The sequence below is a fragment of the Engystomops pustulosus genome, chromosome 3 (genome assembly GCF_040894005.1).
Source record: "Engystomops pustulosus chromosome 3, aEngPut4.maternal, whole genome shotgun sequence".
NCBI classification, from domain to species: Eukaryota; Metazoa; Chordata; class Amphibia; order Anura; family Leptodactylidae; genus Engystomops; species Engystomops pustulosus.
The window spans coordinates 10,909,893-10,981,981 of NC_092413.1; the positions used below are offsets into that span (position 1 = coordinate 10,909,893).

Here is a 72,089-nt window from a genome sequence, read left to right on the forward strand (position 1 = left end):
GTAGGTAGATAGGACCTCTACCTGTTACATTCGCTGCATTGGAATAAAGTCATCTTGGAATAAAGAGACTGTAAGTTTGATGTTCTACATCTTGTCTCCACGTGTGATCCCTGGCTGCCGCTTACATCATGGGCCTCCTCTATACCATCTACATTGGGAGTGCTCCAAGGGAAAACCATCCATCATATCTTCTTTCAATCCCCTGGCTTGCCCTGCCCATCATGGACGAGGCCTGTTGCACTGGACAAAGCGACAGTGACAAGTCTAGCACTAGGCCACTCTAAAGACAGCCACTTAGATACCAGGGGAATCCAGGTGCCCCCGCTCCGAAAGGTCAGGCCCCGTTGGGTGGGAGGACGTTGCACAGACACTCATCCCTGCTCTGAGTAAAAGGTGTAAGAGGCATGTGGTTAAACACAACAGAAGAAACAGAAATTGGGTGGGCTGTGGAGAAGATCAATAATAGATAACTAAAAGCCTTGGTGCACACAAACTACAATCCTGGAATATGAATCCACATTTCACAGTCCTGCTGCTACTAAAAACATACACAAACGTATATTATGACACATCTCCCCAGGGACAAAATCTAGCATTTTCTACATTGTCATACCTGCTGACAAGTTCCCTTTAGAGCAAATGGCTGTAGAAAAAATGGGCATAAAGGATCATACAGAGAGACAATTTTCCTGTGAGGTTGTTACTGGTACAGGCTGAGCTCTGATCCCTACAAGATCAGAGCATAATGCATGCTATATAATTATTATTAAACTTAATATTATTATTATTATAATGTTGCTATATCTTCTCTATCTGTATCTGAACAGATCTGCACAAGTTACATTCAAGCAGCTGCTGCAAAATGCTCTTTATTACACTGCCCCCCAGTGGTGAGGAGGGGAGTTACAGCTTATAGTTTATTCTACACTGTCTATACTTCTTTCATTTAAAGCTTAGACCTTTCTTAGAGCTGCAGGTACATCAGTCCCATCCTTGCAAATCACCAGCTCTTCAGACCTCTGCTTGCAAGCCACCGGGTCTTAAAGGGGTTGTCCGCTGCAGCATGAAGCACTCGTGATGTGATGTCACTGTCAGCAGTAATGGCATCATTTGTTATGGGGGGTATGGAACTTACCAAAACTTACCAAACTAGGCGAATGGCAAGGGACTCCATTCCCAAGGGCCCCCTGAGGCACTGGACTATTGTTCTTATGGATGGGCTGGAAGGTTTGCAGCCTCTGTGTCTACACCGTAAGCTGCTGGTGCTGAATCCTGGGAACTTGAGTTTATTTTAGGGGTCTGGTCTAGAATCTGTTTTCCTTACAGGTTTTTGTATGGGGGGGGGGGGTTTATTTTAGCTATTTTTGGTGTGTATTTATTTATGCAGTCTGGGGGCTTTTTAATTATGAGGATTTCAGGTCTGGACTCTGTATTTATTTATACGGCCTGATGCCCCTGTGATTATTAAGGGGAATTCAGGTGTGGGGTCTTTATTAATGGAGGGTTGAGGTGTGTGGTCTGTATTAATGGAGGGTTCAGGTGTGGGGTCTGTATTAATGGTGGGTTCAGGTGTGGGGTCTTTATTAATGGAGGGTTGAGGTGTGTGGTCTGTATTAATGGAGGGTTCAGGTGTGGGGTCTTTATTAATGGAGGGTTCAGGTGTGGGGTCTTTATTAATGGAGGGTTGAGGTGTGTGGTCTGTATTAATGGAGGGTTCAGGTGTGGGGTCTTTATTAATGGAGGGTTCAGGTGTGGGGTCTTTATTAATGGAGGGTTGAGGTGTGGGGTCTGTATTAATGGAGGGTTTAGGTGTGGGGTCTGTATTACTGGAGGGTTCTGATCTGTGGTCTGTATTTTTATAGGGTTCCAGTCTTGGTTCTGTAAGGTTCTGGTGTGGGGTCTCTATTATTTTAAGGTTGTCGTCTGGGGGGCTGTATTATTGCTGTGTTCTGGCCTGAGGTCTCTATTTCTAAAGGGTTCTGGTCTGGGGTCTGTATTATTGTTGGAGTCCATTTCGAAGTCTGTATTATTGAAGGGTTCAGGTCTGGGGTCTATATTATTGGAGGGTTCCAATCTGGGGTTTGTATTATTGTAAGATTCAGGTCTGGGTCCATATTATTGTAAGGATCTCATCTGAGGTCTATATAATTGTTTGGTTCTGGTCTGAGGCTTGTATTATTGGAGCGTTCTGGTCTGGGGTCTGTATTACTGGAGGGTTCAGAGGTCTGTATAATTGTTTGGTTCTGGTCTGGGGTCTGTATAATTGTAAGGTTCAGGTCTGGGATCTGTATTATTATAAGGTTCTGGTCTGGGGTCTGTATTATTAGAGGGTTCTGGTCTGGGATCTGAATTATTTTTGGGTTCTAGTTCGAGGAACTGTGTTATTGAATAGTCTGTATTATTGCTGGGTTCAGGTCTTGGGTCTATATCAGGGTATGGTTCAGGTCAGGAGTCTGTGTAAGTGGAAGGTACAGGTCTGAGGTCTGTATTATTATTCAGGTCTGGGGTATGTATCATTGCTGAGTTTCAGTCTGAGGTTTCTATTATTGGATGGATCAGGTTTGGGGTCTGTATTATTGGAGAGCTCAGGACAAAGGTCTGTATTATTGGAAGGATCCGGTCTGGGATCTGTAATATTGAAAAGTACTGGTCTGGGGTCTGTATTATTGTAAGGTTCAGGTCTGGGATCACTAATATTGGAGGGTTCTGGTCTGGGGTCTGTAATATTGGAGTTCTCACGACTGGGATCAGTAATATTGGAGGGTTCAGGTTTGGGGTCTGTAATACTGGAGGGATCTGGTCTGGAATCTGTAATATTGAAGGGTTGAGGTCTGGGATCTGTAATATTGGAGGGTTCTGGGATCTGTAATATTGGAGGGTTCTGGGGTCTGTAACATTGGAGAGTTCAGGTCTGGGGTCTGTAATATTGGAGGGTTCTGGTCTGGAATCTGTAATATTGAAGGGTTGAGGTCTGGGATCTGTAATATTGGAGGGTTCTGGGATCTGTAATATTGGAGGGTTCTGGGATCTGTAATATTGGAGGGTTCTGGGGTCTGTAACATTGGAGAGTTCAGGTCTGGGGTCTGTAATATTGGAGGGTTCTGGGGTCTGTAATATTGGAGAGTTCAGGTCTGGGGTCTGTAATATTGGAAAGCTCTGGTCTGGGATATCTATTATTTGAGGGTTCTGGTCTGGGGTCTGTAATATTAGAGTTTTCACATCTGGTGTCTGTAATATTGGAGAGTTCAGGTCTGGGATCTGTAATATTGTAGGGCTCTGGTCTCGGATATGTATTATTGGAGGAGTCTGTAATATTGGAGAGTTCAAGTCTGAGGTCGGTAATATTGGAGGGTTCTGGTCTGGGGTCTGTAATATTGGAGGGCTCTAGTCTGGAATCTGTAATATTGGAGGGTTCCGGTCTGGAGTCTGTAATGTTGGAGGGCTTTCGCCTGGGATATGTGTTATTGGAGGGTTGGGGTCTTTAATGTTGGCGAGTTCCGGACTGGGGTCTGTAATATTGGAGAGCTCAGGTTTTGGATTTGTAATATTGGAGGATTCTGGTCTGGGGTCTCTAATATTGGAGGGTTCTGGTCTGGGGTCTGTATTATTGTAAGGTTCTAGTCTGGGGTTCTGGGGTCTGCAATATTGGAGGGCTCAGGTCCTGGGTCTGTAACATTGGAGGTTTCCTGTCTGGGATCTTTATTATTGGAGGACTCAGGTCGGGGGTCTGTAATATTGGAGGGTTCAGGACTGGCATCTGTATATTGAAGGGCTTAGGTCTGGGGTCTGTAATATTAGAGGGCTCAGGTCTGGGGTCTGTAATATTGGAGGGTTCTGGTCTGGAGTCTGTAATGTTGGAGGGCTTTCGCCTGGGATATGTGTTATTGGAGGGTTCCGGTCTGGGGTCTTAAATGTTGGAGAGTTACGGTCTGGGGTCCGTAATATTGAAGGGTTCAGGTTTGGGATCTGTAATATTGGAGGGTTCCTGTATGGTATCTGTAATATTGGAGAGCTCAGGTTTGGGATTTGTAATATTGGAGGGCTCTGGTCTGGGGTCTTTATTATTGTAAGGTTTTGGTCTGGGGTTCTGGGGTCTGCAATATTGGAAGGCTCAGGTCCTGGGTCTGTAACATTGGAGGGTTCCAGTCTGGGATCTGTATTATTGGAAGACTCAGGTCTGGGGTCTGTAATATTGGAGGGTTCAGGTCTGGGGTCTGTAATATTGGAGGATTCTGGTCTGGGGTCTGTAATATTAGAGGGTTCTGGTCTGGGGTCTGTAATATTGGAGGGTTCAGGTCTGGGGTCTGTAATATTGGAGGGTTCTGGTCTGGGGTCTGTAATATTAGAGGGTTCTGGTCTGGGGTCAGTAATATTGGAGGCTTCAGGTCTGGTGTCTGTAATATTGGAGGGTTCTGGTCTGGAGTCTGTAATGTTGGAGGGCTTTCGCCTGGGATATGTGTTATTGGAGGGTTCCGGTCTGGGGTCTTTAATGTTGGCGAGTTCCGGACTGGGGTCCGTAATATTGAAGGGTTTAGGTTTGGGATCTGTAATATTGGAGGGTTCTGGTCTGGGGTCTGTAATATTGAAGGGTTCCTGTATGGGGTCTGTATTATTTTAGGGTTTGTTCTGGGGTTCTGCAATATTGGAGGGCTCAGGTCCTGGGACTGTAATATTGGTGGGTTCAGGTCTGGGGTCTGTAACATTGGAGGGTTCCTGTCTGGGATCTTTATTATTGGAGGACTCAGGTCTGGGGTCTGTAATATTGGAGGGTTCCGGTCTGGCATCTGTAATGTTGGAGGGCTTTCGCCTGGGATATGTGTTATTGGAGGGTTGGGGTCTTTAATGTTGGCGAGTTCCGGACTGGGGTCTGTAATATTGGAGAGCTCAGGTTTTGGATTTGTAATATTGGAGGATTCTGGTCTGGGGTCTCTAATATTGGAGGGTTCTGGTCTGGGGTCTGTATTATTGTAAGGTTCTAGTCTGGGGTTCTGGGGTCTGCAATATTGGAGGGCTCAGGTCCTGGGTCTGTAATATTGGAGGGTTCAGGACTGGCATCTGTATATTGAAGGGCTAAGGTCTGGGGTCTGTAATATTGGAGGGTTCAGGACTGGCATCTGTATATTGAAGGGCTCAGGTCTGGGGTCTGTAATATTGGAGGGTTCAGTCTGGGGTTTGTAATATTGGAGGGTTCCGGTCTGGAGTCTGTAATGTTGGAGGGCTTTCGCCTGGGATATGTGTTATTGGAGGGTTCCGGTCTGGGGTCTTTAATGTTGGAGAGTTATGGTCTGGGGTCCGTAATATTGAAGGGTTCAGGTTTGGGATCTGTAATATTGGAGGGTTCCTGTATGGTATCTGTAATATTGGAGAGCTCAGGTTTGGGATTTGTAATATTGGAGGGTTCTGGTCTGGGGTCTCTAATATTGGAGGCTTCTGGTCTGGGGTCTTTATTATTGTAAGGTCCTGGGTCTGTAACATTGGAGAGTTCCGGTCTGGGATCTGTAATATTGGAGGACTCAGGTCTGGGGTCTGTAATATTGGAGAGTTCTGGTCTGGGGTCTGTAATATTGGAGGCTTCTGGTCTGGGGTCTGTAATATTGGACGGTTCCGTTCTGGGGTCTGTAATATTGGAGGGTTCCGGTCTGAGATCTGTAATATTGGAGGGTTCCGGTCTGAGATCTGTAATATTGGAGGGTTCCGGTCTGAGATCTGTAATATTGGAGGGTTCCGGTCTGGGGTCTGTAATATTGGAGGGTTCCGGTCTGGGGTCTATAATATTGGAGGGTTCCGGTCTGGGGTCTATAATATTGGAGGGCTCAGGTCTGGGGTCTGTAATATTGGAGGGTTCTGGTCTGGGGTCTGTAATATTGGAGGGTTCTGGTCTGGGGTCTGTAATATTGGAGGGTTCTGGTCTGGGATCTGTAATATTGGATGGTTTCGGTCTGGGGTCTGTAATATTGGAGGGTTCTGGTCTGGGGTCTGTAATATTGGAGCGTTCTGGTTTGGGGTCTGTAATATTGGAGGGTTCTGGTCTGGGGTCTGTAATATTGGAGGGTTCTGGTCTGGGGTCTGTAATATTGGAGGGTTCTGGTCTGGGATCTGTAATATTGGATGGTTTCGGTCTGGGGTCAGTAATATTGGAGGGTTCTGGTCTGGGGTCTGTAATATTGGAGCGTTCTGGTTTGGGGTCTGTAATATTGGAGGGTTCTGGTCTGGGGTCTGTATTACTGAAAGTCTGAAAGGGTCTCCCAAGTACAATGGGCACTTATTGGGAAATCTTAATGGGGCGCATCTCCCCCTGATATGTACATTATTGGGGGTAAATCTTTAGCCACTAACATATAAGCTTCCACTTTAGGCTCATACTTTTCTGTACACTATAAGCCCCTAGAATGCGGGGGGTGACTATGGGGTCTTCTCGATACAATAAGAAGGGTCGGGCAAAGAAGTCACGTGCTCGGGGGCAAAAACAAACAGCCCCCGACTGCACGGGGACCACGTGACGCCGCTTGTCCCAGCCCCGTTATCTCCTCTTTCTAGCCTCTTCTTCCCGGCAGGGGTGAGTAGTTGATCGCCGATCTGCAGATCCCTGTGTGAGGTGGGGGACATCGCTCGGCTGCCGGCTGCTCCGGCCTGGTTTGTTGTGTGGCGGGCTCCTGGCTCCACGCCGCTGCTCCCCCTGTGCTGTGAGTGCGTGTCCTGCCCGGTCCTCTCCGCTCCCGTCTTGCAGCCATGGCCGAGGCCTCCGAGAAGCTTTACCGGGCCGAATACGCCAAGAGCGGCCGGGCCTCCTGCAAGAAATGCGGCGACAACATCGCCAAGGAGTCGCTGCGTCTCGCCATCATGGTGCAGGTAATCATGCGGCATCGTCATGGAGGGTGCAAGGCTCCTGTGTACCGTCACCGCCTGCCTAATTATATATATACACCCCCTTTCCCTAAATAATGGTTCATTCCTGCACCCCCATCACCAGTAATGGTCTCCCCTCCCTGTCCCCTACCCATCTAATGCTTATAGGGGTGCCAAAACTTTTGCAAATGCATCACCAGTCCCGTTAAAAACCCAATCTACCCATCTCTATGCATTAATACTGCAAAAGTCTCTGATTTCCCCCCCAAAACCCCATTATCTGTCCCAATGTATAGAAAGGGGCGTGAAAACTAATGCACTGGCGTGCGTATCGATAAATCTCAGCGATCCGTGACGTCCCCATCTCGATACGTTGCTTCGGGGATGTTATAGGAAGGAGCAATTGAGTTTTTGCAAAACATAATTTCGATTTTGAAGTTGTCCTGAGTATTAAAGGGTGTACAAACTTATGCAACATTTTAGTCAGGTGATCCTAGGAGACATGGGAATAGTGGGATGTGTGATCTGCTTGGTTAGGAGTAATGAGCGGTATGCGGGCGGACAGTAACGGCATTGTATGTACAGACAGGGGTGTGTAAACTTACGCAGGGGCGTCTAGAGATGTGATCTGGGTCATAGTAAGGGGCTTATGCACACCGGTGTTTAAATTTATACATTGGGGTCCCGAAATGGTATCGGAGAGCAACTTTTTTTTTTAGGATCACGGGTGGGTGTGAAAACTAATGCACTGGGATTGGGAAACTAAATCAAACAGAACAGTCGTTTCCCAATGGTGCATGGGCTTAAAGGGGTGTTCCAGATTCTTACTAAACACTTCAGACCTATATGATCGCCTGGGTGTGTAAACGAAAACATTTTGTGATGGAATCAGAGGGAAAAGTTTGCCCTCAAAGTGAAGGGGGTAATAATAATTTTAAAAAATCGCTCCCATTGGATGATGGTTATGGGCGTGTATACTTATGCACCGGCCTCTAGGAACCAGATCTGAGATCGAAAGTTCTCTACTAAAGTTGTATGTGATAAAAGGGGGTTGTCAGATCATAGATAGCCTGCATAGGATTGGACACGGGTGTGTAAACTAATGCAACGTCATCTCTGAACTGGATCAGGGAAGAGAGTTAGACCCTCCATCCCCACCCCAAAGCGTAAAGAGGTGTCTCCAAATGTAATGATACACAAGACATCACTATGGTGGGTGTGTATACTTATGCACCGGCATCTAGGAAGTACATCCGGGGGCACAAATCTGTTCTTAAAGGTGGTTTCCAGACTAATATTGTGTATATCCGTCCCATGGGGTTATATAGGCCCTATAGGATTGGACAGGGGCGTGTAAACTAATGCACTGGCATCCCTAAACAGAATGGGAGAGAGAACTTTGCACCCCCTAGCTAAGGGAATGATGCTAGGAGTCGAGGGTACACAGATTATTCTGATGGGGTGTGTACACTAATGCACTGGCATCTCACAGCTGTATCAGAGGGGGGCAGCCATGTGCTTAAAGGGGATTTCCATTACACATCTCTATAGGATTACAGTATAGAAAGGGGCGTGTAAACTAATGCAAACTAAGACCATATCCCGGCAACTCAGATTGGGAGCTGATTGTAATGTATTAAAGGCTCCGATATTATAGTGATAATACTGCCGGAGCTGTAAAGGCTCCTGGTGCCAGAGATGAGACCTGAGTAGTTGTCATGGGGGCAGGGAGGCTTCTGCACTTCCTGTGGCTCTGTGCATTGTATACACAAGCACATTCTTAGCTTCCCTCCTGAGGTGGCTGATAACAGAGAACAATAGACTATATCCAGTCCTGTTCCTGGACTCCTATGTAGGTGTCCTGCTGGGTGGGGGGGTATACAGCTGGTTTCAATGGCGATAGGGGGGTGTATGTTATACAGAGGGTCTTCCCCAGGGGGATGCCCTGATCCTGTGATCTTATCTGGTCAGTGGGACACCAGGGCTCTCTGTTATCTATTGGAATGCCTGTAATTTGCCGCCCCCCTTCCTTTCTCCCTCTGAGTGATTGCCGCCTCCATAGACAATCCCCCCCCTCCCCCCCGACTCATTATCTGCTCTTTTGTAGTGTTAATTATGGAAGTTATTTACTGGGGATTTCCATTGATCAGTATAACAGGTTACAATGGACTTTTTCATTCCTATATTGGGCTCTGGGAGGCGCTGACGCTCTCCACCAGTGATTGTTAGGAATAACTGGTGCAACCTGGACAGATATAGCCCCAAATTTAGAATTGTAGGACTTGCTGTGTGACATCACATGACCGGGGATATAACGAGCCGTGCACCTGTGTGACATCACATGACCGGGGATATAACGAGCCGTGCACCTGTGTGACATCACATGACCAGGGATATAACGAGCCGTGCACCTGTGTGACATCACATGACCAGGGATATAACGCGCCGTGCGCCTGTGTGACATCACATGACCAGGGATATAACGCGCCGTGCGCCTGTGTGACATCACATGACCAGGGATATAACGAGCCGTGCGCCTGTGTGACATCACATGACCAGGGATATAACGAGCCGTGCGCCTGTGTGACATCACATGACCAGGGATATAACGAGCCGTGCGCCTGTGTGACATCACATGACCAGGGATATAACGAGCCGTGCGCCTGTGTAACATCACATGACCAGGGATATAACGAGCCATGCGCCTGTGTGACATCACATGACCAGGGATATAACGCACCGTGCGCCTGTGTGTCATCACATGACCAGGGATATAACGCACCGTGCGCCTGTGTGTCATCACATGACCAGGGATATAACGCACCGTGCGCCTGTGTGACATCACATGACCAGGGATATAACGAGCCGTGCACCTGTGTGACATCACATGACCGGGGATATAACGCACCGTGCACCTGTGTGACATCACATGAGCAGGGATATAACGCACCGTGCACCTGTGTGACATCACATGACCAGGGACTGGGAAGTAAACAATGAAGATTCCTATAGAATGACCGCAAGCAGAAAACCACAAGGAATTGATAGGGAAATTCAGTAATGCAGAACTTTTCAATAACTATAATTTGCTGAAAGTGGACGACCCCTTTGAGGGCATTTGAACCTGCATGACTAATGTGAATGTTTTTTTGGGGGGGGTTTTTTGTATCTCACAGTCCCCTATGTATGATGGGAAGATCCCGCACTGGCACCACTATTCCTGCTTCTGGAAGCGGGCGCGAGTCTTATCACAGGGGGAGATCGATGGCTTCACTGAGCTGCGCTGGGAGGACCAGGAGAAGGTCAAGAAAGCGATTGAGACCGGAGGAGCCACAGGTGGTAGGTTGCAGGGGGGTTATCGGGGTCAAAGGGGTATTTTAGTTATGTTAAACAAGCAGAGATCTAGGCGGGGGGGTTCACATACTTTATAATCCGCTCTGATGTGTACAATGTTATTCCTGCTGACTGTTTCCGTGTCTCTCCTCCTGCAGGACCTGGAGGGGAAGCTAAAGGTGGCAAAGCAGAAATGACCCTGAATGACTTTGCTGCTGAATACGCCAAATCCAACAGAAGCACCTGCAAAGGCTGCGACCAGAAGATAGAGAAGGTACCCGGCTCACGATTTAATGCTTACCATGCAAAAAAAAAAATTTTTTAATCTGCATATTCCTGATATAGAGCTGCAAATCCACTACTCGCAGCCACCTCTAGGGGGAGCTCACTGTATACAAGTTTTATGAAGCTCTAATTGAACAGCTAGAAAACTGTCGCTGATGCCGTGTTGCTTTTTCAGGGGCAAGTCAGAGTGTCTAAGAAGAGCGTAGATGTAGAACGGCCTCAGCTGGGCATGATCGACCGCTGGTATCACCCCGACTGTTTTGTGGAACGTAGGGAAGAGCTGGGCTTCCTCCCCATCTACAGCGCCAGCCAGATGAAAGGCTTCAGCATCCTCAATGCAGAAGACAAAGAGTCTCTGAAAGCCAAGCTGCCAGCAGTGAAGAGCGAGGCCGGGTGAGTGTATACACTGTGTGTAATCTGTTACAATGTATCAGTATTCAGAAAGTAGGATAATTACCACCAGCAGAATAGTGATTACAACTTAAGGCTACATGCACACGATGTATGCCCGCCGTACCGTAGTACGGTGATCATATATTGGTGCTGCGGAGAGGAGCAGGGGATGAGCGCACCTCACCCCCGCCCCATAAGACATGTCCTATCTTTCTACGGGCTACGGGGTGGTACGATGCCGCCCGTACAAGGCCGTGAGCCCATAAAAGTGTATGAGGGACGTATATCGGCGGTAAATAAGTCGGCCGTACATACGTCCCCCATGCATGTGTATAAATGTAGCCTTAGAATGTAATGCAATATGTAACTCAGTATCTCTACTATAAGTAATGTCAGTGACAGTGACTGCACCAGCAGAATAGTGAGTGCAGCTCTGGAGTGTAATACAGGACGTAACTCAGCATCAGTACAGGATAAGTAATGTCATGTATGTACACAGTGACTGCACCAGCAGCAGAATAGTGAGTGCAGCTCTGGGGTATAATACAGGATGTAACTCAGGATCAGTACAGGATAAGTAATGTCATGTATGTACACAGGGACTGCACCAGCAGAAGAATAGTGAGTGCAGCTCTGGAGTATAATACAGGATGTAACTCAGGATCAGTACAGGATAAGTAATGTCATAAATGTACACAGCAGAATAGTGAGTGCAGCTCCGGGGTATAATACAGGATGTAACTCAGGATCAGTACAGGATAAGTAATGTCATGTATGTACACAGTGACTGCACCAGCAGCAGAATAGTGAGTGCAGCTCTGGGGTATAATACAGGATGTAACTCAGGATCATTACAGGATAAGTAATGTCATGCATGTGCACAGTGACTGCACCAGCAGCAGAATAGTGAGTGCAGCTCTGGGGTATAATACAGGATGTAACTCAGGATCAGTACAGGATAAGTAATGTCATGTATGTACACAGTGACTGCACCAGCAGCAGAATAGTGAGTGCAGCTCTGGAGTATAATACAGGATGTAACTCAGGATCAGTACAGGATAAGTAATGTCATGTATGTACACAGTGACTGCACCAGCAGCAGAATAGTGAGTGCAGCTCTGGGGTATAATACAGGATGTAACTCAGGATCAGTACAGGATAAGTAATGTCATGTATGTACACAGTGACTGCACCAGCAGCAGAATAGTGAGTGCAGCTCTGGAGTATAATACAGGATGTAACTCGGGATCAGTACAGGATAAGTAATGTCATGTATGTACACAGTGACTGCACCAGCAGCAGAATAGTGAGTGCAGCTCTGGAGTATAATACAGGATGTAACTCAGGATCAGTACAGGATAAGTAATGTCATGTATGTACACAGTGACTGCACCAGCAGCAGAATAGTGAGTGCAGCTCTGGAGTATAATACAGGATGTAACTCAGGATCAGTACAGGATAAGTAATGTCATGTATGTACACAGTGACTGCACCAGCAGCAGAATAGTGAGTGCAGCTCTGGAGTATAATACAGGATGTAACTCAGGATCAGTACAGGATAAGTAATGTCATGTATGTACACAGTGACTACAGCAGGCGCAGAATAGTGAGTGCAGCTCTGGAGTATAATACAGGATGTAACTCAGGATCAGTACAGGATAAGTAATGTCATGTATGTACACAGTGACTGCACCAGCAGCAGAATAGTGAGTGCAGCTCTGGGGTATAATACAGGATGTAACTCAGGATCAGTACAGGATAAGTAATGTCATGTATGTACACAGTGACTGCACCAGCAGCAGAATAGTGAGTGCAGCTCTGGGGTATAATACAGGATGTAACTCAGGATCAGTACAGGATGAGTAATGTCATGTATGTACACAGTGACTGCACCAGCAGCAGAATAGTGAGTGCAGCTCTGGAGTATAATACTTAATACTGTCTGAGACTGATAGTAATTTGAATCCAGTATTTTATTAAGAAATAAACACTACTAATGTTTCCTGTGCCCGGTAGTTGGTTCATTACCCGGTGAAGAGTCTGTGAGGTAGATTACATGAGCAGTGTAGAGTCCTGTGTGACCAGGGTCCTGCCCCCAGGGGGCGCTGCCTATTGCACATGAGCTATGGAGTTCTGTGCAGGTTTGCTCGGGGTGACGGCCGTGTTCCTGCACAGGAAGACGGTCTTGAAGGTGTTCCTGAAGGACTTGAGCTTGTAGACGTACATGATGGGGTTGAGGGCAGAGTTGGCGTGGGTGAGGATGATCCCGGTGTCCAGGATGATGGGGGGAGTGTAGCACCGGGGGCAGAGCAGGCTGACGCCATTCATGACATGCAGAGGCGCCCAGCACAACATGAAGAAGAAGATAATGGTGAAGAGCGACGTGGCCGTCCTGAACTCCTTCATCCCGGCTCCGTGCTTGCCCGCAGTGCCCTGGCGCATGCCCCCCATGGTGCCGTGCAGCTGCTTCCTTACGGCAGAGTAGATCTGGGTATAGATGATGAGCATGACCATTGCAGGTAAGTAGAAGCCGACGACGGAAAAAAAATACACCAGGTAAGTCATGTCAATAACGTGGACGAAGATGCAGTAGCCATGTACAGGCGGGGACTTGTGCCAACCCATCAGGGGCAGCAGCCCACTAAGAAACGCCACGATCCAGGCGGTGACGATGAGGAACAAGGTGTTACTGGGGGTCATTATACTACTGTAGCGCAGGGGGCTGAGGATGGCGATGTAGCGGTCTACCGAGATGGCCAAGAGGCTGAAGGTGGAGCTCATGGTCAGCATGATCAGGGCGGACAGCATGAACAGGCACAGCTCCAGGTTATAGCGGGGGAGGCCGATGGCCGTCAGGATGGCGCACGGGATGGCGAACGCCCCCACACACACATCCGCCACCGACAGCGACACCAGGAAGTAGTTGGTCACCGTCCGCAGCTTGCGATCCTGCGAGACGGCAACGCACACCAGGATGTTTCCTAGAGTGGCGATCGCTGCGATCGTGACCTCCCCTATTGTGTACGGGACGTCCAGAGCGAAGGTGAAGTCCGTGGCTGCAACGATAGTGACGTTCATTGTGCAGCTGCGAACAGAGAGAAGGGGAGAATTACATGCACTCACTATTCTGCTGCTGGTGCAGTCACTGTGTACATACATGACATTACTTATCCTGTACTGATCCTGAGTTACATCCTGTATTATACCCCAGAGCTGCACTCACTATTCTGCTGCTGGTGCAGTCACTGTGTACATACATGACATTACTTATCCTGTACTGATCCTGAGTTACATCCTGTATTATACTCCAGAGCTGCACTCACTATTCTGCTGCTGGTGCAGTCACTGTGTACATACATGACATTACTTATCCTGTACTGATCCTGAGTTACATCCTATATTATACTCCAGAGCTGCACTCACTATTCTGCTGCGGGTGCAGTCACAGTGTACATACATGACATTACTTATCCTGTACTGATCCTGAGTTACATCCTGTATTATACTCCAGAGCTGCACTCACTATTCTGCTGCGGGTGCAGTCACTGTGTACATACATGACATTACTTATCCTGTACTGATCCTGAGTTACATCCTGTATTATACCTCAGAGCTGCACTCACTATCTGCTGCTGGTGCAGTCACTGGGTACATACATGGCATTACTTATCCTGTACTGATCCTGAGTTACATCCTGTATTCTACCCCAGAGCTGCACTCACTATTCTCCTGCTGGTGCAGTCACTGTGTACATACATGACATTACTTATCCTGTACAGATCCTGAGTTACATCCTGTATTATACTCCAGAGCTGCACTCACTATTCTGCTGCTGGTGCAGTCACTGTGTGCATACATGACATTACTTATCCTGTACTGATCCTGAGTTACATCCTGTATTATACTCCAGAGCTGCACTCACTATTCTGCTGCCGGTGCAGTCCCTGTGTACATACATTACATTACTGTACTTGAGATTGCTTGTACAGGCAGATTTGCTTTTCAAAAATAGTCGGATGCAGTTATATCCACATAGGACTTTTCTCCCCTCTCCTCCTGACCCGGCCACTAGTTGCAGTGTTGGGGCCGATAGAAGGTCACGTGACCTTTTGTAGTGGCGAGGAGCGAGCTGTGGGTGTGACAATCCTATCCTGTGCTATGACAGGCGGACAATCGGTCTCCTGTCACTGCAGCATCTGTATACAGAGCCGATTCTGACCACTGTGTCTGCACGGGAATCCTGTGACTTCAATGGGATTCCCGGAGCAGAGGGGGTTAATAGACCTGCAGAGAAGATGCTATGTGCTTCATGTCTGTATATGCAGATCACTGCTGATTTGCTCTGTTCCCACTGCAATGGATTTAGTTGCGGTTATTAGTCATAGGCGTTTAACCTCTTAGATGTCATGTTAATTACTAAACCCACCCCAGAGCTGTACCCACAAAAATGACAGCCCATCTCCCAAAACACTCCGCTAGGTCTGACAATAGGAAAATACGTTTTCATTTTAAGATGACCAATGCAAAAAGTCAATTTATTTCTCAAAACGTGTATTTTATATCCTCTAAATGTTGAAAGCAATTCTATAATTTGGGTCATTATGGACAGGACCTTCTTCTAATACATAGTGTTTACAGCTTATTCCCTATCATAAGGAAGCGCCCTACCCCTCACATGACCCTTCACCTTCCTGTCTGACCCGCAGAAGACCTACCTGTCTGTTCCATGTCCAGGGATAAGGATCTGGTGATTCCCGCTCTCCTCTATATATGGCTGCTCTCCATTCTCACACCAGATGCTCCTCTTCATCATTAGTGAAGGTGTCGATAGTTGATTTGATTAATTAGCTCAGTAATTAGACACTGTGGCCCTAATGTCCCCTCCTGTTACCCTCTGGAGGATACAGGTGGGTCCCTTTCCTTGAGTACATCAGTCACACCTCATCTGGGAAGGGAATAATTAGAGAACGAAATGTCACACATTACCAACCCCAAATTGGGAGACCTATGGGTGATGTCACAGGGTTCCTGTAATTACACATGTCATGTATGTACACAGTGACTGCACCAGCAGCAGAATAGTGAGTGCAGCTCTGGGGTATAATACAGGATGTAACTCAGGATCAGTACAGGATAAGTAATGTCATGTATGTACACACAGTGACTGCACCAGCAGAATAGTGAGTGCAGCTCTGGAGTATAATACAGGATGTAACTCGGGATCAGTACAGGATAAGTAATGTCATGTATGTACACAGTGACTGCACCAGCAGCAGAATAGTGAGTGCAGCTCTGGGGTATAATACAGGATGTAACTCAGGATCAGTACATGATAAGTAATGTCATGTATGTACACAGTGACTGCACCAGCAGCAGAATAGTGAGTGCAGCTCTGGGGTATAATACAGGATGTAACTCAGGATCAGTACAGGATAAGTAATGTCATGTATGTACACAGTGACTGCACCAGCAGCAGAATAGTGAGTGCAGCTCTGGGGTATAATACAGGATGTAACTCAGGATCAGTACAGGATAAGTAATGTCATGTATGTACACAGTGACTGCACCAGCAGCAGAATAGTGAGTGCAGCTCTGGAGTATAATACAGGATGTAACTCAGGATCAGTACAGGATAAGTAATGTCATGTATGTACACAGTGACTGCACCAGCAGCAGAATAGTGAGTGCAGCTCTGGGGTATAATACAGGATGTAACTCAGGATCAGTACAGGATAAGTAATGTCATGTATGTACACAGTGACTGCACCAGCAGCAGAATAGTGAGTGCAGCTCTGGAGTATAATACAGGATGTAACTCAGGATCAGTACAGGATAAGTAATGTCATGTATGTACACAGTGACTGCACCAGCAGCAGAATAGTGAGTGCAGCTCTGGGGTATAATACAGGATGTAACTCAGGATCAGTACAGGATAAGTAATGTCATGTATGTACACAGTGACTGCACCAGCAGCAGAATAGTGAGTGCAGCTCTGGAGTATAATACAGGATGTAACTCAGGATCAGTACAGGATAAGTAATGTCATGTATGTACACAGTGACTGCACCAGCAGCAGAATAGTGAGTGCAGCTCTGGGGTATAATACAGGATGTAACTCAGGATCAGTACAGGATAAGTAATGTCATGTATGTACACAGTGACTGCACCAGCAGCAGAATAGTGAGTGCAGCTCTGGGGTATAATAGAGGATGTAACTCAGGATCAGTACAGGATAAGTAATGTCATGTATGTACACAGTGACTGCACCAGCAGCAGAATAGTGAGTGCAGCTCTGGGGTATAATACAGGATGTAACTCAGGATCGGTACAGGATAAGTAATGTCATGTATGTACACAGTGACTGCACCAGCAGCAGAATAGTGAGTGCAGCTCTGGAGTATAATACAGGATGTAACTCAGGATCAGTACAGGATAAGTAATGTCATGTATGTACACAGTGACTGCACCAGCAGCAGAATAGTGAGTGCAGCTCTGGGGTATAATACAGGATGTAACTCAGGATCAGTACAGGATAAGTAATGTCATGTATGTACACAGTGACTGCACCAGCAGCAGAATAGTGAGTGCAGCTCCGGAGTATAATACAGGATGTAACTCAGGATCAGTACAGGATAAGTAATGTCATGTATGTACACAGTGACTGCACCAGCAGCAGAATAGTGAGTGCAGCTCTGCAGTATAATACAGAATGTAACTCAGGATCAGTACAGGATAAGTAATGTCATGTATGTACACGGTGACTGCACCAGCAGCAGAATAGTGAGTGCAGCTCTGGGGTATAATACAGGATGTAACTCAGGGTCAGTACAGGATAAGTAATGTCATGTATGTACACAGTGACTGCACCAGCAGCAGAATAGTGAGTGCAGCTCTGGGGTATAATACAGGATGTAACTCGGGATCAGTACATCTCCAGTTATTGATGTGTATGGTATGGATCTTGCTGAATCTTTCTTTTGTTCATCTAGAAAAAGAAAAGCGGATGAGCTGGACGGATCTGCAGTTTCCAAAAAGAAATTAAAGAAGGAAAAGGAAAAGGAATCAAAGCTTGAGAAATTGCTGAAGGTAAAGGAATACATCATGTCTGTCCTGTGTTCCACAAGTCCTTACAATGTATAGATGTCAGTACTGACTGAGCTCTAATAATTATTCATTGATTTTCTCCCATCTCAGGAACAGTCAGAACTTATCTGGAGTATAAAGGATGAGCTGAAGAAGGTCTGCAGCACCAACGACCTGAAGGAGCTGCTCATAGCCAACAAGCAGCAGGTCCCATCGGGGGAGACCAATGTAAGTGTCTGCGGTAGGACTAGGACGGTATTATTACTGGCGGCACTCGTGTGGTCTATTAACTCCTTTACTCTGTCTGGTGCTGTAGATCCTGGACCGGGTGGCAGATGGCATGGCGTTTGGTGCTTTGCTCCCCTGTGAGGAGTGTAAGGGACAGTATGTATTCAAGACCGATGCCTATTACTGTACAGGAGACATCAGCGCCTGGACCAAATGTGTTGCAAAAACACAGACCCCAAACAGAAAGGAATGGGTTGTACCCAAGGTAAAATAATGTGCCATGGTTTTTTATCTATATTTTATGTAATCCTTCTCATTAGAATAATAGTATTAAAGTAGTTATATTCATGTGCAATTTACAGTGATATAACTACTATAATACTGCCCCTATGTACAAGAATATAACTGCTATAATACTGCCCCTATGTACAAGAATATAACTACTATAATACTGCCCCCTATGTACAAGAATATAACTACTATAATACTGCCCTCTATGTACAAGAATATAACTGCTATAATACTGCCCTCTATGTACAAGAATATAACTACTATAATACTGCCCCCTATGTACAGGAATATAACTACTATAATACTGCCCTCTATGTACAAGAATATAACTACTATAATACTGCCCCTATGTACAAGAATATAACTACTATAATACTGCCCCCTATGTACAGGAATATAACTACTATAATACTGTCCCCTATGTACAGGAATATAACTACTATAATACTGCCCCCTATGTACAAGAATATAACTACTATAATACTGCCCCCTATGTACAGGAATATAACTACTATAATACTGCCCCCTATGTACAGGAATATAACTACTATAATACTGCCCCCTATGTACAGGAATATAACTACTATAATACTGCCCCCTATGTACAAGAATATAACTGCTATAATACTGCCCCCTATGTACAAGACTATAACTGCTATAATACTGCCCCCTATGTACAGGAATATAACTACTATAATACTGCCCCCTATGTACAAGAATATAACTGCTATAATACTGCCCCCTATGTACAAGAATATAACTGCTATAATACTGCCCCCTATGTACAAGAATATAACTGCTATAATACTGCCCCCTATGTTCAAGAATATAACTGCTATAATACTGCCCCCTATGTTCAAGAATATAACTGCTATAATACTGCCCCCTATGTTCAAGAATATAACTGCTATAATACTGCCCCTATGTACAAGAATATAACTGCTATAATACTGCCCCCTATGTACAAGAATATAACTGCTATAATACTGCCCCCTATGTACAAGAATATAACTGCTATAATACTGCCCCCTATGTACAAGAATATAACTACTATAATACTGCCCCCTATGTACAAGAATATAACTACTATAATACTGCCCCCTATGTACAAGAATATAACTACTATAATACTGCTCCCTATGTACAAGAATATAACTACTATAATACTGCCCCCTATGTACAAGAATATAACTACTATAATACTGCTCCCTATGTACAAGAATATAACTACTATAATACTGCCCCCTATGTACAAGAATATAACTGCTATAATACTGCCCCCTATGTACAAGAATATAACTACTATAATACTGCCCCCTATGTACAAGAATATAACTACTATAATACTGCTCCCTATGTACAAGAATATAACTACTATAATACTGCGCCCTATGTACAAGAATATAACTGCTATAATACTGCGCCCTATGTACAAGAATATAACTACTATAATACTGCGCCCTATGTACAAGAATATAACTACTATAATACTGCGCCCTATGTACAAGAATATAACTACTATAATACTGCGCCCTATGTACAAGAATATAACTACTATAATACTGCGCCCTATGTACAAGAATATAACTACTATAATACTGCCCCCTATGTACAAGAATATAACTGCTATAATACTGCCCCCTATGTACAAGAATATAACTCCTATACTACTGCCCCCTATGTACAAGAATATAACTGCTATAATACTGCCCCCTATGTACAAGAATATAACTGCTATAATACTGCCCCCTATGTACAAGACTAATATGCCTGTTCTTATTCCTTACTATATTTGTTTCTTATATCCAGGAATTCCATGAGGTTCCGTACCTGAAGAAGTTCAAGTTTAAAAGGCAGGACCGGGCTATGCCTCCTGCTCCCCCCACGCCTGTCCCTGCTCCGGTCACTACTGCTCCGGCGGTGAAGGAGGAGCCATTACCTGAAGGTGATTTGACTTGTCTCAAGATTTTGTGTAATGTAAGAGAACATCCCAGGGCTGACCTCAGGCTGATTTTTGTGGTTTTTAGGTAAACCATTGGCGAAAATGGTGGTTCTTGTACTCGGTAAACTGTCTAAGAACAAAGATGAAATAAAGGCTCTAATTGAAGAATTGGGTGGGAAGACGACGGGATCTGTACATAAAGCCACAGTCTGTGTTAGCACCCCAAGTAAGTAATAACAGAGTGACTGAAATAAGACTCCTTTGTTTTCCCATCTCATTTTCTCTGCCTGCCTATTGCCGCATTCTTTGCTCTCTCTTTCCCCTTCTTCTTTCCTCGGCTGCTCCTTACCACCTGTGCTGCCTGCTCACCTGTGCCGCCTGTCCCCCCTGCCCCTCGGGCCTTCCCTGTGCCGGTGCCGCCGCCCCCTGCCCCTCGGGCCTTCCCGGTGCCGGTGCCGCCGCCGCCCCCTGCCCCTCGGGCCCTCCCTGTGCCGCCGCAGCCCCCTGCCTCCTCCAGATCATTTCTACATAATCTGTAATAAATGTTTGTGATAGACTTAGAAGTTTTAGGTTTTCTGTTGAACTTCCGTGTCTTAAAGTAACATCTTTGTGTCTTGACATGAACAGAGGAGGTGGAAAAGATGAATAAGAAGATGGAAGATGTGAAAGCCGCCAATGTGCGGGTGGTGAGTGAGGATTTCCTGAAGGAGCTGCAGTCTGGGAAGAGCGTCCAGGAACTCCTGACCCAGCATGGGATATCTACCTGGGGGGCAGAGGTCAAGATGGAGGTGGCAGCTCAGCCGAAACAGAAGTCCAGCACAGGGAAGAGCACGGGGAAGGTGAAGGAGGAGCAGGGTGAGTAGAGGAGATGAGAATATTCCTCCCTTATAGGACATCTACCACCAGGATGAAGGGACTGTATGCAGATAACCCTCAGGGGCTCCAGGCTATATGAGTGTTAATGGAGCCTGGAGCCCCTTAGGCTCATTTGTATGCAGTCATTCATCCTGGTGATAGATGTCTTTAGGGAGACCCCACAATTGATACACATCACACATGAGACCCGCGAGATATAACTATCAGATTCATTTTCTTCATTTTAGGAGGCAGCAAATCTGAGAAAAAAATGAAATTGACTGTTAAAGGAGGAGCGGCCGTGGACCCGGATTCTGGTAAGCGGAGCTGTAACTTCACGCAGGATGGATACTTCTTTTCTTAAAGGGGATGCATTAACAGGAATGACCATGTGGACCACATCCAGTGTAACTCCCAGGAGAGATGTGTAATTAGACCTTTGTGTGTGTGTTGTTAGTAGCAGCAGGACTGTGAAATATAGATTTATATTCCAGGATTGTAATTGGAGCGTGTCCTCACACTGCTGTGCTCTCTGCAGCCAGTGTTATGTATTGTCCCCGGAGAGATGTGTAATCAGACCTCACACTGCTGTGCTCTGTGCTCTCTGCAGCCAGTGTTATGTATTGTCCCTGGAGAGATGTGTAATCAGACCTCACACTGCTGTGCTCTGTGCTCTCTGCAGCCAGTGTTATGTATTGTCCCCGGAGAGATGTGTAATCAGACCTCACACTGCTGTGCTCTGTGCTCTCTGCAGCCAGTGTTATGCATTGTCCCTGGAGAGATGTGTAATCAGACCTCACAGTGCTGTGCTCTATGCCCTCTGCAGCCAGTGTTATGTATTGTCCCCGGAGAGATGTGTAATCAGACCTCACACTGCTGTGCTCTGTGCTCTCTGCAGCCAGTGTTATGTATTGTCCCTGGAGAGATGTGTAATCAGACCTCACACTGCTGTGCTCTGTGCTCTCTGCAGCCAGTGTTATGTATTGTCCCTGGAGAGATGTGTAATCAGACCTCACACTGCTGTGCTCTGTGCTCTCTGCAGCCAGTGTTATGTATTGTCCCCGGAGAGATGTGTAATCAGACCTCACACTTCTGTGCTCTGTGCTCTCTGCAGCCAGTGTTATGTATTGTTCCCGGAGAGATGTGTAATCAGTAGCTGCAGGACTTTGATATATGAATTTACATTCCAGAATTATAGCTTCTCCATGTGCACTGGGGGACGTCTCCTCACACTGCTGTGCTCATGCTTTGAGCTGTTTTTCAGAAGACTTCTGATTGAATACCGCCAAAGTCAATCCGAGGGCAGATGCGGTTAAAAAGTTCAGAGCACAGCAGTGTGAGGAAACACACACACACCAGTCCAATCCTGGAATATACAGCAGTGTGAGGATAGGCACCCCCTCCTCCAGTAAAATGTTGGAATATTAAACCTTATATCACAGTCCTGCTGCTACTAACAACACACACAAAGGTCTGATTACACATCTCTCCAGGGACAATACATAACACTGTATGCAGTCAATCCCTTTAATACTACCGTTTCTGGGTCTTATCCCTCTAAAATCTAGGTTTACTTTTTTCAGGACTGGAAAATTCATGTCATGTCCTGGAGAAGGGCGGCAAGATCTTCAGCGCTACCCTGGGCCTGGTAGATATAACCCGAGGGACGAACTCTTACTACAAGCTGCAGCTGATAGAACATGACAGAGACTCCAGGTGTGTGATCATAGTGTGTGCTGGGGCATCAGGGACTGGAGGAGGAGGCTGCATCCTTCTAGGGTGGGCCACTATCCCCCCAGGGCATCACATTGCACAGCCTGTAACCAGCTTTATTTCTGCTCCCTGTTGCAGGTATTGGGTCTTCCGCTCTTGGGGTCGTGTGGGAACGACCATCGGCAGTAACAAACTGGAAGAAATGTCCTCCAAAGAGGAAGCCATCGACCACTTCTTAAACCTGTACCAGGAAAAGACGGGCAATGCATGGCACTCCACCAACTTCACCAAGTACCCCAACAAGTTCTACCCCCTGGAGATAGACTATGGGCAGGTAGGCAGCGCGCCATATACTCTCATATTAGCAGCTATGATCACTTGCACATTGCATATTATTATATATTTGCCTTATATAGGGTTAGCATTACAGCCTTGCAGCGCTGGGGACCTGGGTTCAAGTCCCAGGGTCAACATCTGCAAAGAGTTTGTATGTTCTCTCCGTGTTTGCACGGGTTTCCTCAGGGTCCTCCGGTTTCCACCCACACTCTAAAAACATACTGGTAGGCTGATTAGATTGTGAGCCCCATTGGGGACAGGAACCGATTTGGAAAACTCTGTGCAGCGCTGCACAATCTGTGTGCACTGTATAAATTAAGAATTATTATTATAGCTGCACACAGAGGGGATTGCAGGTTTATCGATTCGTAACGTTTCCTTGTGTTTTTGCAGGAAGACGATGTCGTGAAGAAGCTCTCGGAAGGAGCCGGCGCAAAATCTAAACTGGCAAAACCCATCCAGGAGCTCATCAAGATGATATTTGATGTGGAGAGCATGAAGAAGGCCATGGTGGAGTTTGAGGTACGTCGGGGTCCCTGCACGTGGTTTGCACTGCATCCATAGGGGAAAATGCTGCTGTGAACCCGTATTTGCGAAAACTTATTTGCAACCCTTCTATTTGAACTGTCCTGTCTGCAATACAACTCTGCAGGCCTGATAGTGACAGAGGCAGAACCGCATGATGTAAAATGATCTGCAGTTCTGGTCTGTTTCCGTGCTCTTACTGATCTTGTGCCGTACCCATCAACTACAAGGGCTGATTGGTGTGTGGTTGGTCCTTGGACACAGTGGACAGCGCACAGACCCTTGCAGTTTGCGCCATTCTTTGTCATACGCACTACAATGGTCTCCGTACCTTCATGTGTATTGCTGATATAACTCATACATATAGCTGCTCTGTGTCCACCTGCCAGGACCTTCAGTGACCATTTACCCTACATTCCCACTTTTGATGCTATATGAATGCAGCCTAATAGGATGTGGCCAACAATTTTCCAAATTAGTAACCCTTTTATTGATAAGACGTTACCATTTTTTGTCTTTGAAGATCGATCTCCAAAAGATGCCACTGGGCAAACTGAGCAAGCGACAGATCCAGAGCGCCTATTCTATACTGAACGAAGTACAGCAGGTGAGTCCCCCAATCTGGTGTACAATCCCTTTCACCTGCTGTGTAGGACGCATGCTACAAGCGTTCATGGATTATTGATACTAGATGGCGCTCTTGTTTTCAGGCTGTATCTGAGAGCGCCACTGAAGCGCGGCTGCTGGATCTGTCCAATCGCTTCTACACGTTAATACCCCACGACTTCGGAATGAAGAAGCCTCCTCTTCTAGATAATGTGGACTATATCCAGGTATGAAGGTTCCCCTTATACTTCTTGTATCTATAGACTGTCCTTGGATGTTACATAATGTATCTCCTATGTATTCCAGGCTAAGGTGCAGATGCTGGACAATCTTCTGGACATTGAAGTGGCCTACAGTCTCTTAAAGGGCGGCACGAACGACGCAGAGAAAGATCCAATCGATGTGAAATATGAAAAGCTCAAAACTGGCATTAAGGTAATGAAGGCCCCCCACCCCTTTTACTGCAGATACATTTTAACCAAATTGTGGGGGGCATTGATGGCCATACTTGTCTATGAAGTGTCTGATGGATGATGGAAATGGCTTATATGGCGCCTACAGCCCTTATTGTCCATTGTAGGGCTCATGTATGTATTTGGGGAATGTAGGAGCTAACCTGCAAAAAAAACAGGGGAGAACATAGAAATTTCATGCATATTTTACCTAGGGATCTGCAAGGCAGCACTGCAAACCCCTGGACATACGGGCTGCATTGTAGCTGTATGCATGAACCCCATTAAAATACATTGCTGTGTCCCTTTGTAACCAGATTGCATGCCTTATGGAAATCTTCATGGTCTATCTTCATGATCTGTCTTCATCTTTTTACAGGTGGTTGACAAGGAATCCGAAGAAGCCAAGGTTATTCACCAATACGTCAAGAACACTCACGCCGAGACCCACAATGCGTATGACCTGGAGATTATTGACGTAAGCGTTTACCAACTTTACAAATGTTTGATCTCAAATGCTTTCTGTGGTTGAACAAACCTGCGGTTATACAATGACCACATGGATTTATAGCTGTGCCCTCTCCTATTTGGGTCAGAAGTAAGAGTTCTCCTTATGGAGACTGAGAATTAAAGCCGCCGTGTAGGAGTGAGGACGCTCCATGTCATAAGGCTTCTTAGAGGTCATGCTTAATGTCGGGGGAGCTGCTTTACTAGGTAGCTAAAAGAAGCGTGTTTTTCATTATCCCATTTTGGAAAACTTCCTTCTATTGGAACTGTCCTGTCTGCATTACAACTCTGCAGGCCTGAAACCATCATTTTTGAACTTCATGTGACCAAAGCCCATAGCGACTTCTATGTTGAGTTTTTCCCCTGTGTGTAATAATGTTTGAGTTCCCTCTAAGAGCAGGAGGGTGGTTGAGGGACAGTTTCAGAACAGTGGGGGATGGATTGTAAATTTGTATGTAATTCCTTATTTTTCCTTCCCATCAGATTTTCAAGATCGACCGAGAGGGCGAGGGTCAGCGGTACAAACCCTTCAAACAGCTCCACAACCGCCAGCTGCTGTGGCACGGTTCCCGCACTACAAACTTTGCCGGAATCTTATCCCAGGGTCTCAGAATCGCTCCGCCTGAAGCTCCTGTTGTGAGTACAGATGTTCATGCTGTGTCATATGTGGAAGAATGGAAGGGAAATAAAAGTCCATGTTGTCTATTAGCATGTGTAGCTGCACTAGCTAGTACTCCCGGTATATAGCAAGGTGCACGTCCATCTTGTGAGCAGAGAGTTGGTGGACACACATGCTCAGTCACTCTATACTCGGTCTAATTTCTGCATTGGGGAAAGCCAATAGCAACGCGTTCTTGTCCTGCTTGTCAGGATAGTAGCAGAGCCTATGCAGCACATGGTAGAATAGTGGCTTGGATTTCAGACATTGCTGTACTGGCAAAGGGCAACAGTGACTGTCTCTGCTTATAGTCAGTGACCACCAAGGAGACCTAGATATAACATTATGAAAATGGCTATACAAGGAGTGTTTGCTATTGAATTTACACCGTCTTTGAATAACGGTATAACATACGGCCTACTTTTCTTTTTACAGACTGGTTACATGTTCGGTAAGGGTATCTATTTTGCCGACATGGTATCTAAAAGTGCCAACTACTGTCACACCATGCCCAGCAACCCCATCGGCCTGATCCTGCTGGGAGAGGTCGCTCTAGGAAACATGTAAGTAAAATTGGAATTTATTCAAGTCCTTCAAAAAATAAAGGGGGCATCCAGCGCTAGAAGAATATGGCTTTATATTTTTCCTATATGTGTCCCCATTTCGGCCTCTTGCCCACGAGCGAGTCCAGTGATGAACCCGAACCTCTACTCACCTGACCTGCTGCATTCATTCCAGTGATTACAGGTTCATGTCGGGAGATCAGTTCGGCACACGGAGCGATTTTTCACGACTTCCATAGAGCAGATCTAAAACATCAGATACAACCATTGACGGCGGTGGCTCTGCTTTTGGGAGCAACCACTACAATGGCCATTACACTTTGGATGCATAGTTCACATCATGGGTGAATTTTAAAGGAACACTAATTCATTGAATAATACATGGAGCATGGCCTGAAGGGAGGAGCAGGACTCATTTTCATTGTATTCCCTTCAGTCCCTGCACATGGTGTAATTCAATGAATCAGCTGTGACTGTGCCTTTTAAGGTCTAAGTGTACACATGTAAGACAGCTCAAGGTCCTAGTAGCACCCGCTACCTGCATTGCAACTCATAAACGTTAATGCAACCTGCAAGTTGCCAAAACGGTTGCACGAATCCTGTTGCGTTTGGGTTTCTTGTAACTGTTGTGTCCTACTCGCAGCAACACAAATTAATTTTGCTTGATATGACCTAAAAATGTAGTGTAAATTGCTGTGTAGCCAAGTTCTGTTATCCACCGTATAACAAGCAACAATCTGGTGGGGGGTCAGACTTGCTTGGACCTCCCCTTGATAACAAGTAGGGTCTTGTTCCCACTTTGAATTGAGCAGCAGGTGGAGCACATGCCCTGCCTCTCATTCACAGACGGAGAGTGCCATAAGTTACCGCTTTGCTTTCTATGGCACTCTGTTAGACTGTGATTGAGATTGCCATCCATTTCTGACGCTCCCATAGGAGTGAACGTATGCTGTACCTGCAGCTCCAATAGTTAGTGAAAACGGGACTCTAAAACCCGGCACAAGCCTTTAATGCAATCCATGGGCCAAATAATATCTGACCATGGCATCAAGGTCTCGGCTTTACCTTTTTTTCATTTCTTCATTTCAGGCATGAACTAAAAGCTGCTGCTCATATAACCAAACTACCTAAGGGCAAACACAGTGTAAAAGGTAAGTGCTCCGCACTACACACCGGTAACGTACTTATACATGGTGCACGCTCCTATATACTCCCATATGGTCACACTCCTACATATATGCTGGTGTTATTTCCAGTTCTTTGTGTTCATCTAATTTTTCTCTATGTAGGTTTGGGTAGGACGGCGCCGGATCCTGCTGCTACCGTACAACTGGACGGAGTGGACGTTCCTCTGGGGAAAGGATCTTCCACCAACATCCCGGACACCAGTCTGCTCTATAACGAGTATCCTTCCTGCAGTATAATCTTATGCCTTGCCTTGCAGATACACTTTCTGGTAGTCACTATCTCCCTAGTGGATGGTGTGCTGCTTGTACTGCTGCATTTGGGAGTGAAAAGTGACTTGTCTCTGAGTCCCCTGTTTGCATGTATGACTGCTACTCTTCACTGCTATGACACCAGCTGAGATGGCGTAGTACAGCGCTATGACTATACTGAATGTAGTGGTGGCCAAGCGCTTGTACTTACCTCTCCATGGTGGGGGTCCTGATTGCCACCAATCATACATTTACAACCTATGCCGCTCATAAGAAACCCCTTCTAAAGGAATCCTTTATTAGTTTTATTATCAAATAATGAAAGTCAGGTTCTCTTTAGGAAGACTAGTGTAAGACATCCAGAAAAGGAACCAATCACCAGGTTTTATCCTACTAAACTACTACCCCCTCAGGTCAGATGTGAAATTTCCTTTCTAGAATTTCTTTGTGAAACCCTATTTTAAAAAAAAAGAGAAAAAAAAAAATCAAATCTTCCCCAAAGTCAGGCAAATATGACTTTGTTATCCCAAGAGATGAGTCAAGTTTAGAGGCTGCAGGCAGAGTATCATTCCAGCTGTCTTCTGTTCTATAGCACCTAGTAACATGCTTTTTGTGCCCGATTACAGATAAGAATCTCATCTTCAGATTTTTTTTTCAGCTACGGAAACAGATACAGGCGGCTCAAATCATAGTTGTAAATGCAAGCTGCAGATAAAGATCCAGTTCCCACCTATTTTTTTAACCCTGTATGTCCAGTAAAGCAGCTCACAGAACCTTATACCTGATCAGAAAGATGAGATTCTTATCTTTATCATGACACCAGTACCATGTTTCTGGGTGCTTTAGAAATTACTTTCTCTGCAACCTTTAAACTTATGTGAAAATGTTTGCCAGAATGTGGCCAATTTTTTTTTTTTTTTTTCACAGGTGAACGGGTGAGATTTCAAACAAAAGAGGGAATTTTAGAAAGGACATTTCATCCCCTACCTGAGGGGGGAAGTAGGGGGATAAAATCTGGTGATGGGTTCCCCTTTTATTGTCGGTGGGAATGCTGGGGGATATCTTGGCACAGCGCTCGGCTATCTTCAACCGTTCCATAGACTGCCTCATCCTGCCTCTCCATTCATTTAAAGGAACTGGACCCTGGTTGTTACGACTGCAGGTCCCTCAGCATTCAGCACCCCACCAATCTGCAATCTGCAGGTTATCTCTTTAAAGGACATCTACCACCAGAATTAAAGACTGTATGCAAATGAGCCTGAGGGGCTCCAGGCTTCATAAACACCTATGGAGCTTGGAGCCCTTCAGGTTCATTTGCATACAGTCCCTCATCCTGGTGGTAGATGCCCTTTGACATAATGTTAAATCTTGGCACAACCTCTTTTAGTTGCAGACTGTTTACACTATGCAGAAGTTTGTTTTTTGCCTTAACTCTCCCCCCCCTTTCAGATACATCGTCTATGACATCGCCCAAGTGAATCTGAAGTATCTCCTGAAGCTGAAATTCAACTATAAAGGGGGGATGATGTGGTGATCCTGCCGCCTGGATCCCTACCTGTGTAGATGTTATAAACCTTAGACCTGACCTAGTTCTCAAACACTTTGCAGAATACCTACACTGGCCTGCAGGGGGCGCTAACCAAGAAGCACTGGTACCTTACTGCTCCCTCCTGCTTCCTGGCTTCAGGCTTTTTATAGTTTGACCCGGTATCCTGTGAAATAGACTATGGGGAACCATCCCAGAGCCCAGGGTTGCGCACCCCCCCCCCTCCCCCCCCCCAATTCAACAAGGTCCTGATTTTCAGGTTATGTAGTCCTTGTCCACAAGGGGGCGCCACTCTCTCTGGGGAAGTTACATCACTGTTCTTGTTGGATTTGATTTCCAATTTTTTTTTTTTTGTCTAAAATTTTGTTTATTTTCAGGTTTAACAAAAAAAAGTTATAAAACCAAAAGTTGGTTAAGTTTGCTTTTTTTTTTTTTTGTAAGGACTGACAATTTTTTTACCATCGCTGATGTTTTAGTGACTTTTTGCTTACTGAAGCTGCTTCTACCGTGTATAGTCCAGGATGGATGTAAAATAAAGCTTTTCCCACCTCTGATCCATTCTTTAACTTTTTTTTTTTCTTTCAGCAAAAAGTTAGTTATGTGGATGTGTCTCCATGGTTACAGACTACAAGTTTTGTGTAGTCTGTACCTGCAGCCAGGCATTACTACCTAGATGTGAAGGTCTGCGTGTGAGCTGTGTACATAAAACGTGCGCTAATTGTTAATTTGTAACTGATTACATTGTTTCTGTGTAATATAAAATTGGATACAGAAGTATAAAACCTTTCATAGGGATTGGATTATTAAACTGGCAAATCCTTTATTGTGGATCAATAGATCAATTAGTCACAGAGAGGTCAGAGCACCCATGCTGACCCCTGACCACTGCTGGCTATGATAGAAAGGTGTCAGGACACACAGGACATGGCAGCTCGCTGTGTATGGGGGGTGTAGTCACAGAGGGGTCAGAGCGCCCATGCTGACCCCTGACCACTGCTGGCTATGATAGAAAGGTGTCGGGACACACAGGACATGGCAGCTCGCTGTGTATGGGGGGTGTAGTCACAGAGGGGTCAGAGCGCCCATGCTGACCACTGCTGGCTATGATAGAAAGGTGTCAGGACACACAGGACATGGCAGCTCGCTGTGTATGGGGGGTGTAGTCACAGAGGGGTCAGAGCGCCCATGCTGACCCCTGACCACTGCTGGCTATGATAGAGAGGTGTCAGGACACAGGACATGGCAGCTCGCTGTGTATAGGGGTGTAGTCACAGAGGTGTCAGAGGGCCCATGCTGACCCCTGACCACTGCTGGCTACGATAGAAAGGTGTCAGGACACAGGACATGGCAGCTCGCTGTGTATGGGGGGTGTAGTCACAGAGGGATCAGCGCCCATGCTGACCCCTGACCCCTGCTGGCTATGATAGAAAGGTGTCAGGACACAGGACATGGCAGCTCGCTGTGTATGGGGGTGTAGTCACAGAGGGGTCAGAGCGCCCATGCTGACCCCTGACCACTGCTGGCTATGATAGAAAGGTGTCAGGACACACAGGACATGGCAGCTCGCTGTGTATGGGGGTGTAGTCACAGAGGGGTCAGAGCACCCATGCTGACCCCTGACCACTGCTGGCTATGATAGAAAGGTGTCAGGACACACAGGACATGGCAGCTCGCTGTGTATGGGGGGGTGTAGTCACAGTGGGGTCAGAGCACCCATGCGGACCCCTGACCACTGCTGGCTATGATAGAAAGGTGTCAGGACACACAGGACATAGCAGCTCGCTGTGTATGGGGGGTGTAGTCACAGAGGGGTCAGAGTGCCCATGCTGACCCCTGACTACTGCTGGCTATGATAGAAAGGTGTCAGGACACACAGGACATGGCAGCTCGCTGTGTATGGGGGGTGTAGTCACAGAGGGGTCAGAGCACCCATGCTGACCACTCCTGGCTATGATAGAAAGGTGTCAGGACACACAGGACATGGCAGCTCCCTGTGTATGGGGGGTGTAGTCACAGAGGGGTCAGAGCGCCCATGCTGACCCCTGACCACTGCTGGCTATGATAGAAAGGTGTCAGGACACAGGACATGGCAGCTCGCTGTGTATGGGGGGTGTAGTCACAGAGGGGTCAGAGCACCCATGCTGACCACTGACCACTGCTGGCAATGATTGAAAGGTGTCAGGACACACAGGACATGGCAGCTCGCTGTGTATGGGGATATAGTCACAGAGCGGTCAGAGTGCCCATGCTGACCCCTGACCACTGCTGGCTATGATAGAAAGGTGTCAGGACACACAGGACATGGCAGCTCGCTGTGTATGGGGGGTGTAGTCACAGAGGGGTCAGAGCGCCCATGCTGACCCCTGACCACTGCTGGCTATGATAGAAAGGTGTCAGGACACACAGGACATGGCAGCTCGCTGTGTATGGGGGGTGTAGTCACAGAGCGGTCAGAGCGCCCATGCTGACCCCTGACCACTGCTGGCTATGATAGAAAGGTGTCAGGACACACAGGACATGGCAGCTCGCTGTGTATGGGGGGTGTAGTCACAGAGGGGTCAGAGCGCCCATGCTGACCCCTGACCACTGCTGGCTATGATAGAAAGGTGTCAGGACACACAGGACATGGCAGCTCGCTGTGTATGGGGGGTGTAGTCACAGAGGGGTCAGAGCGCCCATGCTGACCCCTGACCACTGCTGGCTATGATAGAAAGGTGTCAGGACACACAGGACATGGCAGCTCGCTGTGTATGGGGGGTGTAGTCACAGAGCGGTCAGAGCGCCCATGCTGACCCCTGACCACTGCTGGCTATGATAGAAAGGTGTCAGGACACACAGGACATGGCAGCTCGCTGTGTATGGGGGGTGTAGTCACAGAGGGGTCAGAGCGCCCATGCTGACCCCTGACCACTGCTGGCTATGATAGAGAGGTGTCAGGACACACAGAACATGGCAGCTCGCTGTGTATGGGGGGTGTAGTCACAGAGGGGTCAGAGCACCCATGCTGACCCCTGACCACTGCTGGCTATGATAGAAAGGTGTCAGGACACACAGGACATGGCAGCTCGCTGTGTATGGGGGGTGTAGTCACAGTGGGGTCAGAGCGCCCATGCTGACCCCTGACCACTGCTGGCTATGATAGAAAGGTGTCAGGACACACAGGACATGGCAGCTCGCTGTGTATGGGGGGTGTAGTCACAGAGGGGTCAGAGCGCCCATGCTGACCCCTGACCACTGCTGGCTATGATAGAAAGGTGTCAGGACACACAGGACATGGCAGCTCGCTGTGTATGGGGGGTGTAGTCACAGAGGTGTCAGAGCGCCCATGCTGACCCCTGACCACTGCTGGCTATGATAGAAAGGTGTCAGGACACACAGGACATGGCAGCTCGCTGTGTATGGGGGGTGTAGTCACAGTGGGGTCAGAGCGCCCATGCTGACCCCTGACCACTGCTGGCTATGATAGAAAGGTGTCAGGACACACAGGACATGGCAGCTCGCTGTGTATGGGGGGTGTAGTCACAGTGGGGTCAGAGCGCCCATGCTGACCCCTGACCACTGCTGGCTATGATAGAGAGGTGTCAGGACACACAGGACATGGCAGCTCGCTGTGTATGGGGGGTGTAGTCACAGAGGGGTCAGAGCGCCCATGCTGACCCCTGACCACTGCTGGCTATGATAGAAAGGTGTCAGGACACACAGGACATGGCAGCTCGCTGTTTATACATGCAGAACACATCGGATTAAGGTCTCTTTGTAAATCTGGCAGGTCCTTGTGCACATCCCCGACCAGCCCTGTCGCACATAATATTGTGTGTGCTGCGGTAAACCGTCAAAAAGTCGCTGTTGTTTGTCCATGCTGCAGGATTGCTACTATACCTATACCTTGTATGCCAGAAACTGACATAAGAGGCATAAATCCCCCCAATCTGTGACCCATGGGTGAAGCATTGTACCTGCTGCATTAAAAGGGAACCTGTAAGCAGACCTCTGTGTATGTTGTCAGTAGCAGCAGGACTGTGATATATGGATATATTTCAGGATTGTATTGGGGGAGGGGGGTTTCCAGGGACAATACATAACACTGGCTGCAGAGAGCACAGAGCACAGCAGTGTGAGGTCTGATTACACATCTCTCCAGGGACAATACATAACACTGGCTGCAGAGAGCACAGAGCACAGCAGTGTGAGGTCTGATTACACATCTCTCCAGGGACAATACATAACACTGGCTGCAGAGAGCACAGAGCACAGCAGTGTGAGGTCTGATTACACATTCCTGGCTGCAGTGTGTGAGGTCACATCATGTATAATAATAATATCTTGCACATATAGTGACTGTATGCTCCTGTACATGTGTATGGGGTTATATTTATCGTAGTTCTCCCGCTCTTCTCTCTCCTCGGTCTCAGCTCTGAGCGCAGCAGGAGATCTTCTCCTTCGCACATGCGCGGCCCCGCCCACCTTTCGCGCGCCCCCTTTCCGTCGAACCAAACCCCACCCCCAGGAACGCGCTCACCGCGGGGCGCGCACGTACGCCGCGTCGTGTGTTTTGCGGTGACGTCACGTTCTCGCCCAGCAACGCGAGCGGGATCGCGAATGGCGGCGCAGAGAGGGGAGTTCAAACCCAACGGAGGCTCGTCCTGCCCGTGACTCGGCACCATGAAGCGGATGAAGGCGGCGCGACCCCCCGCGGCTACCGGAGCTGAGGGGGACGACGGCGAAGACGTGCAGGGCCCGGACCTGGCGGACGTGGAGGGTGAGCGGCACAGAGTGACAGACAGAGGGAGGGGGGAGAAGCCGCCGCCCGGGGGAGCACTGAGAGCCCCGGGGCCACGGCACAGGGATAGGCCTCATGCTTCCCGCCGCTAGGGGGCGCTCACCTCACCCGCCATTGTGTGTGCTGACAGCGTCTGAGCCCATCTGATCTGTATGTAAACAAAGCCGAGACCCCCCCAAATCCCATCCAGAGCAGCCCCCGACACTAGCACTGCCCCCCACCAGTGTATGGGGACCCCCACTATATCATCACCCATCAAACTGCGGCTCTTATATAGTATCTGTATATGGGAAAGCTGGGTGACAGGCAATATGGCTGCCCCTACCCCCTCTCCCCTGCAATGTCATTCACCTGCCCTAGTGTCGTAGATGACCCCCCCCCCCATAAGCCTTAACAGGACCGTATGTAGGGGGCGCCTGTGACTATATATACGAATCCTATAATAGAGCCCCTCAAATATAGAAATGTCCTCGCAGAGACCCCATTTATATAAATACCCAAATAACTGCGCCCCCATAGAGAGATCCTAAGAGACCCCTTTTATCTCAATACCCTAATAACTGCGCCCCCATAGAGAGATCCTAAGAGACCCCTTTTATCTCAATACCCTAATAACTGTGCCGCCATAGAGAGATCCTAAGAGACCCCTTTTACTTAAACATTAAATAACCCCCTATATTTATATGTAGAGGCCCCCAAACTTGAATTTCCCAAATTTCATTTTTATTTAAACCCCACAATGAGCCCCTGTAATATAACTGCCCCCCCCCCCCTTCCTTCTGGTATAAATTTCTGCTTGTGGGGGGTTTTGTGTAGTAAATCCCCATCACACCTCAGCAGAGCCCCCCATAGTTTTGGCTCTCGTGTCGATCCCTGGGCCACATATGGATGAAGGGGTTCTGTGCACGGGGATTGGCTCAGTGGTCACATGATTATCAGCAATTCTGGTCCTATGAGACTGGCAGTCCCCGGGTTAGGTGCAAGATAAGTTACTTAGGTTTGTTCTTAAGTTGAATTTGTATGTAAGTCGGAACTGTATATTTTAGAATGGTAGATCCAGACAAAAAAAAATTTTGTCCCAGTGACAATTGGATTTTCAACATTTTTTTGCTGTAATGTGAGCAAGGATTATTAATTAAATGTCATTACAGGCACCTTACAGCTGACAATTGTAGCCTGGGACTAAAATCATCCAGAGATCTTCACCAGAGGTCAAATTGGGTAGAGCTTTCAGTCTGTAACTAGGTGTCGTCTGTAAGTCTGCTGTCCTTAAGTAGGGGACCGCCTGTACATAGAAATGACACTCAGTACAATTAGTTTTGTTTATTATTTCTGTCCTGTCTCTTGTGGCTCGTGTCGCTGTCACTCCTGGCACCAGAGGCTGGTTGTTTATCCCAGGATCTGCACCTCCCCCCTCCTTACTCCATCCCTTCCTCAGCTGTTCCCCCTCCCCCTGTATGAATAGTCCTCTGCTCCCATCTGCCAAACCTTAAATATCCCTCCCCGGGGTCAGAGGGGCTGTCATTGTCACTGTCTGGTCCTGGACTGATTGTGGCTTTTGTTTGGGTTGCTAGAGCAGTGGCGCTGAGCTGTGACTGTACGTTGCAGGGATTAGAGACGTTGTCTAGGACCGGTCCTTGCTTTGTTCTATTGCTGTCCTTTCAGCACTTGTCCTCACACTGCTGTTCTTGCTGTGCTGCTCCCTACAGGTCTATTATTTCCGGTTGCTTTTCCTCTATAGATGCAAAGCAAAGGGAATGAGATTTTCCCAAACTCATCCACACAATGCAGAGAAATCTCTAGCAGAAGCCGATCCGTGTTGTGGATATTAAATCTTATGCTTTTTAAATAATTTGCCGGACTGTGATGTCATGTTTAGAGGGGTGTGCCTATAATATCACCTATACAAAGGGGGGCAAATGTACTATTACGGGGATCGGTCTGTGATTGGCATAACAAGTCGCCTCTTAACTGCCCTGTGATGCCTCCTAGAGGGCAATGAAGAATCGGGTGAGGTTTCATCCGTTTCTTCTTATACTGTAATCAAACATCTGATGAAGCGTAAATGTGCAAGTCCCTATCACACGGCACTTACAGGGGACCTGCCAATTACAGGGCATCCCCGGAGCTGGACCTTCCAGGATCACAGGGGGCTACATAACGATTATGGTATGACCCCTTTACTAGTCACGTGTCCTGTATCTGCAGTGCGTCACCTTGTGTTCATACTGGAAGCCACAAGTTTGTCACGTTCCTCCTGTTACCTGAGGAGACTTTTGGCCCTTGTGACTTTCTTCTTTCCTCCTTGTGTGTAGTCTCTGGTGTTAGGCACTTCTGGCAGCTGGTCAGCTCCTGCCCTGGAATGACCTGGTGCCAATGAGACGTAATTCCAGCTCTGTACCCACTCCTGCACCCTGCCAGGATCTGGCATCAAACCTCGTGTGTGTAAGGAACAATAATGTCCTCAGCTTATATGTCTTGGCATCCGTGGTATGGACAGCAGCGGGTATGTGCTGCTAACAGAATGATCCATTGATGAGCCATGGGCACATACTTATAGTATGGACACCACTAGCAGTCAGCGTATAGGGGGCCACGTACATCTTATGAACAGACTATAGGTTGGCACGCATACCCGTTCCCTTCACCAATATCCAGGGTTATGTGTTGTAATCCCCCAATCTCTCCAGGGAATATCATTCTATCCTGCAGGAGAGGAGCAAAGCCTCTGCACTAGGTGGCAGTATAGCTACGATTATCCTCCTGCAGGGGTTAGCATAGTGGCTTCTCCTGGTATTGCAACACAATGCCATTCCCTTTAAATGCATTTGGCTATGGAAGAACCGTGTGACTTAACCAAGATGATTGTGGGGTTGTCCGGAGTTGTCCCGTTGCCTTGCATCGTCTCATGTATATGGCTGCCTACAATCTCTGTTCTTAATAGTTAGACCCAGTTTGTCTTGCCCTATGTATTCTATATCGCCCTCTGCATTTTGCTTTCTTTTATTTCATCACTTACATGTAACTGTTGTCTATTCCACTGCATTATGTATTCTGAATAATATAGGATCCCGTCTGTCAAGGTTAAAGGGGATTTTCAGGCATATAAATGCCCTATCCAGGTATTAGACAGATAAGGAGCTGAGCCTACACATTGGATGGAGTCCCCCTGCATAGGGATTGCACCGCGGATCTCATCTATGGGGTTGTTGCGCCCATATGCACATCCTATTGATAGGCCATGAATATTACATAGCAGGACCATAGAGATGAATACTGATCTCTGGGACCCCCTTTCTAAAAACCCAATGAGAATCTCAGACCCCTAACGATTAGACAGCTATCACTATTTTTTGTCAATATATCTAAGGTGTGAATTTTAGAAAAACTTTATTATTTGCAGTCGGATCATTTGATAAGTGACTCCTCCATTATTTCTGTATGGATGTAGCACAACTTCTAGATTCCTCTTCATATGTTCTGATTTTTTTTTCTGTCTCCTCAGATTCCTCAGCAAAGGCGCTGGTCAGTCTCAAAGGTAAGAGCCCCCATACACAGAAATGTTCTTCATCGGATATAGCGCCCCCACGTGGTTCACAACTGAACACCAAACACTGTAAGGTATAATTGGGAACAATAACAACCCCTTTGCAGGATTGGATTTCCAGTGCCTGTTGTGTTGAGGTCACATCTACAATTGACACTGGTGATGACCCAATATAACAATGTGTAACACAACTACCCTGAGCCTTAGTAGTAATGCAAGGAGGTAGAGCTGCAGTGTAAAGCATGGACCGAGCTGCAGATGCAATGCTCACTGTATTGTAATACCCATTACTGTAGTCAGTGTCTCGAGTCTTGCAGAGAGTTGACCCAAAGTTTGGCTTGTATTTCTGCAGAAGGTAGTTTATCAAATACATGGAATGAAAAGTTCTCTCCTCAAAAAACCCTGGCCTGGAAAGGTGGAAACAACCCGGTCGCTGAGCTGGTGAGTGGCTAAAATTCTGTAAAAATGGAAAACTTTGTATTTCATGTCAGATCTGTCTAATGGACTTTTTGTCTATAATAGCCAATCAGGGTGCAGTTTTCTGTTTACAGAGTGACTCTTTAATAGGCAACTAGGGTCTAATCATCATCATGTCTAAGCTGTGGGGGGAGAGACTCGGAAGAGCACCCAGGACCCCTTTTTGTGTAGGATTGATAGGGGGGGGTCCCAACTTCTGCTCGGCCTAGGTCTTGTTACCTCCGTGGTCACCTTATGTGCTGTCATTTCTGCAGCCGCCCCGGAGCTCCAAAAGGAGCAGACTTATAAGTGATGAAGAAGAGTGCCAGATAAATACAAGATCCCCAAAAAGGAATCAGAAGACCACCATGACCCCACAGGTAACTTTTTTCGATCCCTGTGCGTATACTATGTATCCACCAAAAGACGCTTAAGAAGATTTACTTACTAGCAATACTGAAAATCTATCAGGTTAGTGGGGTCCCAGCTCCACCACCAGTCGGCTGCAACACATTCTACGGCCTGAGAAGTTGTGCCCTATCCAGCGCCGTGCTCGGCAATCTCAGTCGGCTCCGTAGAGATAAATGGAGCAGTAGGGACTTGCCCTGCCAACTGCTCCACTCATCTCTGGGAGCGACATCTCTGGGACAGAGGCAATTTAGACCCCCGGTCTCATGATCTTTGGGGGTGTAGTCACTGAAACCCCCACGATCAGCAAGTAAGGCCCTATCCTGTGTATGGGGCCTAACTTGTTCAGTGGGAAAACCTGTTTAGTGTAACAATCGGTCCCTTTTTAACCGACTACCTGCTGTATGGTGACACGGCTTTGATTAGACTTTACTGGGCCTCATGCCTATGACCTCCCCTAGAGGGCAGCAATGAGGAGCATTCACTCCCTTCTCCACCTGGCCGCGTGCAAGGGGGCTTGGGTTGTCAGATTTTCATATCTCTGTGCTGAGGACAGAATGATTATACTTCTGTCTATATCCTCCTAAAAATCTAAAAGGCCATAAGTATACAGTCAGGGAGGCTGCTCTGCCATCTTTTTCATTATAACTGTGTGGCAGGAACCTGTCTAATCCTCAACACCAGAAGATTGATACAGTCCGTGTAATTGCGTCATCCATGGAGCGAGGTGCTGAGGGTGGCGACCTCCTGACCCGGGCATGATGGGGGTCGCCGTGAGATCACGTGATTCAACTGAATAAATTGATACTAGATGTTGCACAATCGCTTCATTTGTGGGAGAATTTGGGGTTCTAAATCCTTTGTCTAAAGGACTTTGCATTTATTTAGTGTTTTTTTTTTTTTTTCCCATTTCAGAAGTTTACAACTACAACAACCACGACGCCGGTGAAGAAAGCGTCGCAGAAAATTGGCTACAGGCTCCGCAATCTACTAAAACTTCCCAAGGCGCACAAATGGTGCATATACGAGTGGTTTTATTCCAATATTGACAAGTGAGTACGAGCAAAGACCGTTCTCTTATTTCTAGTCTGGATTTAAAGGGGGTTCTGTAGGATTGGGGTATTGGTGACCCATCTTTAGCATTGGTGGAGGTCTGATATCCGGCACTGTGACTCACAGCCTCCCACGTCAAGAAGGCAACACAGTGAGGGAGCTATAAGCCAAACAGTGCAAGCACTTTGTAGTGGTCATTCTGAGGTACTGCATGTCAGCTTTGACTCGCTTTGGGAACTGCACTGCACTACCTCAGCAGAGCCACTATATAAAGGGACAGAAACCTCTAACTCCCGCCAAAAGTACCAGCACAATACCTGCTGGATAAGAAACTCCTCCCACTTGTCTGATATTACTGTCCGGTCCTTGGGATAAAGTCACCTCTATGACCACACACTCTTCTTCACATAACAGGTGTCTGTTGGTTTTCCCCCGTATGTATAATGTCAGCTGCACCTACAGGCAGAACGTGAACATGTTTTAGTAACATTTTTATTTAATTATTTTTTTCAGGCCTCTTTTTGAAGGGGATAATGATTTCTGTGTTTGCCTAAAAGAATCGTTTCCAAATCTTAAAACAAGAAAACTAACAAGAGTGGAGTGGGGGAAAATTCGGCGACTCATGGGTAAACCCCGAAGGTAATTCACTAACGTCTTGGGATATTGCTGCTGTTTACTGAACGGGAAATATATAAATAAGTAGTTATATTCCTGTACATAGGGAGCAGTATTATAGTAGTTATATTCTTGTACATAGGGGGCAGTATTATAGTAGTTATATTCCTGTACATAGGGGGCAGTATTATAGTAGTTATATTCCTGTACATAGGGGGCAGTATTATAGTAGTTATATTCTTGTACATAGGGGGCAGTATTATAGTAGTTATATTCTTGTACATAGGGGGCAGTATTATAGTAGTTATATTCCTGTACATAGGGGGCAGTATTATAGTAGTTATATTCCTGTACATAGGGGGCAGTATTATAGTAGTTATATCCCTGTATATAGGGGGCAGTATTATAGTAGTTATATTCCTGTACATAGGGGGCAGTATTATAGTAGTTATATTCTTGTACATAGGGGGCAGTAATATAGTAGTTATATTCTTGTACATAGGGGGCAGTATTATAGTAGTTATATTCCTGTACATAGGGGGCAGTATTATAGTAGTTATATTCCTGTACATAGGGGGCAGTATTATAGTAGTTATATTCTTGTACATAGGGGGCAGTATTATAGTAGTTATATTCTTGTACATAGGGGGCAGTATTATAGTAGTTATATTCTTGTACATAGGGGGCAGTATTATAGTAGTTATATTCTTGTACATAGGGGGCAGTATTATAGTAGTTATATTCTTGTACATAGGGGGCAGTATTATAGTAGTTATATTCCTGTACATAGGGGGCAGTATTATAGTAGTTATATTCCTGTACATAGGGGGCAGTATTATAGTAGTTATATTCTTGTACATAGGGGCAGTATTATAGTAGTTATATTCTTGTACATAGGGGGCAGTATTATAGTAGTTATATTCTTGTACATAAGGGGCAGTATTATAGTAGTTATATTCTTGTACATAGGGGCAGTATTATAGTAGTTATATTCTTGTACATAAGGGGCAGTATTATAGTAGTTATATTCTTGTACATAGGGGGCAGTATTATAGTAGTTATATTCTTGTACATAGGGGCAGTATTATAGTAGTTATATTCCTGTACATAGGAGGCAGTATTATAGTAGTTATATTCTTGTACATAGGGGCAGTATTATAGTAGTTATATTCTTGTACATAGGGGGCAGTATTATAGTAGTTATATTCTTGTACATAGGGGGCAGTATTATAGTAGTTATATTCTTGTACATAGGGGGCAGTATTATAGTAGTTATATTCCTGTACATAGGGGGCAGTATTATAGTAGTTATATTCTTGTACATAAGGGGCAGTATTATAGTAGTTATATTCTTGTACATAGGGGGCAGTATTATAGTAGTTATATTCCTGTACATAGGGGGCAGTATTATAGTAGTTATATTCTTGTGCATAGGGGGCAGTATTATAGTAGTTATTTTCTTGTACATAGAAGGCAGTATTATAGTAGTTATATTCTTGTGCATAGGGGGCAGTATTATAGTAGTTATTTTCTTGTACATAGAAGGCAGTATTATAGTAGTTATATTCTTGTGCATAGGGGGCAGTATTATAGTAGTTATTTTCTTGTACATAGAAGGCAGTATTATAGTAGTTATATTCTTGTACATAGGGGGCAGTATTATAGTAGTTATATTCCTGTACATAGGGGGCAGTATTATAGTAGTTATATTCATGTACATAGGAGGCAGTATTATAGTAGTTATATTCCTGTACATAGGGGGCAGTATTATAGTAGTTATATTCTTGTACATAGGGGGCAGTATTATAGTAGTTATATTCTTCTACATAGGGGGCAGTATTATAGTAGTTATATTCTTGTACATAGGGGGCAGTATTATAGTAGTTATATTCTTCTACATAGGGGGCAGTATTATAGTAGTTATATTCTTCTGCATAGGGGGCAGTATTATAGTAGTTATATTCTTGTGCATAGGGGGCAGTATTATAGTAGTTATTTTCTTGTACATAGAAGGCAGTATTATAGTAGTTATATTCTTGTACATAGGGGGCAGTATTATAGTAGTTATATTCCTGTACATAGGGGGCAGTATTATAGTAGTTATATTCATGTACATAGGAGGCAGTATTATAATAGTTATATTCTTGTACATAGGGGGCAGTATTATAGTAGTTATATTCTTGTACATAGGGGGCAGTATTATAGTAGTTATATTCTTGTACATAGGGGGCAGTATTATAGTAGTTATATTCTTGTACATAGGGGGCAGTATTATAGTAATTATATTCCTGTACATAGGGGGCAGTATTATAGTAGTTATATTCTTGTACATAGGGGGCAGTATTATAGTAGTTATATTCTTGTACATAGGGGGCAGTATTATAGTAGTTATATTCCTGTACATAGGGGGCAGTATTATAGTAGTTATATTCTTGTACATAGGGGGCAGTATTATAGTAGTTATATTCTTGTACATAGGGGGCAGTATTATAGTAGTTATATTCCTGTACATAGGGGGCAGTGTTATAGTAGTTATATTCCTGTACATAGGGGGCAGTGTTATAGTAGTTATATTCCTGTACATAGGGGGCAGTGTTATAGTAGTTATATTCTTGTACATAGGGGGCAGTATTATAGTAGTTATATTCTTGTACATAGGGGGCAGTATTATAGTAGTTATATTCTTGTACATAGGGGGCAGTATTATAGTAGTTATATTCCTGTACATAGGGGGCAGTATTATAGTAGTTATATTCCTGTACATAGGGGGCAGTATTATAGTAGTTATATTCTTTTACATAGGGGGCAGTATTATAGTAGTTATATTCCTGTACATAGGGGGCAGTATTATAGTAGTTATATTCTTGTACATAGGGGGCAGTATTATAGTAGTTATATTCCTGTACATAGGGGGCAGTATTATAGTAGTTATATTCCTGTACATAGGGGGCAGTATTATAGTACCGTAGTTATATTCTTGTACATAGGGGGTAGTATTACAGTAGTTATATTCCTGTACATAGGGGGTAGTATTACAGTAGTTATATTCTTGTACATAGAGGGCAGTATTACAGTAGTTATATTCTTGTACATGGGGGGCAGTATTATAGTAGTTATATTCTTGTACATGGGGGGCAGTATTATAGTAGTTATATTCTGGTACATGGGGGGCAGTATTATAGTAGTTATATTCCTGTACATAGGGGGCAGTATTATAGTAGTTATATTCCTGTACATAAGGGGCAGTATTATAGTAGTTATATTCTTGTACATAGGGGGCAGTATTATAGTAGTTATATTCCTGTACATAGGGGGCAGTATTATAGTAGTTATATTCCTGTACATAGGGGGCAGTATTATAGTAGTTATATTCCTGTACATAGGGGGCAGTATTATAGTAGTTATATTCCTGTACATAGAGGGCAGTATTATAGTAGTTATATTCCTGTACATAGGGGGCAGTATTATTGTAGTTATATTCTTGTACATAGGAGGCAGTATTATAGTAGTTATATTCCTGTACATAGGTGGCAGTATTATAGTAGTTATATTCCTGTACATATGGGGCAGTATTATAGTAGTTATATTCCTGTACATAGGTGGCAGTATTATAGTAGTTATATTCCTGTACATATGGGGCAGTATTATAGTAGTTATATTCCTGTACATAGGGGGCAGTATTATAGTAGTTATATTCTTGTACATAGGGGGCAGTATTATAGTAGTTATATTCCTGTACATAGGTGGCAGTATTATAGTAGTTATATTCCTGTACATATGGGGCAGTATTATAGTAGTTATATTCTTGTACATAGGGGGCAGTATTATAGTAGTTATATTCCTGTACATAGGGGGCAGTATTATAGTAGTTATATTCTTGTACATAAGGGGCAGTATTATAGTAGTTATATTCCTGTACATAGGGGGCAGTATTATAGTAGTTATATTCTTGTACATAGGGGGCAGTATTATAGTAGTTATATTCCTGTACATAGGGGGCAGTATTATAGTAGTTATATTCCTGTACATAGGGGCAGTGTTATAGTAGTTATATTCCTGTACATAGGGGGCAGTATTATAGTAGTTATATTCCTGTACATAGGGGGCAGTATTATAGTAGTTATATTCTTGTACATAGGGGGCAGTATTATAGTAGTTATATTCTTGTACATAGGGGGCAGTATTATAGTAGTTATATTCTTGTACAAAGGGGGCAGTATTATAGTAGTTATATTCTTGTACATAGGGGGCAGTATTATAGTAGTTATATTCTTGTACATAGGGGGCAGTATTATAGTAGTTATATTCTTGTACATAGGGGGCAGTATTATAGTAGTTATATTCCTGTACATAGGGGGCAGTATTATAGTAGTTATATTCTTGTACATAGGGGGCAGTATTATAGTAGTTATATTCTTGTATATAGGGGGCAGTATTATAGTAGTTATATTCTTGTACATAGGGGGCAGTATTATAGTAGTTATATTCTTGTATATAGGGGGCAGTATTATAGTAGTTATATTCTTGTATATAGGGGGCAGTATTATAGTAGTTATATTCCTGTACATAGGGGGCAGTATTATAGTAGTTATATTCCTGTACATAGGGGGCAGTATTATAGTAGTTATATTCCTGTACATAGGGGGCAGTATTATAGTAGTTATATTCTTGTACATAGGGGGCAGTATTATAGTAGTTATATTCTTGCACATAGGGAGCAGTATTATAGTAGTTATATTCTTGTACATAGGGGGCAGTATTATAGTAGTTATATTCTTGTACATAGGGGGCAGTATTATAGTAGTTATATTCCTGTACATAGGGGGCAGTATTATAGTAGTTATATTCCTGTACATAGGGGGCAGTATTATAGTAGTTATATTCCTGTACATAGGGGGCAGTATTATAGTAGCTATAGTCCTGTACATAGGGGGCAGTATTATAGTAGTTATATTCCTGTACATAGGGGGCAGTATTATAGTAGTTATTTTCTTGTACATAGGGGGCAGTATTATAGTAGTTATATTCCGGTACATAGAGGGTAGTATTATAGTAGTTATATTCTTGTACATAGGGGGCAGTATTATAGTAGTTATATTCCTGTACATAGGGGGCAGTATTATAGTAGTTATATTCTTGTACATAGGGGGCAGTATTATAGTAGTTATATTCCTGTACATAGGGGGCAGTATTATAGTAGTTATATTCTTGTACATAGGGGGGCAGTATTATAGTAGTTATATTCTTGTACATAGGGGGCAGTATTATAGTAGTTATATTCCTGTACATAGGAAGCAGTATTATAGTAGTTATATTCTTGTACATAGGGGGCAGTATTATAGTAGTTATATTCTTGTACATAGGGGGCAGTATTATAGTAGTTATATTCCTGTACATAGGGGGCAGTATTATAGTAGTTATATTCCTGTACATAGGGGGCAGTATTATAGTAGTTATATTCCTGTACATAGGGGGCAGTATTATTGTAGTTATATTCTTGTAAATAGGGGGTAGCATTGGGGGAGTCTATGCTGGTAGTTAATATGTATGTTATGTTAAATTATCTTGAAGTACCACCTTTAAATTCTGACATAAGTCTCCCAGTTTCTGGATGATATTCAGTAGTAATTTTCTATATGTGTAGATGCTCTGCTGCATTCTTTGAGGAGGAGAGGTCGGCTCTGGAGCAGAAGCGACAAAAGATCCGGCTTCTGCAGCAGAGGAAGGTGACGGATGTTTCACAGTTTAAAGATCTCCCTGATGAGATCCCACTTTCCTTGGTTATAGGAACAAAAGTTACAGGTAAATCTCTTTAGGGGGACGCCCCTCTTATCCTCCTTGGTGAGCTACTTCTATGAAGCAAATACTTCTGTTGAGCTGCATATATAGAGACCATTATTATTATTATTTTTTATTATTATTATTATTATTATTATTATTAGAACATCTAATCTGGTTACCCTATGGAGTGGCTATGTCTAAGGCTACATTCACACTAACGTATGGGGGACGTATATACGGCCGATATACGTCCCCCATACGCAGCAATGGGCGCACGGCACCCTACGGGAGCGGTACGGTGCCGCACACGTGCGGCACATTACCGTTCCGTACCCGGGAAAAAGAAAGGACCTGTCCTATCTTTTCCCGTAATACGGCGCCGTGCGCCATAGGTTGCTATGGAGAGGGGCGGGGGTGAGCTGCGCTCACCACCTCCTCCTCTCCCCGTACACTGCCGTTGCCCGCTACGGTACGGGCGGGCAACGGCAGTGTGAATATAGCCTTAGAGTAAATAATTTCAGTACAGAATAATCCAAAATGCTAATAAATTTTTATGTACGTCAGATACAATATACACTAAATATTGAGACCCTAGTATCTTATTTCCTTGTAAGTGATAGTGTTGTGATTATTACAAGAAAAGACAATCTTTATGGCTTCTCTTATGACAATCTTCTTCCTTTTGTCCACAGCGCGGTTGCGTGGGATGCACGACGGCTTGTTTACTGGCCAGATAGACGCTGTAGATACCCAGAATTCCACTTACCGGGTTACCTTTGATAGAAATGGCCTTGGCACCCATACCATCCCAGATTACGAAGTCCTGGTAAGTCCATGTAACATCAATCAGGACAGAGATATTACTCGCACGTCATATTATCACAGCAAATATTAGTTCTCTCCATGAAGAGCAAGGAAAATAAAAATCACAAACCTTTGTGGAACCTAAAAACGCAACACAGCATCGCTACTTTTGTTATACATGGAAGCTACAATGCTTTAAAGGGGTTGTCTATCAGTAGATATCTGTGGCCTATCCCAATATTAGATAGCTGGAGAGGGGACCAGCAACCCAGACCAGTCACCGGCTGTAGCCACCATATCTACATGGTCTACATAGCCGCAACGGTCCCGTGGCTGTGCAGGGCTACTGTAGCTCAGTGAGCGAATAACACGCTGGTCCTTAGACCAATTGACCCCACTGTAAATTAGCGTGGATTCTCTGCAACTTTTCCAAGTGGAATCAATGAGCATATTGTGGATTTTAAGATTTTTTTAACATTCATATATTACTGATGGACTATCAGCAACTCCTGGGTGGATATGAGTATGTGAAGGTGACTTTAGACAGCTGTAGGGGTATTGGGTGTAGTTGGGTATAGTGTTTGTTTTTTTTGGTACTGTTGCTTTGGTACTTTTTTTTTCCTGAATACAGTTTAATCTGTAAGCTTTTCACTTGAATGGGGCTGCACACCGGCCACGTGATGCATGGATGTGCCACCGCCATTCTGACACGTGGTAGCGAAGTTCAACTGCTGTGTGTTGCGGTGCTGGCAAACCCATCCTGGGGTTGGTGATCAATTTCTTAAAGGGGTTGTCCGAGACTTATTAAAAAACAAAACAAAAGGTGGCCGGGAGGCGGCTGCTTAAAAAAAATAAAGATGTACTTTCCTTCCGGCGCCTTCCCGGTGTCCCGCGCTGTTACTTCGGTCCGTGGGAGCAGAGCTGGATTCTGCTTCCCTATTCACAGCATTGTATGTGCGGGATGGATGGTTGTCTGGTCCGGCCGGAAGCTGAATCCAGCACATGACGCACTGACCGGAGCGACAGCAGTGCGGGACACCCCTGAAGGGCGCCAGAAGGTAAGTACATCTATATTTTTTTTAAGCAGCCTCCTCCCAACTAGTTTTATTTTTTTTGAGAAGTCTCGGGCAACCCCTTTAAATTCAGATATCCCTCTGATAACCAACATTATGGACAGTGTGGTAAATGAGCTGACTTCCAGTGCTGTGACACTGTGATCACCGTATAGGGAGAGATATAACAGCTGCTGATATGGGGTTTTGTTTCCTTTTACAGAGTAACGAGCCCCACGAGACTATGCCCATCGCTGCCTTTGCTCTAAAACAGCGGCCATCCCGAATGTACATGACTCCTCCGCGGCTACATCATCCGTCCCACGCCCAGTCGCCCATCCTGGTGAGAAGTTCCCACGTTTAGTCTCATGTCTATGGGATTGTCTGATAATTCACTTGAATGAGATTAAGCTGATCTACTAGACGTTCCAATTATTAGATTATTATTATTATTATTATTTTCCAGGATGTCCTACAACTTCTTTAAATTTTCTATATTCTGTTTATGAATGAGGGTAAAAAAAAAAACAAATCTTTTGTGTTTTATTACTGGTTGCAGGAAATGGACCCCTTGCTGGCACAATCTTCATGGAAAACAAAATCTTCCAGTTCGGAGAGTGACACTATAGGTGGATTTCCTGTTGAATTCCTCGTTCAGGTGGTAAGTGACCGGAGAATCTGGAGGAAATACAATCGCATAAATACTGGGTGATCGCGTCCACACGTGTGACTTTGCTTTTACTTACAGAATGTGATTTTATTAGATTTTTTTTTATTATTATTTATTTCAGACCCGATTATCAAAGATCTTGATGATCAAGAAAGAACAAATAAAAAAGCTAAAAGACATGAATACAGAAGCAGAAAAGCTGGTGAGACAAACACGTAGAGTCCTCTGATATACGGGGCCTTCATACTGTATATCACAGTGACCTCTGGCTGATAGCGTCATTTCATAACACTCAAGGGTTGCGGTGTGTTGGTGGATGTCTGATGGGTGTAAGGTTGAGGCTGTTTTGGTTTTGCATTATATCTTCTCACACCATGCAGACCATTCATGAGTCGAGCTGCTACACAAAATGCACCTTCGTTTCGCCCTGTAACTTGTCCAGGCGCCACATAAATGGGGAAATGAATGAAGGTGCTAGCTCCAGCCTTCATCTCATGCTGTACAGATGGTCCCCCTACTTAACCCCTTAACGACCTGGCCCTTTTTTGTTTTTTCATTTCCATTTTTCACTCCCCACCTTCAAAAAACACTTTAACTTTTTTTATTTTGACACATAAAGAGCTGTGTGGCGGCTTGTTTTCTGCGTAACAAATTGCACTTCATAGCGATGGTATTGAATATTCCATGCCGTGTACTGGGAAGCGGGAAAAAAAAAAAATCCAAATGCAGTGAAAATGGTGAAAAACTGCAGCAAAGACCGGCTATGGAGAGGGTTCAGCCTGGTAAGGGGTAAAGGACTCCCCAACTTAAACTATCTTTAGTTAGAGACTGTGCTGTGACCTCTGGATGCTTTACTATAGTCCCCAGCTACAACGATCAGCTTTGAGTTGTCTGTAATGAAGCTTTATTGAAAATCCAGTTGTCGCTGGGACAAAATAAATATTTATCTGCAGCTTCAATTATAAAATATACAGCTCTGACTTGCATACAAATTTAACTTAAGAACAAACCTAAAGAACCTATGGGGTACGTAACCCGGGGACTGCCTGTAATGTATAATACAACTAATTTACACTATGGTTATAGACTGTGAACTGCTATGACCAATATACTTGTATACAGGACACTGCGCTTTTCCCCATCAATATAAATGTTTGTTCTTTTATAGAAATCCTACTCTGCCCCGATCAGCATTGAGTTCCAGAGGCGATACGCTACAATTGTCCTAGAACTGGAGCAGCTCAACAAGGATCTTAACAAAGTTCTTCATAAAGTCCAGCAGTTTTGCTACGAGGTAAATGGCTCTTAGTAGTTTTCTTTACAGGAGCACAAGGCCCTGATCTCTCATTTACTTGAGAGATCTTAAAGGGGTTCTCTGGAGGTGGAAAAACATGGCTGCAGTCTTCCAAAAACAGCGCCTCACCTGACCATGGGTAGTGTGTGGTATTGCAACTAAGCTCCATTCATTTCTATACAGCGGAGCTGCAGTACTGGCAGTTACCATGGTCGGGTGTGGCGCTGTTTTTGGAAGACTGCAGCCATGTTTTTCCACCTCCTGAGAACCCCTTTAAGACAGAGGCGTCAACATTGCAGAATTTGCTGCCCCCTTTTATTTTATTTTGTTATAGGAAATCTAAACAAAATCAATCGTGATAAACGAGGGGTACTTACTCATGTACAGATACTCAGAAGGTGGGAATCTTCTTATATTTTTACCCATGGCCTCCTTCCTCCTAAAGTCCACTGTTGCATTATGCGTATGAGCCACAAGGGCTCTGTGAGGTGTTACTAGAGCCCCTCTGTGTGCTGTAGCTTCATAGGTTGTCACTCTCTCCCCCTGTACCTGTCCCCCTCTCTCACTGTGTGCTTCTGCTATGAGAATGCAGAAGGCAGAGGTTGAGACGGTGAACAGCTGAAGGTTGGAACATGAGGGTTCAGGTAATGCCCCCAGGAGCCCTTCTGGCTTATCAGTATAATTATAAAAGTGGCATTTTAGAAGGGAGGAGGCCATGGATAACAAATATTAGATGATTACCACAGTCATGGTGCCTGGATCTATGATTAAGTGCTCATCAGTCTGGCTCAGCATACGGGGACAGTCCTCGGGACAGAGCATAACCAATTCTTCCACCAGGAAAAGATTTTTGTTTAAAAAGAAAAAAAGTCTCTATTTTATCTAAATCTTTGACCCCAAAAAAATTGTCAATCCTTTTGCCCCTTTTATCATGTGTTGTAATCTGAAGGTATTTCAGCATTTTCTCTTCTGGTTTCTCAAGGAAGACATATTGTTCCCATTACGTGTCATGTTAATCTCTATTTGTCTCACAGCTCGCTCAAGATCAGGGACTTCAGCCAGCGAACCAGCCGACGGACATGAGACAGCGCTGCGAGGAAGAGGCTCGGGAGATGGTCCGCCAAGCGAACACCTCCAGCGGGCAGCCGTGTGTGCAGAGCGAGAGCCTGACAGACCTCATATCCAGACTCACAGCCATCCTACTACAGATAAAGGTACGACACCGGCTACGGCCCCAGATCTGAGCGCACTTTGCACTTTGTTATTTTCGGATCTTGTAACCAGCGCGTGATATTTCTCTTGCAGTGTCTCGCAGAAGGAGGAGACCTGAATTCTTTCGAGTTCAAGTCTTTAACAGATTCCATTAATGACATCAAGAATTCTATAAATCCTTCTAATATCAGGTAAGTGATTGAATCGCCTGGAAAGCTTACACGCCTTTTGTGTTGTTACAATCCAAATCCCACATTAGATTTGCTCATTGTAACTTTTGGACTCAAAGGAGAACATAACAGGTTTCCAATGAATTATTACAACTTCTGATATGATTGAAGCCTTTCTGCTAACCCTGAGAAGGTTGGTGATGGTTATTTACTTTAGCGGCCGCACCTATACAGACATGTTCGCATGGCAATTTTCTGCTCAGTATTTTGCATCACTATTTGGAAGCCTGAACCAGAAAAGTAGCAAGTGATGCTTTCTCTTTATAGATTGCATTCCTGGTTTGGATGTGCATGTACTAAGTGGCGTTCTGCCGTGTGAGCATAGCCTTAAAGGGAAGGTGTATTAGTGACTACATCTTAGTAGCTGTTTCTGTCTCTCTCTGCTCTTGTAGTGAGTTTGGGAACAGCTATGAGGATGTAGCGCCATACTAACATGTCACCAATCCACATGGCAACCCTTGTTGGCTGCTTTCCTGAACCAGGGGCTAATCTCCATTGTCCCTCATCTTCGAACGCATGTGCCCGGTCTTGCGTCCCTCCTCAAACCTACATCCAGCCTCGCCCCGTGTTTTGACAGTGTAGACTTGCTTAATCCGAAATCACAAATAAATCGCATAGTGTTGGGGATTGTATTTTGAACTACACGTGTTAAAGCACCACATACCTATAATGGAAATGTCCCACAGGTCATTTTCTGCTGAAGAGGCATATGCATTTCTTGCCTCGGACATGGAGTCGGCAAGCGAGGATGACACTCCACTCATCCAGTCATCCTCCTCATCCAGCGAGGAGGAAGAGCCCCCGGGAATGCACCCCAAGGACACCACAGAGGCAGCCCCCGAGACTAGTGACCCCACATGGAACCCCCCACCTGACAACTATGTGCCTCGCATCCCTGAGTTTACAGGGAGCTCAGGGATCAAGTTTGACACGGCAGGGCTCAGAAAGATAGACTTCTTCAAGATCTATTTCACTGCTGATTTTGTTGAGCTTACGGTGGCCCAGACAAACTTATACGCCCAGCGGTATCTCGCCCAAAACCCTACATCCATCTATGCCCAGCCTCAAAGGTGGACGCCTGTAACCGCTGCGGAAATGATGAAATTCTGGGGGCTTTTATTAAACACGGGGCTACTGAAGAAGCCGTCCATCGGGGCCTATTGGGGCACGGACATCCTGTATCAAACGCTGTTGTTTCGCATGATCATGACCAGGACGCGTTTCGAGTCCATCCTTAAGTTCCTCCATTATAGTGATGATACTCGGTGCCCACCCCGGGATGACCCAAGTTTTGACCGTTTGTACAAGGTTAGACCCCTCATACAGCACTTTAGTTCCAGTTTTGCCAAAGTCTACACCCCTGAGAAGTGTCTCTCAGTCAGCGAGTCCCTGCTACATTTTAAAGGGAAGCTTCAATCCGATCAGAACCTACCAAGTTCTAGGACAAGGCACGGAGTGAAGATCTATAAGCTCTGCGAGAGCACCACAGGGTACGTCTACAGGTTTAACATCTATCAAGGACAGGACTCCGGCGCTGTACCCTCAGAGTGCCCCCCGACCCTAGGGACTAGCGGGAGGGTTGTGTGGGACTTGGTGCACCCGCTGCTGGACCAAGGCTACCACCTGTACCTAGATCACTTGTATACCAGCGTTCCTCTATTCAAGTGCCTTTCCTCCAAAAATACGGCAGCGTGTGGCGCTGTACGGAAAGATCATAGAAGTCTTCCCAAGTCTCTGCTCGGGCAGATAGTGAAGAAGGGCGAGAGCCGGGCACTGTGCAGCGACAACGTCTTATGTGTCAGGTATAGAGACAAGAGCGACGTCCTCATGCTGACTACTATACATGGCAATCACTGCGCCCCAAAACTAGAGGGCAGTACAGAGACCCCCAGACCGGTGTGTATTGAGGAGTACAATAAGTATATAAGAGGGGCCGGCCTGTCTGACCAGGTGCTGAGGCCGTACAGCGCCATGCGGCACCTCCGGGGGTGGCACAAGAAGCTGGCCATACACATAGTACAGACGGCTCTGTATAACGCCTTTGTGCTATCCCGATACGCCGGGCACTCGGGGACCTTCCTGGAATTCGAAGAGGTGGTGATAAAGTCCCTCCTTTTCGGAAACCACGAACGGAAGCGCCCAACCGTGTCTTTCGGAAGCGATTCCATCCGCGTTGTACCAGGGCAACACTTCCCCGGCGAAGTCCCCCAAACCCGAAAAAAGGGCAGAAGCCAAAAAAGATGCAGAGTGTGCTCCAAGAAGGGGGTGCGGAAGGAGACCATCTACCAGTGCGACACCTGCCCCGTAAAACCCGGACTTTGTATGAAGAAGTGTTTTAGGATTTATCACACGTCCCCTTTATTCGGGGACCAGGACGCGGAGGGCCCCAGCACGTCCTCCGGAGGCGAGGTCACCCGCGTCGTGCCAGGGCAACACTTCCCCTGCGAAGTTCCCCAAACCGGAAAAAGGGGACGGTCCCAAAAGAGGTGCAGAGTCTGCTCCAAGAAGGGGATCCGGAAGGACACCATCTACCAGTGCGACACCTGCCCCGTGAAGCCCGGACTCTGCATGAGGGATTGTTTTAGGATTTATCACTCGTCTCTGGAGTAATCACCTTATTAACTCCAACCCACTTCATTTGTACACCCCAAAACTAACTTATGTCACCCCGTTACTGTAATATAGTAGGTCCGTTACATAATAAAAGGTTTTAGAGTGCACCCCAGAGTGCTGGGATTTATTCTTATGCCACATCAGAGGTCACTGTGGTTGTATGTGTGGTCTTCCCTTCACCCTGGTATTAGGGGGGTGCTGCCGCTGGTACATCGGGGTACAGGCAGCTGACCTCACCTGCTGCTGCATTTCAGGGCTGGTAGAAAGAGTTAAGGCTCCAGGGACCCCAAGTGTCGCCCCTAGACCGGGGGTTTGTTCTGTATTAAACGGGTTGTCCCAAAGAAGATTGTCATCCCCCGTCTACAGGATGTGCTGATCCTGAGATTACCTTCCAATTCACACCTAATAATGTGACAAGGCAGGGGGAGTTCTGATTACATGTCTATGAGACTGCTGCGATCTCCTGTGGATGGGGGATAACACATGTACAACCACCCCTGCAGTCTACAAGTGTCTGTAATACATGTACACCAGAGATTAGGGGGGCAACAAGGTGACGTATGGCTGCAGCTAGAAGGACCCCGCCACGTGGGTTTCACTTCTGTGGGAGAAAAAAGGAAATCAATATGCACTAGTTTATACTCCACTATTATACCCCAGAGCTGTGTGTACATACATGACATTACTTATCCTGTACTGATCCTGAGTTACATCCTGTATTATACTCCAGAGCTGCACTCACTATTCTGCTGCTGGTGCAGTCACTGTGTACATACATGACATTACTTATCCTGTACTGATCCTGAGTTACATCCTGTATTATACCCCAGAGCTGCACTCACTATTCTGCTGCTGGTGCAGTCACTGTGTACATACATGACATTACTTATCCTGTACTGATCCTGAGTTACATCCTGTATTATACCCCAGAGCTGCACTCACTATTCTGCTGCTGGTGCAGTCACTGTGTACATACATGACACTACTTATCCTGTACTGATCCTGAGTTACATCCTGTATTATACTCCAGAGCTGCACTCACTATTCTGCTGCTGGTGCAGTCACTGTGTACATACATGACATTACTTATCCTGTACTGATCCTGAGTTACATCCTGTATTATACCCCAGAGCTGCACTCACTATTCTGCTGCTGGTGCAGTCACTGTGTACATACATGACATTACTTATCCTGTACTGATCCTGAGTTACATCCTGTATTATACCCCAGAGCTGTACTCACTATTCTGCTGCTGGTGCAGTCACTGTGTACATACATGACATTACTTATCCTGTACTGATCCCGAGTTACATCCTGTATTATACTCCAGAGCTGCACTCACTATTCTGCTGCTGGTGCAGTCACTGTGTACATACATGACATTACTTATCCTGTACTGATCCTGAGTTACATCCTGTATTATACCCCAGAGCTGCACTCACTATTCTGCTGCTGGTGCAGTCACTGTGTACATACATGACATTACTTATCCTGTACTGATCCCGAGTTACATCCTGTATTATACTCCAGAGCTGCACTCACTATTCTGCTGCTGGTGCAGTCACTGTGTACATACATGACATTACTTATCCTGTACTGATCCTGAGTTACATCCTGTATTATACTCCAGAGCTGCACTCACTATTCTGCTGCTGGTGCAGTCACTGTGTACATACATGACATTACTTATCCTGTACTGATCCTGAGTTACATCCTGTATTATACCCCAGAGCTGCACTCACTATTCTGCTGCTGGTGCAGTCACTGTGTACATACATGACATTACTTATCCTGTACTGATCCTGAGTTACATCCTGTATTATACCCCAGAGCTGCACTCACTATCCTGCTGCTGGTGCAGTCACTGTGTACATACATGACATTACTTATCCTGTACTGATCCTGAGTTACATCCTGTATTATACTCCAGAGCTGCACTCACTATTCTGCTGCTGGTGCAGTCACTGTGTACATACATGACATTACTTATCCTGTACTGATCCTGAGTTACATCCTGTATTATACCCCAGAGCTGCACTCACTATTCTGCTGCTGGTGCAGTCACTGTGTACATACATGACATTACTTATCCTGTACTGATCCTGAGTTACATCCTGTATTATACCCCAGAGCTGCACTCACTATCCTGCTGCTGGTGCAGTCACTGTGTACATACATGACATTACTTATCCTGTACTGATCCTGAGTTACATCCTGTATTATACCCCAGAGCTGCACTCACTATTCTGCTGCTGGTGCAGTCACTGTGTACATACATGACATTACTTATCCTGTACTGATCCTGAGTTACATCCTGTATTATACCCCAGAGCTGCACTCACTATTCTGCTGCTGGTGCAGTCACTGTGTACATACATGACATTACTGATCCTGTACTGATCCTGAGTTACATCCTGTATTATACCCCAGAGCTGCACTCACTATTCTGCTGCTGGTGCAGTCACTGTGTACATACATGACATTACTTATCCTGTACTGATCCTGAGTTACATCCTGTATTATACTCCAGAGCTGCACTCACTATTCTGCTGGTAGATTCATCATGTTTTGTTAAATTTACAACCAAAGTGACTTGATTAGGACTGCATTGTCCTGCTACTTTATAATATGCTTTCAGTTCCTTTCCACTTTTAGGCTCAGTGCTTGCTGTCAGTGAATGGATCGTTTCCGGAAGCTTTAAACCCCTTGTGTTTCTTTCCCCTTGCAGCTGTTTTCAGAACAACGTTGAGATCCACGTGGCACACATTCAGAGCGGACTGAGTCAGATGGGAAACCTGCACGCCTTCTCCGCCAATAACACAAACAGGGACTGATTATCCGCCCGCGTTTTCCCTTTTTCCCGGTCGGACTTGTCTATAATTCACAGATGACAAACTTTTTTTGTTTGTATTAAAAAGTGACAAAAAAAAAAGTGACGCAGCGTTACGGACCTCGCATATTTTATTTCCTTTGTCCTATGGATACACAACTGTACGGAGATGCTGTTGGCGCTGCCCCGACGCAATCAGAATGGCGCCCACTTGTGGATCAGAGAAGACGTAACGCCAACATCCTCCCGCTCATCCCCCATTATCTACGTGGCTTCAGATCTGCAGAATACACAAGGAGTCCTGGGACCTGCCACAAGGGGGAGCTGCGCCTCAAAGGACTTATTTTGTACCATAGTTTTTAATGATTTCAGTCACTTAAAGGAATTTTCCAGTTTTGATGCCCTTAAAGCGCGGGCGTCACACAGCGGGAAGTGATGAAATTTTTACGTGTTGTTTCAAGTCCTGTTGTTTTCAAGATCTCTGCTTGCTGCTCTGAATGTTTACAGCCACATAATAAACTTGTACTGACCTCAAACCTCACATCTGAGGGTTTGTTTCAATTGCAACCAGTGTAGACAATCCCATCAATGCTTAATATATCAGCTGCATGAGCGCGTCCATTCACTGACAGCAAGTAGGGATCTTGAAATGGAAAGGAATTTGTCAGGTTCGGCGAACAAGCGAATTTAGGATTCATTGTATTTTGGTCCTAAATTCTCTGCTGATTGATATGTATTTTGGCTTCAGAATGGCTTCCCCTCTGCACAACCATAGGGGGAAGCTCCCCCCTATGTCACAGTATCAGGGGTCCCTCCAAAGAGAGTATCTATGAGCGCTGGAAACCTTTTCAGTGAGTGTATCTCTCATCTGTCTACACCAGAGACTCTATTCATTTGTGGGCAATAGGACCCCCATAACTAGCATATCCCTTTAAATAATATTTGGACTACCTATATCACAATAAGGGGAGCTCTGGCTTATTGAATGCTTAATGTGTATGCGGAGAGCTCCCCCTAGTGGCGGCCGGATGAATGTGATGTAAAAATGTGTGAGCGGAGAGCTCCCCCTACTGGTGATATGCCGGATGAATGTGTGAGCGGAGAGCTCCCCCTGGTGGCGGCCGGACAAGTGTGTAAGCGGAGAGCTCCCCCTACTGGTGATATGCCGGATGAATGTGTGAGCGGAGAGCTCCCCCTACTGGTGATATGCTGGACGAGTGTGTGAGCGGAGAGCTCCCCCTGGTGGCGGCCGGACAAGTGTGTAAGCGGAGAGCTCCCCCTGGTGGCGGACGGACAAGTGTGTAAGCGGAGAGATCCCCCTACTGGTGATATGCCGGATGAATGTGTGAGCGGAGAGCTCCCCCTGGTGGCGGCCGGACAAGTGTGTAAGCGGAGAGCTCCCCCTACTGGTGATATGCCGGATGAATGTGTGAGCGGAGAGCTCCCCCTACTGGTGATATGCCGGATGAATGTGTATGCGGAGAGCTCCCCCTAGTGGCGGCCGGATGAATGTGATGTAAAAATGTGTGAGCGAAGAGCTCCCCCTACTGGTGATATGCCGGATGAATGTGTGAGCGGAGAGCTCCCCCTGGTGGCGGCCAGATGAATGTGATGTAAAAATGTGTGAGTGGAGAGCTCCCCCCTGGTGGCGGCCGGACAAGTGTGTAAGCGGAGAGCTCCCCCTACTGGTGATATGCCGGATGAATGTGTGAGTGGAGAGCTCCCCCTGGTGGCGGCCGGACGAGTGTGTGAGCGGAGAGCTCCCCCTACTGGTGATATGCCGGATGAATGTGTGAGTGGAGAGCTCCCCCTACTGGTGATATGCCGGATGAATGTGTGAGTGGAGAGCTCCCCCTGGTGGCAGCCGGACGAGTGTGTGAGCGGAGAGCTCCCCCTACTGGTGATATGCCGGATGAATGTGTGAGTGGAGAGCTCCCCCTACTGGTGATATGCCGGATGAATGTGTGAGCGGAGAGCTCCCCCTACTGGTGATATGCCGGATGAATGTGTGAGTGGAGAGCTCCCCCTACTGGTGATATGCCGGATGAATGTGTGAGCGGAGAGCTCCCCTAGTGGCGGCCAGATGAATGTGATGTAAAAATGTGTGAGTGGAGAGCTCCCCCTGGTGGCGGCCGGACGAGTGTGTGAGCGGAGAGCTCCCCCTGGTGGTGCCCGGACGAGTGTGTGAGCGGAGAGCTCCCCCTGGTGGCGGCCGGACAAGTGTGTAAGCGGAGAGCTCCCCCTACTGGTGATATGCCGGATGAATGTGTGAGTGGAGAGCTCCCCCTGGTGGCGGCCGGACAAGTGTGTAAGCGGAGAGCTCCCCCTACTGGTGATATGCCGGATGAATGTGTGAGTGGAGAGCTCCCCCTGGTGGCGGCCGGACGAGTGTGTGAGCGGAGAGCTCCCCCTACTGGTGATATGCCGGATGAATGTGTGAGTGGAAAGCTCCCCTAGTGGCGGCCAGATGAATGTGATGTAAAAATGTGTGAGCGGAGAGCTCCCCCCTGGTGGCGGCCGGACGAGTGTGTGAGCGGAGAGCTCCCCCTGGTGGCGGGTGTATAAATTTGCCAGAATTATTTGGTCCTCTCTGACCAGTTTGAGGTCCCTTCCCCACACACATCACCCACCTAGATAGGGGCAGTGGTTGCACCATATTGGTGGGTGGTACATGAGCCCGGTGGGTGCCTGCAGTTACCTCCAGCAGTCAGTGCCCCCCATTATTACCCCCCAGATGTTTATCTTGTACAGATTTGGGTATCGAATGTTTCTTAGAGGTGAGAAAACTTTTCACTTTTGTTTTAGTTGTAGGTAAAGTGTCCCCCGAAATTTTAGAGCCCAGAGATAATGAAGTATTTTATGGTATTGTACAGAGCAGAGACGCCCGGGGGTCCGACCCTCAGGCACTTGTATAGTCTAACAAGAGAAAAACTATTCTATGAATTCTGGAATCTTGTATCTTCTTATCCCCGAGGGCAGAGATGTAACCCAGACTCTCATTATAATAAAGCAGCCGATGGATAGAGACACGCAACACACCGGGTCATGGGATTGTGTCCAGGGAATAGCGCCCCCTATCATCAGTATTATGTGACATACTGATCCTGCATTATACCCCAGAGCTGCACTCACTATTCTGCTGCTGAGGCAGTCACTGTGTACATACATGACATTACTTATCCTGTACTGATCCTGAGTTACATCCTGTATTATACCCCAGAGCTGCACTCACTATTCTGCTGCTGGTGCAGTCACTGTGTACATACATGACATTACTTATCCTGTACTGATCCTGAGTTACATCCTGTATTATACCCCAGAGCTGCACTCACTATTCTGCTGCTGGTGCAGTCACTGTGTACATACATGACATTACTTATCCTGTACCGATCCTGAGTTACATCCTGTATTATACTCCAGAGCTGCACTCACTATTCTGCTGCTGGTGCAGTCACTGTGTACATACATGACATTACTTATCCTGTACTGATCCCGAGTTACATCCTGTATTATACCCCAGAGCTGCACTCACTATTCTGCTGCTGGTGCAGTCACTGTGTACATACATGACATTACTTATCCTGTACTGATCCTGAGTTACATCCTGTATTATACCCCAGAGCTGCACTCACTATCTGCTGCTGGTGCAGTCACTGTGTATATACATGACATTACTTATCCTGTACTGATCCTGAGTTACATCCTGTATTATACCCCAGAGCTGCACTCACTATCTGCTGCTGGTGCAGTCACTGTGTACATACATGACATTACTTATCCTGTACTGATCCTGAGTTACATCCTGTATTATACTCCAGAGCTGCACTCACTATTCTGCTGCTGGTGCAGTCACTGTGTAAATACATGACATTACTTATCCTGTACTGATCCTGAGTTACATCCTGTATAATACCCCAGAGCTGCACTCACTATTCTGCTGCTGGTGGTGCAGTCACTGTGTACATACATGACATTACTTATCCTGTACTGATCCTGAGTTACATCCTGTATTATACCCCAGAGCTGCACTCACTATTCTGCTGCAGGTGCAGTCACTGTGTACATACATGACATTACTTATCCTGTACTGATCCTGAGTTACATCCTGTATTATACCCCAGAGCAGCTGCACTCACTATTCTGCTGCTGGTGCAGTCACTGTGTACATACATGACATTACTTATCCGGTACTGATCCTGAGTTACATCCTGTATTATACTCCAGAGCTGCACTCACTATTCTGCTGATGGTGCAGTCACTGTGTACATACATGACATTACTTATCCGGTACTGATCCTGAGTTACATCCTGTATTATACCCCAGAGCTGCACTCACTATTCTGCTGATGGTGCAGTCACTGTGTAGATACATGACATTACTTATCCTGTACTGATCCTGAGTTACATCCTGTATTATACCCCAGAGCTGCACTCACTATTCTGCTGCAGGTGCAGTCACTGTGTACATACATGACATTACTTATCCTGTACTGATCCTGAGTTACATCCTGTATTATACCCCAGAGCAGCTGCACTCACTATTCTGCTGCTGGTGCAGTCACTGTGTACATACATGACATTACTTATCCGGTACTGACCCTGAGTTACATCCTGTATTATACCCCAGAGCTGCACTCACTATTCTGCTGCTGGTGCAGTCACTGTGTACATACATGACATTACTTATCCTGTACTGATCCTGAGTTACATCCTGTATTATACTCCAGAGCTGCACTCACTATTCTGCTGCTGGTGCAGTCACTGTGTACATACATGACATTACTTATCCGGTACTGATCCTGAGTTATATCCTGTATTATACTCCAGAGCTGCACTCACTATTCTGCTGCTGGTGCAGACACTGTGTACATACATGACATTACTTATCCTGTACTGATCCTGAGTTACATCCTGTATTATACCCCAGAGCTGCACTCACTATTCTGCTGCTGGTGCAGTCACTGTGTACATACATGACATTACTTATCCTGTACTGATCCTGAGTTACATCCTGTATTATACCCCAGACCTGCACTCACTATTCTGCTGCTGGTGCAGTCACTGTGTACATACATGACATTACTTATCCGGTACTGATCCTGAGTTATATCCTGTATTATACTCCAGAGCTGTGCTCAGGATTCAGCTACTTGTGGAAGAAGGTAAGCTTCACATATTTTTATGCCATTTTGTGTTGTTATCTAGATCTGTGGTGAATATTCTGTGCCTATGATGTGACATTGTTGGATGATTATGCATCGGGGTGTGAGTACAGGGCTGCAATACTAAATTATCTCTGCGAAGGCGCCATCTTGTCACATAGGACACCTGTGTTAGGGCCTGGGCTGACGTACAGGAGCCCTGTGGTAGGTCTGTTCGGTGAACATGATGGCATCAGGAGAGACCCAAGGGATGCTGGGAGATGTCAGCTCCGCAGGTTTATCACTGGTTCTCAGGACTTATGTAATGATGTACACAGAGAACATGACACCAGTGATTATACCCCCCGGGGCTGTGAGCTGCAGAGGTCTGGACTCCTCGGGTGTCATGGAGGCCGCGGTATCTACCCTAAGGCATAAGCAGCCGATCCTGCATCCTCCATGGATTCAAGTCACCCCTGTACCGTGTTCCTCCCAACTTTCCAGGACAAAGCAAAACCCGGAGCATCGCGCATAGTGGTGTCATCTCTCCACAAGGTAAGAGACACCTACATGATGTAATATGTCATCCATCAGACCCGACACTGGGTAACAGTGCTCCAAGGTCCGGTTCTGATGATCCTGTGTCTATTGTAGGCAAATCCAGGAGTCAGCATGGGCGCTCTGACCCCTCTGTGACTACACCCCCCATACACAGCGAGCTGCCATGTCCTGTGTGTCCTGACACCTTTCTATCATAGCCAGCAGTGGTCAGGGGTCAGCATGGGCGCTCTGACCCCTCTGTGACTACACCCCCCATACACAGCGAGCTGCCATGTCCTGTGTGTCCTGACACCTTTCTATCATAGCCAGCAGTGGTCAGGGGTCAGCATGGGCGCTCTGACCCCTCTGTGACTACACCCCCCATACACAGCGAGCTGCCATGTCCTGTGTGTCCTGACACCTTTCTATCATAGCCAGCAGTGGTCAGGGGTCAGCATGGGTGCTCTGACCCCTCTGTGACTACACCCCCCATACACAGGGAGCTGCCATGTCCTGTGTGTCCTGACACCTTTCTATCATAGCCAGCAGTGGTCAGGGGTCAGCATGGGCGCTCTGACCCCTCTGTGACTACACCCCCCATACACAGGGAGCTGCCATGTCCTGTGTGTCATGACACCTTTCTATCATAGCCAGCAGTGGTCAGGGGTCAGCATGGGTGCTCTGACCCCTCTGTGACTACAACCACCATACACAGTGAGCTGCCATGTCCTGTGTGTCCTGACACCTTTCTATCATAGCCAGCAGTGGTCAGGGCTCAGCATGGGTGCTCTGACCTCTCTGTGACTACACCCCCCATACACAGCGAGCTGCCATGTCCTGTGTGTCCTGACACCTTTCTATCATAGCCAGCAGTGGTCAGGGGTCAGCATGGGCGCTCTGACCCCTCTGTGACTACACCCCCCATACACAGCGAGCTGCCATGTCCTGTGTCCTGACACCTTTCTATCATAGCCAGCAGTGGTCAGGGGTCAGCATGGGCGCTCTGACCTCTCTGTGAATACACCCCCGATACACAGCGAGCTGCCATGTCCTGTGTCCTGACACCTTTCTATCATAGCCAGCAGTGGTCAGGGGTCAGCATGGGCGCTCTGACCCCTCAATGACTATACCCCCCATACACAGCGAGCTGCCATGTCCTGTGTGTCCTGACACCTTTCTATCATAGCCAGCAGTGGTCAGGGGTCAGCATGGGCGCTCTGACCCCTCTGTGACTACACCCCCCATACACAGGGAGCTGCCATGTCCTGTGTGTCCTGACACCTTTCTATCATAGCCAGCAGTGGTCAGGAGTCAGCATGGGCGCTCTGACCCCTCTGTGACTACCCCCCCCCCCCCCCCATACACAGCGAGCTGCCATGTCCTGTGTGTCCTGACACCTTTCTATCATAGCCAGCAGTGGTCAGGGGTCAGCATGGGCGCTCTGACCCCTCTGTGACTACACCCCCCATACACAGGGAGCTGCCATGTCCTGTGTGTCATGACACCTTTCTATCATAGCCAGCAGGGGTCAGCATGGGCGCTCTGACCTCTCTGTGACTACACCCCCCATACACAGCGAGCTGCCATGTCCTGTGTGTCCTGACACCTCTCTATCATAGCCAGCAGTGGTCAGGGGTCAGCATGGGCGCTCTGACCCCTCTGTGACTATACCCCCCATACACAGCGAGCTGCCATGTCCTGTGTGTCCTGACACCTTTCTATCATAGCCAGCAGTGGTCAGGGGTCAGCATGGGCGCTCTGACCCCTCAATGACTACACCCCCCATACACAGCGAGCTGCCATGTCCTGTGTGTCCTGACACCTTTCTATCATAGCCAGCAGTGGTCAGGGGTCAGCATGGGCGCTCTGACCTCTCTGTGAATACACCCCCGATACACAGCGAGCTGCCATGTCCTGTGTCCTGACACCTTTCTATCATAGCCAGCAGTGGTCAGGGGTCAGCATGGGCGCTCTGACCCCTCTGTGACTACACCCCCATACACAGCGAGCTGCCATGTCCTGTGTGTCCTGACACCTTTCTATCATAGCCAGCAGTGGTCAGGGGTCAGCATGGGCGCTCTGACCCCTGTGTGACTACACCCCCCATACACAGCGAGCTGCCATGTCCTGTGTGTCCTGACACCTTTCTATCATAGCCAGCAGTGGTCAGGGGTCAGCATGGGCGCTCTGACCCCTCTGTGACTACACCCCCCATACACAGCGAGCTGCCATGTCCTGTGTGTCCTGACACCTTTCTATCATAGCCAGCAGTGGTCAGGGGTCAGCATGGGCGCTCTGACCCCTCAATGTCTACACCCCCATACACAGCGAGCTGCCATGTCCTGTGTGTCCTGACACCTTTCTATCATAGCCAGCAGTTGTCAGGGGTCAGCATGGGCGCTCTGACCTCTCTGTGACTACACCCCCCATACACAGAGAGCTGCCATGTCCTGTGTCCTGACACCTTTCTATCATAGCCAGCAGTGGTCAGGGGTCAGCATGGGCACTCTGACCCCTCTGTGACTACACCCCCCATACACAGAGAGCTGCCATGTCCTGTGTCCTGACACCTTTCTATCATAGCCAGCAGTGGTCAGGGGTCAGCATGGGTGCTCTGCCCCCTCTGTGACTACACCCCCCATACACAGCGAGCTGCCATGTCCTGTGTGTCCTGACACCTTTCTATCATAGCCAGCAGTGGTCAGGGGTCAGGGCTCAGCATGGACGCTCAGGAACTGGAGTGGGAGTGACGTAGCGAGTCCAGTTCCTTAGGATCATCATTACAGATAAGAACCACGGTATTGGCTCAGAACACGACTTATGTGTAAAGTCCCAGTGAAAAGCCACATGGAGTCCAGCACCCAGGCTAATGGTGTATTGATGGGAGAAGCCATGTATACCACAGTTGGTCATCCCTTGTAATGATATTGCCCTCTCCTGATGTGGTGATGTGCGGGGCCGTGGTAGAGTACAATATGTCCTCCTCTCACTATTATGATGTTACTCCCCACATCATCACACCAGTAGGGGGCAGTGTGTCCTCCTATCACTACTAGGGGTGATTGTCCTATACCAGTGGTGGCGAACCTATGGCACGGGTGCCAGAGGTGGCACTCGGAGCCCTGTCTGTGGGCACCCAGGCCATCACCAAAGAAGACAAGGGATGTTCATGGATTTCCAGACAGCCCAGGACTTGCTGCGCTCAGTGCTGTCTTAAAGCGACAGTGCTGCCTGAGACTACAGGAGGAATGAGAAGGTGTGGGCAGATCTGGATTATCATTGCAGCTCCAGCTCCAGGCCCGAAAATTCTTCCTATTCAGGGGAACCCCGAATTTGTCACCATTTCTTTCTACTGTATTGGTGTACTTAAGATACTGATACGATTGAAAGCTTTAAAGAGAAGGGAGCAAGAAGTTACTGCTTAAATTGTACTTAAAATGTTGACACTTCAGGATAAATAAGTGGATTTTGGCTGTAGTCTGGGCACTCCGTGTCTAAAAGGTTCGCCATCACTGTCCTATACCATGGCTCCTACATCATCACACCAGCAGGGGGCAGTGTGTCCTCCTATCACTGCTAGGGGTGACTGTCCTATACCATGGCCCCCACATCATCACACCAGCAGGGGGCAGTGTGTCCTCCTATCACTACTAGGGGTGACTGTCCTATGCCATGGCCCCCACATCATCACACCAGCAGGGGGCAGTGTGTCCTCCTATCACTGCTAGGGGTGACTGTCCTAAACCATAGCCCCCACATCATCACACCAGCAGGTGGCAGTGTGTCCTCCTATCACTACTTGGGGTGACTGTCCTATGCCATGACCCCCCACATCATCACACCAGCAGGGGGCAGTGTGTCCTCCTATCACTACTAGGGATGATTGTCCTATGCTATGCCCCCACATCATCACACCAGCAGGGGGCAGTGTGTCTTCCTATCACTACTAGGGGTGACTGTCCTATACCATGGCTCCAACATCATCACACCAGCAGGGGGCAGTGTGTCCTCCTATCACTACTAGTGGTGACTGTCCTATCCTGTCGCCTCACATCATCACACCAGCAGGGGGCAGTGTGTCCTCCTATCACTGCTAGGGGTGACTGTCCTGTACCATGGCCCCCACATCATCACACCAGCAGGGGGCAGTGTCCTCCTATCACTGCTAGGGGTGACTGTCCTATACCATGGCTCCCCACATCATCACACCAGCAGGGCGCAGTGTGTCCTCTTATCACTGCTAGGGGTGACTGTCCTATACCATGGCCCCCACATCATCACACCAGCAGGGGGCAGCGTGTCCTCCTATCACTACTAGGGGTGACTGTCCTATGCCATGACCCCCCTCATCATCACACCAGCAGGGGGCAGTGTGTCCTCCTATCACTCCTAGGGGTGACTGTCCTATACCATGGCCCTCACATCATCACACCAGCAGGGGGCAGTGTGTCCTCCTATCACTGCTAGCGGTGACTGTCCTATACCATGGCCTTCACATCATCACACCAGCAGGGGGCAGTGTGTCCTCCTATCACTGCTAGGGGTGACTGTCCTATACCATGGCCCCACATCATCACACCAGCAGGGGGCAGTGTGTCCTCCTATCACTGCTAGGGGTGACTGTCCTATACCATGGCCCTCACATCATCACACCAGCAGGGGGCAGTGTCCTCCTATCACTATTAGGGGTGTCTGTCCTATACCATGGCCCCCACATCATCACACCAGCAGGGGGCAATGTGTCCTTCTATCACTGCTAGGGGTGACTGACCTATACCATGGCCCCCCCACATTATCAAACCAGCAGGGGGCAGTGTGTCCTCCTATCACTACTAGGGGTGACTGTCCTATACCATGGCCCCCACATCATCTCACCAGCAGGGGGCAGTGTCCTCCTATCACTACTAGGGGTGACTGTCCTATACCATGGCTCCCACATCATCACACCAGCAGGGGGCAGTGTGTCCTCCTATCACTACTAGGGGTGACTGTCCTATACCATGGCCCCCACATCATCACACCAGCAGGGGGCAGTTTGTCCTATCACTGCTAGGGGTGACTGTCCTATACCATGGCCCTCACATCATCACACCAGCAGGGGGCAGTGTGTCCTCCTATCACTACTAGGGGTGACTGTCCTATACCATGGCCCCCATATCATCACACCAGCAGGGGGCAGTGTGTCCTATCACTGCTAGGGGTGACTGTCCTATACCATGGCCCCCACATCATCTCACCAGCAGGGGGCAGTGTCCTCCTATCACTGCTAGGGGTGACTGTCCTATACCATGGCTCCCCACATCATCACACCAGCAGGGGGCAGTGTGTCCTCCTATCACTACTAGGGGTGACTGTCCTATACCATGGCTCCCACATCATCACACCAGCAGGGGGCAGTGTGTCCTCCTATCACTACTAGGAGTGACTGTCCTATACCATGGCTCCCACATCATCACACCAGCAGGGGGCAGTGTGTCCTCCTATCACTACTAGGGGTGACTGTCCTGTACCATGGCCCCCACATCATCACACCAGCAGGGGGCAGTGTGTCCTCCTATCACTACTAGGGGTGCCTGTCCTATACTATGGCCCCCACATCATCACACCAGCAGGGGGCAGTGTGTCCTCCTTTCACTACTAGGGGTAACTATCCTATACCATGGCCCCCACATCATCACACCAGCAGGGGGCAGTGTGTCCTCCTATCACTACTAGGGGTGACTGTCCTATGCCATGGCCCCCACATCATCACACCAGCAGGGGGCAGTGTGTCCTCCTATCACTGCTAGGGGTGACTGTCCTATACCATAGCCCCCACATCATCACACCAGCAGGGGGCAGTGTCCTCCTATCACTACTAGGGGGGACTATCCTACACCATGGCCCCCACATCATCACACCAGCAGGGGGCAGTGTGTCCTCCTATCACTACTAGGGGTGACTGTCCTATACCATGGCTCCCACATCATCACACCAGCAGGGGGCAGTGTGTCCTCCTATCACTACTAGGAGTGACTGTCCTATACCATGGCTCCCACATCATCACACCAGCAGGGGGCAGTGTGTCCTCCTATCACTACTAGGGGTGACTGTCCTGTACCATGGCCCCCACATCATCACACCAGCAGGGGGCAGTGTGTCCTCCTATCACTGCTAGGGGTGACTGTCCTATACCATGGCCCCCACATCATCACACCAGCAGGGGGCAGTGTGTCCTCCTATCACTACTAGGGGTGACGGTCCTATACCATGGCCCCCACATCATCACACCACCAGGGGGCAGTGTCCTCCTATCACTACTAGGGGTGACTGTCCTATACCATGGCCCCCACATCATCACACCAGCAGGGCGCAGTGTGTCCTCCTATCACTACTAGGGGTGACTGTCCTGTACCATGGCCCCCACATCATCACACCAGCAGGGGGCAGTGTGTCCTCCTATCACTACTAGGGGTGACTGTCCTGTACCATGGCCCCCACATCATCACACCAGCAGGGGGCAGTGTCCTCCTATCACTACTAGGGGTGACTGTCCTATACCATGGCCCCCACATCATCACACCAGCAGGGGGCAGTGTGCCCTCCTATCACTACTAGGGGTGACTGTCCTATGCCATGGCCCTCACATCACACCAGCAGGGGGCAGTGTGTCCTCCTATCACTGATCGCTCGGCTCTGCTACATCCGGGTCAGACCATTAGTTGTGTGTTCGGGTCTTTAGGGCGTCAGTGACAATGACTCATTACGCCCCATTTACATCATTACCCTGTCCGCTCACGGGGCGACGTTGTGTACAGACCGTATCCTTCCCCGCTCACCCGCGGAAAAACCCCTCCCCCTACCTACCTGATGAATGCCGCCATTGCCTGTCCTATAAGGGTCTTCCGAGTTCCTGGGGGGATTTCCTCTGCAGGACTTCAGGTGACTCCCATGATTCTACCAGATCTGTCCATGTAATACACACATGTATCATTATATTATATTATGTTACATGTATTATACCAGGTACCCATTGGTTATAATGAGAAGGGTGCAATACTCCCCCTGTCCAGTGGAGGCAGTGTAAGGAGACATAGCACCTACTCCACCATTATTACAGCTCTTCATGGAAATATGGAGGGAAACATCTAATATCCCTGAAAGTGATTAGTTCATGGAATCGTCTTTCTTCTTTTCTAATTGCTGGTAGTGCTCTTTGGAATAGCCAAGGCACAGAGCACAGCAGTGTGAGGACACATCACCGCAGTGCAATTGGAGAAGCTACAATCCTGTACAATCCCCAGTACAATCCTAAACTATGCATCCATGTATCACAGTCCTGCTACTACTAACAACATACACAAAGGTCTGATTACACATAGCACTGGCTGCACAGAGCACAGCAGTGTGAGGTCTTATTGCACATCTATCCAGGGACAATATATAGCACTGGCTGCAGAGAGCACAGAGCACAGCAGTGTGAGGTCTGATTGCACATCTATCCAGGGACAATATATAGCACTGGCTGCACAGAGCACAGCAGTGTGAGGTCTGATTGCACATCTATCCAGGGACAATACATAACACTGGCTGCACAGAGCACAGAGCACAGCAGTGTGAGGTCTGATTACACATCTCTCCAGGGACAATACATAGCACTGGCTGCACAGAGCACAGCAGTGTGAGGTCTGATTACACATCTATCCAGGGACAATATATAGCACTGGCTGCACAGAGCACAGAGCACAGCAGTGTGAGGTCTGATTACACATCTCTCCAGGGACAATACATAGCACTGGCTGCAGAGAGCACAGAGCACAGCAGTGTGAGGTCTGATTACACATCTCTCCAGGGACAATACATAACACTGGCTGCAGAGAGCACAGAGCACAGCAGTGTGAGGTCTGATTACACATCTATCCAGGGACAATACATAACACTGGGTGCAGAGAACACAGAGGACAGCAGTGTGAGGTCTGATTACACATCTCTCCAGGACAGTACATAACACTGGCTGCAGAGAGCACAGAGCACAGCAGTGTGAGGTCTGATTACACATCGCTCCAGGGACAATACATAACACTGGCTGCAGAGAGCACAGAGCACAGCAGTGTGAGGTCTGATCACACATCTCTCCAGGGACAATACATAACACTGGCTGCAGAGAGCACAGAGCACAGCAGTGTGAGGTCTGATTACACATCTCTCCAGGGACAATACATAACACTGGCTGCACAGAGCACAGCAGTGGGAGGACAGACTCCAGTATAATCCTGGAATATAAACCCGTATATCACAGTCCTGCTGCTACTAATGATGTCACAGATACTAAGAAGATGATTGCTGACATTAACCAAGAATAAACATCAGACACAAATGGCCATTTTTTTTTTACAATTAACAAAACTCTTCCCTTCCAGCTCTTCCTGCTCCGCACAGACAATGGGCAGGAGACAGGAACTTACAGCCGCATTGTCCTGCCCCACATCAATGGGCACAGGTACCATGTGTATTGTAGGAGTGCGCTCACTAATGGCCTGAGTGCTGCCACAGGGGGCGCCCTACCAGGTGCAAACATCAACATTATAGGGAAGGCAGCGCACCACAAGAATAAGAGGAAAAACTGGTTTAATCCATAAGGTCACAGCGTCATCTACCTGTATAATTATCCATCTATCCTCCGTCTTATCTATCTCATATCTATCTATCTATCTATCTATCTATCTCATATCTATCTATCTAACTCCTACCTCCTATCCATATATCTAACTCCTATCTTCTATCTATCTATCTATCTATCTATCTATCTATCTATCTATCTATCTCATATCTATCTATCTATCTATCTATCTATCTATCTATCTCATATTTATCTATCTCCTATCTATCTATCTATCTATCTATCTATCTATCTATCTATCTCATATCTATCTATCTATCTATCTATCTCTCTATATCATATCTATCTATCTATCTATCTCATATCTATCTATCTATCTATCTATCTCATATCTATCTATCTATCTATCTATCTATCTCATATCTATCTATCTATCTATCTATCTATCTCATATCTATCTATCTATCTATCTATCTCATATCTATCTATCTATCTCCTACTATGTATAATCTATCTATGGGATGATGATCCGGATTACACCTCTGTGTGGGGGAAAGTTTGGCCATTCAGCTCTTCATCGCAGCTCTTACATTTCGCACTTTCTCTAGTGGCTGCTGTAAAATGCGGATGATCTGGAGATTTACATCACAAAGTATTTTCTTCCTCTGAAGATGAAAGCCCCAGCGCTACCTGCCCCTTCACACCGCCACCTGCTGCACCGCACACGTCTGCTGGATGATGGGGGTGATCATACACTGAGCGGGACACCATTACCAATCCACATGGAAGGTGGAAGGATGTGTAGGGAGATAGATATGAGATAGATAGATAGATAGGAGATAGATAGATAGATAGATATGAGGTAG

General features: G+C 46.7%; 2 protein-coding genes and 1 pseudogene across 5 annotated transcripts; 2 read left to right on the top strand and 1 right to left on the bottom strand.

The window, feature by feature from the left end:
* The first annotated feature begins 6,559 nt into the window (after positions 1 to 6,559).
* Positions 6,560 to 30,152, top strand: PARP1 (poly(ADP-ribose) polymerase 1). The gene is made up of 23 exons (XM_072140007.1): positions 6,560 to 6,849; positions 10,023 to 10,185; positions 10,338 to 10,453; positions 10,640 to 10,857; positions 17,847 to 17,943; positions 18,052 to 18,168; positions 18,257 to 18,433; positions 20,269 to 20,404; positions 20,487 to 20,627; positions 21,029 to 21,256; positions 21,505 to 21,573; positions 22,840 to 22,972; positions 23,108 to 23,303; positions 23,699 to 23,827; positions 24,354 to 24,437; positions 24,541 to 24,663; positions 24,743 to 24,871; positions 25,268 to 25,366; positions 25,879 to 26,031; positions 26,489 to 26,616; positions 27,706 to 27,767; positions 27,906 to 28,020; positions 29,502 to 30,152. The coding sequence occupies exons 1-23, from the start codon at positions 6,730 to 6,732 to the stop codon at positions 29,584 to 29,586; spliced, it is 3,018 nt and encodes a 1,005-aa protein (XP_071996108.1). The 5' UTR covers positions 6,560 to 6,729; the 3' UTR covers positions 29,587 to 30,152.
* Positions 12,911 to 15,667, bottom strand: LOC140120770 (adenosine receptor A1 pseudogene; annotated as a pseudogene).
* A 3,908-nt stretch (positions 30,153 to 34,060) lies between the features above and the next one.
* Positions 34,061 to 59,981, top strand: LIN9 (lin-9 DREAM MuvB core complex component). Of its 4 annotated transcripts, none has more exons than XM_072140009.1 (15): positions 34,066 to 34,357; positions 37,884 to 37,916; positions 38,278 to 38,366; positions 38,657 to 38,761; positions 39,705 to 39,841; positions 40,356 to 40,481; positions 46,102 to 46,259; positions 46,931 to 47,064; positions 48,318 to 48,437; positions 48,654 to 48,755; positions 48,886 to 48,966; positions 49,933 to 50,058; positions 51,093 to 51,272; positions 51,364 to 51,461; positions 52,187 to 54,193. In XM_072140009.1, exons 1-15 carry the CDS (start codon positions 34,261 to 34,263, stop codon positions 54,108 to 54,110), a joined length of 3,510 nt encoding a protein of 1,169 aa, XP_071996110.1. In that variant the 5' UTR covers positions 34,066 to 34,260; the 3' UTR covers positions 54,111 to 54,193. The 4 variants fall into 4 exon arrangements, with proteins under 4 accessions (XP_071996111.1, XP_071996110.1, XP_071996113.1 ...); XM_072140011.1 differs by lacking the exon at positions 52,187 to 54,193 and adding an exon at positions 56,842 to 59,981 and having other exon boundaries at positions 34,100 to 34,357; XM_072140010.1 differs by lacking the exon at positions 38,657 to 38,761 and having other exon boundaries at positions 34,061 to 34,357; positions 52,187 to 54,196.
* Positions 59,982 to 72,089: the final 12,108 nt, after the last annotated feature.

Bases quoted from the DNA above. Each gene is read 5' to 3' on its own strand.
- PARP1 (XM_072140007.1), top strand. From the start codon at position 6,730: ATGGCCGAGGCCTCCGAGAAGCTTTACCGGGCCGAATACGCCAAGAGC. The intron at 10,454-10,639 runs GTACCCGGCTCA...TTGCTTTTTCAG, and splicing joins GCGACCAGAAGATAGAGAAG to GGGCAAGTCAGAGTGTCTAA. The intron at 26,617-27,705 runs GTAAGTAAAATT...TCTTCATTTCAG, and splicing joins GAGGTCGCTCTAGGAAACAT to GCATGAACTAAAAGCTGCTG.
- LIN9 (XM_072140009.1), top strand. From the start codon at position 34,261: ATGAAGCGGATGAAGGCGGCGCGACCCCCCGCGGCTACCGGAGCTGAG. The intron at 38,762-39,704 runs GTAACTTTTTTC...TTCCCATTTCAG, and splicing joins AGACCACCATGACCCCACAG to AAGTTTACAACTACAACAAC. The intron at 51,462-52,186 runs GTAAGTGATTGA...AATGTCCCACAG, and splicing joins ATAAATCCTTCTAATATCAG to GTCATTTTCTGCTGAAGAGG.